Source organism: Oryzias latipes, chromosome 20 (genome assembly GCF_053564925.1).
Source record: "Oryzias latipes strain Hd-rR chromosome 20, Olatipes_Hd-rR_3.1".
NCBI lineage: Eukaryota > Metazoa > Chordata > Actinopteri > Beloniformes > Adrianichthyidae > Oryzias > Oryzias latipes.
In genome coordinates this window covers 15,064,623-15,136,711 of record NC_136256.1, presented here as the reverse complement: position 1 = coordinate 15,136,711, position 72,089 = coordinate 15,064,623, and the positions used below count along the sequence as shown (strand labels likewise).

At 40.5% G+C, this 72,089-nt stretch overlaps 1 protein-coding gene across 1 annotated transcript; it reads left to right on the top strand.

Annotated features, from left to right (window-relative positions):
* Nucleotides 1-19,107: 19,107 nt before the first annotated feature.
* olfm3a (olfactomedin 3a) lies at nt 19,108-54,553 on the top strand. Its single transcript, XM_004080929.5, has 6 exons — nt 19,108-19,458; nt 46,266-46,409; nt 49,200-49,355; nt 50,509-50,728; nt 52,491-52,597; nt 52,786-54,553. The coding sequence occupies exons 1-6, from the start codon at nt 19,390-19,392 to the stop codon at nt 53,461-53,463; spliced, it is 1,374 nt and encodes a 457-aa protein (XP_004080977.1). The 5' UTR covers nt 19,108-19,389; the 3' UTR covers nt 53,464-54,553.
* Nucleotides 54,554-72,089: the final 17,536 nt, after the last annotated feature.

The window sequence follows — 72,089 nt, the reverse complement described above, 5'->3', positions numbered from 1 at the left end:
CTCCCTGCAGCAGGTGAAGATGTATTGGGTTAAAGGTGCAGAATTAATAATAAAAAAAAGCATTCTCACAGCTCTACCTCCTCCATCCAGGTGTGAATAGGTATGGTGTAGCATATAGAGGATTGTGTCCTCCACCCCTACTCTTTCCCTGCATTGGAACTGCAGTGAATCTTGGACATGCTGCCCCGTGGCTTCAGCTTCAGCAGCACTAACCTCTTTTTTAAAAGGTTTTCATCACATGTGAGGTCAGTGCTACAGGCCGATAGTCTTTGGGGAGAGAAACAATACATGAGGTCTTCCAGAGATGTAACATCTCCCAAGTCCAGGCTTGGGTTGAAACGATGCTGAAGAGGATATGCAAGCTCATTTGCACAAGCTTTCAACAGTCTGGGACACACTCGGTCTGGTGCTTTCCTGACATTCAATCTTCCTCACGTGATGCTCTGTGATGTGGTGGGAAGCACATTCTGGCAGGTAGAGGGCGGGGATCCCATGTAGAGGACATAGGAAGAGAGAGATCATGGCTGATGAGGGAGCAGCCTGAGCAGCTGGGTCCTCCTCAGGGGGAGCCATCATGAGGAATTTCTTTGATTTCTAGCTGGGAAATCAAAGAAATTCAAATCCAATTGATCAAAGAAACTAAAACTGCTACATAAAAAGAATACACACAAGATTTTCAAAAGATAAGATGCTCATACCAAGCACTTGTTCTCCACCAACAGCAAACACTAAGTGTCAGGAACTTTGAACTGATTTCAAACTAAATATCTGTAGCGGATATTTGGTAGAGGTAAACCTCTGAGCAAGGTGCATCATTCTGGGCCTTTCTTATTTTTTTCCACTATAGATAACAAAAAATAAATGAATACAGATCTTATCTGCTGGGAGTTTCTCACAGAAAAAGGGATTTTGTCTGAAGATGCATTTGATCGTGTTGTTTGAAACTCTAATAATGCCAGAACAAATCGTGCAAACGAACAGCACGTCAAGCTTTTTTTTTGGATTCAAATGCTTAGAAAAAGTGTCAAATTTCAGTCAGAAATTATAGTTTGCATTTATTTGGCGCCGTTTTTTTGTTTCTTTGAAATAATATTTTCCAGATGTAATAAAAACAGAGACCCCCCCCATTAAAATCCAAATTCCACTGTAAAATTAGCTGCATGTCCTCAATGTTTATGTATCTTCTTCCTATTTTTATTTTCGAATGGTAAAATGTTTAATTCCTGGTTGACAGCTGCAATTTATGTGATTTTTCAAACTCTGCCCCATAAACACTAAAACTGAATCATCGAAGTGAATGTTTTGTTCCTTCCTCACTTCTATCTCTTAACCAACAAACTGCATTTGATGTTGCTGAGCAACTAATGCCGTAAAAGAGTGAGGGAGCAAATGGAAGAAGAATAACATGGGAAATGGAAGACTATGGAAGGACAGCGCAGTGAGCTTTTTTCAGATGAAAGAGGGGAACAGAGAAGAATAGAAGAACTAGAGGAAAAACAGGAAAACCTCATAAATGCCTTATAGCCTAGTCTACATAAAACATAAAATGGAAAAAAAAGTGAGTGTATGTGTGCATATCTATGTCTAGGTGTGTGTATATATGTATATGTGTGTGTGTGTTTGTATAGCATGGCTATATGTGGTTAGCACGTATGAACCTAATCCTAACCCTTCTTCCCGGCCCCCTGTGCCAATAGTGAAGCACTGGCCGTAAGGATTTAAAAAACCCATAAGCAACATGCACTTAATAATAATCATAACCGTAATAAAAGCCAGTTTAGAAGATCATCTTGCTCTATGTCGTAGCTTTGTTAACAATGGAACTCCAATTTCTTTTTCTACGGTCGCACCTTAATTTATCCAGACTAATCACTATCTTATACGTCATCGGACCAATGTACAGCCAATCAAATAATGTTATGTCGTCATTAGTAGCCGCCTCTGCCCATCGCAAGGCCCATCCTCTGCCTGGAGATACAAATCTCCGGGGAGACACAGTTCTTGGTAGGACCATTGGTAGGTCTTCTTGATATCAGCCACTTCAGTTATGGTCCGGTGGTACATCCCATGCAGGGGGTTTGTCCTCCCATGAGGATCTGTCCTCCAGCACTGTATCCTCTGCTCTCCATGGTCTGAGACATTCACTGAGCACACTGTCAGTTGGGGCTTTGAGCTTGATGTACTTATGCATCTTGGACGTTTCATCCTGGATAGTGCCTTCTACACTCACTAGTCCTCTGCCTCCTTCCTTGTGGCTAGCATACAGTCTCAGGGTGCTGGATTTGGGGTGGAACCCTCCATGTATGGTGAGGAGCTTGCGTGTCTTAACATCCGTGTTCTGCATCCCTTCTTTTGCCCATCTTATTTTTCCTACAGGGTATCTGATAACCGGCAGTGCGTAGCTTTTCAGGACTTGCCTTACTCGTTGGAGGTATTTAGCTGTTGCAGCTTTCCTTATTGCCTGCTCCAGGTTGCCATTTGCCTGCGGAATTCCAAGGTACTTGTAACTGTCCTCAATGTCTGCTATTGTTCCTTCTGGGAGTGAGCCCCCTCCTGTGTGGACTACCTTGCCTCTCCAGATCCAGACTGATAGGATGGTAATGGCGAACCAACCAAACATTGTAGTGGTGGATAAAGAACAGAGGAAAGCCGTTGTGGTGGATGTGCCAAGCGATGGAAACATTGCTTATATATATATACACCAGTGACGTGCGGTGAGGTTAATGGCTGGTGAGGCACTGACGTCATCAGTCAGATTTACAAACATATGAACCATGAATATAAATAACTGAGTAACTTATTCACCATTTGATTGACAACAGTTAACGTTTTGTTTAAAATATAATTTCAACATGTTTTTTTTTTCATATACAAACTGCAGCATAGAAAAAAGCACAAACGTTATTATCGTCTTACCTTTAGTTGTAAATAAAGTCCATACGCCGCTCCTTCTGAAGAAAATGACTTGCCGCTTGCTATCACTTCTTCTAGTATTTTTAGCGTCATAATCTCAGGGCTCACCGGCGCCCCCTAACACGAGGCACGAGAACTGCAACATGAGGCACGAGAATGTCTGGCCTCACCCAGCGGCTTTTTCGCCGTCGTTTAGCGCTCAGCACAAGAAACACGTCCCTCACATACAGTTATTTATAAAAACAAGCACTGTGCATCATATACATCTGCTAAATTATTTAAACTCAGCTCATATAGTACAAGTGATTGAACCGACATACAGAGAGACAGCAGTACCGTCTGACTGCATAGGTATTGCGCAATCCAAGGTGAGGCTCAGCGGGCTGATGCCTCATCGCAGGTCACTTAGTATCTGAACGGCAAATGCGGAAATTCAGCGATTTTGAAAAGAAAAAACACCCAAAAATGGTACATTTAAATGGAAAATGACCGCAAAGCACAACTTACTGATTAAATATAATAATTGAATTTATTTTTTCTCTTTTCTTCCCATAATGACAGGTGAGGCTGTGCCTCACCTGCCTCTCCTGACTGCACGTCACTGATATACACACATACACATTAGATATTCCTCTAGCTTATAAATGCGCAGACAGTATGCATATGTGATGTTTTGTTCTCCAGAAAGCTCCCTTGATGACTTTAGCGCAAACCTCAATCTTCACCTCCTCAAAGTCTGAGAGGCCCTCTGGGTGTTTTTCTGGTTAGTCTCATTTACTCCTCTGGTTAAGCACATATGTGTTTTTAATATTGTTTCCTTTCACAAACCTAAAGCACAGATAAGACATCACCATTTTTTTTGGACTATTAAGAGTTCAATAATGTATTTTGGGCTGATGTAATCAAACAAAATTGTTACTTGTTGCATGCCATTTATTATCATATTTGCACCTTTTTTTTAATTCATAAATGTGTGTGTGTGCTTGTGTGTGTTTGCCAAAGTGCATTATTATACCATATTTTCTGCCCTATAATCAGGCCGTCCTGTTTATAAAAATCCAGACATTTCTTTTCTTTTATTTAAAAAAAATGGTTTGCGTAATGAGTAAACTTGGAAAACCCAGAAAACCCAGTCAAAGACAAAACACAAATGTTTGTGTCTGCATTTGGATCTTCACCCATATAGGGGCTTCACTTTTTCCAGTTGTCATTTTAAATGAAACTTTCCTGAATGCATTTGCATCTGAAGAACCTGTTTTTTCTTTAGCTTTCAGTAGAAGAGTGTTGATCTGCCTGTGGGCATTTTTCATTATTTTTTAAACAGGTTGTAGAAATCCCATTATTGCTCGGATTTAAAATACAACATCTGCAGGTTTTTGAACCCACACACACCAAAACACAGGAACAAACTGAATATGTTGTACAAAGTTTAAATAACAGGGCAAAATGAATGACAAATATTAGTTTAATTGAGAAACAGTTTTGCAAAAACTAGACCAGGGTTCACCAACCTTTTTGAGACCGAGGGCTATTTCATGGGCACCAAGTGGTATGAAGGGCGCCACTAAAAACCTCCTAGCCCCCCCCCCCAAAAAAAAAAAAAAAAAAAAAAAACAACACAATTTGAGGACTTCCTTTTGTGTGCCCTATTTTTTTTGCTCATTTTACACACAAAAACATGCATGAATTTTCTAGACTCGTATTACAGGGGGGGGTCAAACTCAGTTGCAGAGGGAGCCTAAATTCAAAACAGACTTTAGGTTGCAGCCGAACAAGATAAATATTTATTGAACACACTAAAGCTAAACTTTTAAACCTTTAAAACTTAAAATTAATTTTAACTTTTTAAACATAAATGTAAATAAAAACAGACAGGAATATTAATCCTCACATTAATGGATTACTCAACCACCTCAATCTATTCTCAAAATCTTTACATTACATGAATCATAAGAATGTCCAGAAATTGTGTAATTTATTTGATCTATTTAAACTTTTGTAATAGACCCTTACTTTTATTGATTATTTTTTAAGTTATATTTGTTTACATATTTGGGTTTACTTTGTCTACCTTTATCTCAGAATTGATATTGTTGTCATTGACAGACATGCCGTGGTTGTTTGTTGAATATTTGCTTCAATAAAAAAAAAAAAAAAAAATTGGGTGCATTCCCTGCGGGCGCCACAAGGGGTGCTCGCGGGCGCACTGGCGCCCGCGGGCACAGGGTTGGTGACCCCTGAACTAGACTAAAGAACTTGTAGCACCCTCGAGGAATTAGCATGAGCACGAGGTGTTTAAAACAGGGTTTATTGGTTTTCACAACCCGTGAGAACTGGCAGCAAAATAAAAACACAAATATGCATCAAAAATAATTCTACAGCTTACAAAATATGAATCTTAAATTATACAAATAAAAGCACACAAACCTCGTGGGCTGACATCCACGAGGGGCTAATTGCTCATTTGGCATCAGCTTTCCTTTAACTTTCTAAATAAACACAATAAACGAATTATTCCATTGACAATTCTGTTATACATTGATGTGATTTCTACCGATCTTACCGGAGATCTTCACGTGGCTGTAGCAATGCGCTGATAGCTGTGTAGTTAAATGAGTCCGTGTGGAACTTTAATTGAACTTTGTTCCACATGCTCTCACCACTAGATGGCGCAAATTAAAATATAATCTAGAACAACAGAATAAACACATAAATGTTTGGGACTGTTACAGAACTAATGAAACGCTTTTTTGCTGTGGGAAAAATTCCCAGAGAAAATCTGCTCTTTCATAGAGCCAGTTAAGACTAAAACTGAATTTATTGCAACTGCAGCACTAACTATCAAATTCAAAACTATCAAATTTAGTTTTCTTTAACATATTTTAAGCAGCCTCACTAAGGCCTTGGTCAGAGGCATCAATAAAGGTGGTTGACTCGTATGGGTGCTGTGGTTTTTTTGGGCTTTTCAAAGTCCGTGGAGGGTCGTAGACGGTATCCGCTGCATCTCAATTGGAACGCAGGTGTGTCTTGCAGTTTTTCTTGAGACTCATAAGGCCAACTCAAGGGACGTCATGAAAATGGAATGTAACATTATCATGGGTGTGTTAAATGTATTGTGAAATATTTGTAAGGAGGAAGTTACACACAGTTCGGTTGTACTGTGTCCTTATCCACACTCAGTAACCCTTGTGCTATCCTAGGCACTTTAACGTTGGGAGTTGGGTCATCTAGACCCACTAGACAGTGCGCTGAAGCTTTTTTCTTCAATGATTTGTGATCTTCACTGGTGTCCATGGATTATATGAAATCTTTCCACCTTTATCCACCTTTGTCATGGTAAGAATAACACGTCAATGTAAGGGTGGGGTCATCTAAGATAGCACAAGGGGTAAGGTGTGTTCGGGCTTCTTATTGAACGCACACAAATGCTGCACGCACAAACACACAAGCTAAGCTCTGGTTATTCATGTTCCTAATTTCTAACAGTCAAGCTGCACGCGAGTATCCCGTACTTATCACGTGAACAGCACCAATGGGCTCCTTTGTTGACAAAATGACAAATTAGTCTCAACTACTTCCTCCTTATGACACAGTGTGGTTTTTTTCTGTTCTGTTTCCTGACTGCCTCTGTGTTTTGCAGGTCAGCTGTCGCTCCTCCTGGATGGCCCCTCCCTTTCCTGTCTGGTCTTCTCTGTGGAGGAGTGCACAGCTGCCTGCACTTTGCAATCTTGCTTATTTAAGTTGATGTTACTCAGTCCTCAGTGTTGGTGCGTTTCTGTTAAGTCAGTGGTTTTCCTACTCAGCCGACACTGAGGTCTGTTTTGTCCTTTGGCCTTTTGTCTTATCTTAGTTGATCCCTTTTTTGCCTTTTGGAGTTTTCCCTCTCTTGAGGAGTTTTTTTGATCCCACCTTGTGGCGCTTTCTGTTGGAATTAAATCGCTCCTAAGTGCATTCCTGAGTCTCAGCCTGATTCCTCTCTGCACTTGGGTTTCCGTCCCCCAGCCGTGACACCTTACGTCCTCTTACGTGTTAAATGTTCAACACAACCCCTTCGCCCACAGCATTAAATGCAGACCACCTGTCACGTTCACATTCACCCATTTATCGCTCACAAACAGCCCACATTAAGTATGATGATTAGATCTTTTTGTTTTGAACACAGGCTTGGTCTGTGACTGTGGTCATTATAATGAAAGGAATAAATATAAGCGCACATCTGTAATTTGACTTGGCAACACTGACTTGTAGACGAATCTGAGAGCAGCCGTGGTCCTAGGGTAGAGTGGTCGACCTCTCAATGGTGGATCGCAGGTTCAATTCCCGCCCTGCCCGCCCTTGTGTCAAAACGTCCTGGGGCAAGACACAGAACCTCACGTGGCTCCTGATGGTTACAGGTTGACGCCAGTGTTGGTGTGTGTGAATGGACTGTAGCTGTAAAGCACTTTGGGCTTTAAAGCAAGGTAGCAAAGCGCTATAGAAGTTTACATTGTTTAACATTGAATAAAAAAAAAACATATTTAAAGCAACCAGCACTACGGATAGAAATTTGATTTAAATCTGTTGATCTGTTAAAAATGTTTTAACCCTTGTGCTATCCTAGGCACTTTAACATTGGGAGTTGGGTCATCTAGACCCACTAGACAGTGCCCTGAACCTTTTTTCTTCAATTATTTGTGAACCTCACTGGTGTCCATGGATTACATGAAATCTTTCCACCTTTATCCACCTTTGTCATGGTAAGGAGAACACGTCAATGTAAGGGTGGGGTCATCTAAGATAGCACAAGGGTTAAATGTATTTTTTAAGTGTTTCCTACATTTTTATTGTTGCATTAAGATAATGAGACAGCATTAGGACAAATTCCCATCCTGGATTTTGTGATATTTAAATCATTGTTATAGTTGTAAAAAGGAAAAGTGAAAGGAACAAAAACACAGAGGGATTTACTTGCATTTAGTAACGCCGTTGAGTTTTGTCACATGGTTCAAAAGAACATTGGGACTCACAACCACACAGAAAGTTATAGTCTTCGTTTTTTACAATAGATTTTTTTAGTAGTGGAAGCATTTTGTAATAAAAGGGAGAATTTAATTTATTTTTAAGCCAAATGTTACTTTTAAAATTTTGCAGAACTTTAGAGTTTCTCTAAAAACAAATTATTTTCTGTCTTTTCTGTTCGAAAGCTTTCTATTTGTGAAGAACTACAGGAAAATCTCAGTTATTTATTGTTGGTACATGTTACAAGAATTAATCAGACCAGAATATGTTTTTACAATGCAGTTATTTGACCTTTACCAACAAGTTAGCATTGTCTCATTTGGTGAGGTCAGAAGACCAAGTGTGTATGTACACTGGACAGGAAGGTAATACGTGAACATACCCAGCATTTACTACTGAAAGTACCATGTAATAGAGTGGAAATAGGGCTGACTTTCTTTTACAGTCCAGTTTCAGTGTACTTAAGGGGTAGTTTCTGTGGTAAATTCATGGTAAATACTATGAAACATGCGAGTGCAGACTTAAAGGTCAAGGTACTTTATTTGTACTTACCTTGTTCTTACATGTGGTAAGTACCATAAAATACACCTTTGCACAACATGTAAATACCCAGTAAGAATATTATAAATACTTAGTATGTACCACATAGGTATGAACCAAATAGTACCATATAAATACACAGTAAGTACCATGTAAGTACAGAGTAGACACAAAAAGTACCATGTAAGTACCCAGTAAAGTCCCATAAAAAGTACCATGTAAACACACTGTAAGTACCCAGTAAATTCCATAAAATGTACCATTAAGTACCCTGAAAGTACCCAAAACAAAACATAAAAACTGGATTAAAAAAGGTAACGATTTCTTTGACAGTGCAGTAAGTACCATGTAAATACCACCTAAGTACACTGTAAGTACTGTACTGTAAAAGAAAGCGTTATCTAGAAAGTTAGTTTGACAGGTTTAGTCCGCAAAAGTTTGGGCAAACTTTAAGAAAAGATTGGTTTAGATTGTTCAAGTTCTTTTTTTCTTGGAAGTCGGTCTGTCAGAGTTAGATGATACACAAGCTTAGAAACTCCAAGTAAAGGCAGCAATAAGAGGCCAGCAGGGTGGATTTCTAGGTGAGAGGAAGACTTTTTTGAGTGTCGGGAGGAAGCACAGATGTCAAATTAATGAAAACCACACAGACGTGTGCGTTTAAGTCCTGCTGCAAGAAAGAAAATAGTAAAGGTACGTTCACACGCCCTCAGAAATGCGTGTTTAAGCAGCCACTTCCAATGAAAAGTCTATGTAAATGGGGGTAAATACGCACTTCAGGCTTCCGTGTTCAAAACTCTCCTGTTCACATGTACCAGTTTCTACAACCGCTTTCGGTCACTATGTACGTTAAAAACACAATTTTCATTGGAGTGGGTCTTTAAGCGAGACAAAAGAGAGTTTTATGCCGAATACCCTTCCTGACACGACGTATGTATTTTATCTGGGCTGGGGACTGGCACAGGAAGTCCCCGACCCCTTAGCAAGCCTTTGTGGGTAGGTACGGACTGATGGGTGGAGGTAGGCAGTAGCGTCAAGTGTCTTGCCCAAGGACCCACACTGGATTTAGCTCATTGCATCCCCTGGGAGACAAACCCTGGTTTCCCATGCGCTAGTCCTACCCGCAGCTGGACCCGGGTCGCAGAAATGAAAATCTTGCATAAAAAGAGACTGACATTTTGACAGAACGCCGTGTACTTCTCACAAATCACCTAAACCAGAATTGATACATATATAAAGACTACAAGGCTTTTTTTGTTGTAAACAACCGTCAGCAGCATTTTCTTTGCATTGATTTCTACAGACAGCATCAGACGTGACAAACAGCAGATCTGGAACTACCAAACACAATCTTCAGACGGAACATAAAAATGAAACCCAGCAGTAGCAGGTCTGTCTGATTTTAATTACTCTGACTTAACCATCTAAACTAGCTCTATAAAATGTGCCCCATTGAGACTCTATTAAAGCAGCATGAATAGACGCAGCATGGCTTTCCTCTTGTTATCTACTTATAGAAAGAATCTAATTCCTTTAATTGTATCGCCCACAGTCCAGAGGTCACAATGGTTTAACTGCCATGCAAATATGGCTGGATCGTGTTTACTGCTTCACAGCTACCTCTCCCTGAAAGACAGAAATAGGAATAGATGTCACTATAAGGGACGTTTAAAGGGATGTGCTGAAAACACAGCTATACTCCCTGTCGATTCGCACTGTGACAGGAAATTTCTGTCTGCTGTAGATGAACTGTGTCACAGTCTGAGTGAAATAGGGCAACCAAACAGGTGCACAGAGCTAACAGGATAAACTGCGCGAAAAAGAAACCAAAATAAAAAAATCTCAAACAAAACGACAGGAATGACAATTCAATGAAAGACCTAACTTGATCTGAACCATACAGTGCAATTCTAACAATTATGCAAATAATATTCCTCTATGAATTTTCTAAATACTCAATGCAACATCAGTCTCTACAACCATTAAAGTATATATCAAGTAATATTGAACAAACTTCTAAAGATAACTATATATTTTTTTCAAAAATAAAACCTTTACAATGCACTGTTCCACAATAATACTCACAACAGAGTCCCGCAATATTTGACAGATTCTGAAGAACTGTAAATGGTCATTTGTTAAATTGACTGCTTTGAGATTATATTTACTGAAATCAAAAGCTATCTCACTCAAAAACATATTAACAGGTCAAATTACATTTGACATAAGACCCATAATTTTATGCAACTTCACAATTCTTTGATCCATTGAACTTGTTTTTTTTGGGGAGTGTCTGCTTGAATTTGCAGGATGTCAGAATAGCTTAGAGCTGCTGTTTAGATGTGATTATCCTCCCACCCTCATAGATATTTTGCTTGAGGATGCTCCAAAGGGTTCTCAATAGGGTTGATGGAGGATGGGGGCCACACTATCTTCAGGGAGCCTAAAGGGGCCGACCAGCTTTCTTTCCATGATTCCGGCCCAGATCATGACTCTGCCACCTCCTTGTTGACATCGCAGCCTTGTTGGGACAAGGTGGCAATCCACCAACCACCCACTACTTCATCCATCTGGATCATCCAGGGTTGCATGGCACAATAGACACATTTTAATGGTGGACAATATATGCATGTACGCCTCTGCCCTGTGATGTTTGTTTGTCCTTGTTTTATTTTTTTCTCTTTTGAATAACTGTTCAGTTAAATTGTTTTTGACCAATATTTCAATTCACATCATACTTTTTTAAGTTACCACCATCTTTCTTTCAGTCTTCTGCATTTGCCCCCCCAAAAAACCACACCATGAAAAATAACCTGAGTAGGACATTAAAGGATGGAAAGTGCTAATGTTGCCCTGTAAAAGTATAAAATCATTTAGCTAAAGTGTAAAAAAAAGTGCTTTCCTGCGCGTTAAAACTGCAGCTTGTCTTCCTTGAACCATTCTTTTCTCATTAAAGTGACACCAGATGGTTTATAGTTGCTCATTCCGGGGCTTTTATCGCAAATGTTGCTTACTGAGCTGCTGGTGATGTTCATTCGTATCCAGCAGGAACCAAAATGCAGAGAGAATAACTGATGTTTTCCTAAAGGAAATGTCTGCAAATTGACCTGCAGTTTCCCCACCTGTCAAATGTGCCCTCAGGCAAGACACTGATCTAAGTAACCCTCAAAATGTTGCTATATTAGAGTCAGTATTGCTGTGTACTGGAATGTATAAAGTTAGTTGTGATCAAGAGAAAACTTTGTGTCATTTAGATGCTTTATGTATGAAATAGGATGTCAAAAAAGGTAAAGTTTAATAGTTATGTTCAGAGTCTGATTAAACTGAGGGATGATGACAGTGTGTGTGTGTTTTCCAGCACGTACAATGGCGATAATGTAAAAGAGAAGGCAGAAAAACCCACTCTGATGAAAATTGTGTTTTTTAACATGTTTTTGACATTTTTCTGATAATGGAGGACATACTGTATTATCACTTTTCCATTTGGGTCGATTTCATTCACACACGTCTTGCAGCGAACTTTCATTCGTCGCCTTCCAGGGCTAACCTCCACCTCTCTAGCTTCTCCTCCACCTGTTCCCTACTCATGCTACAAATCACAATATCGTCTGCAAACGTCATAGTCATTGTGATTCCTGTCTTACCTCATTCATCAGCCTGTCCATCACCATTGCAAACAGGAAGTGGCTCAGAGCTGATCCCTGATCTTATCCCAACTCCTCTGTCGCCCCTGCAGCACACTTCACCACTGTCTTACAGCCCTAATCCATGTCCTGCACTGCGTTAACATACTACTGTCGCTCTAGACCTCCTTATACAAAACCACCGTTCCTCTCTTTGTCTTTGCTTTTTCTTTAAAAAATACATAAATGTATCTGCAGTTTTGTTCGAAAACATTTTTATCAATTTATTTAGACCCGTTGTGTGTTTGAGCAGTGAAAGGCAGTTGGTTCAGTTTATATTTCCAAAGCTTTTTACACCAGGTAGCAGTGGACACAGTTTATTTTTTTCACAGACAAAAAATGTTTGAACTAATTGGGGTTTTTGGCACATCATAGGGGTAAAAAGCTCAGTATATGTCTGGCTGTGTGTCCAGCAAATATGGTAATGCACAATTTTTCATAATGTTTTGAATTATTATTAGACAAAAAAATAAGCATTTTAAATGGTAATGTTTAAAAAATGCCATAAAAACCTAGAGCAAAATAGTAGTTTATCTGCAATACAGTATGTTATTTTCATTACGCTGAACTGAAAAGGTTTCTTGGTGGTGTAGCAGTTGCACAGGAAGGTCTTAACTCAAATCCCAACTGTGTCCTTTCTGTGTGGAGTTTGCATGTTCTCCTCGTGAATGTGTGGGTTTTCTCCAGCTTCCTCCTACAGTCCTAAAAACATGCATCACAGGTTAACTGATGATTCTAAATTGTCCCCTTGGTGTGAATATGACCCTATGTCCGAATTCAGACACAGCCTGACTGTACCCTCCATTGCCCAACAGTAGCAGGGATAGGCTCCAGCAGCCTGGTGACACCATAAGGGATCCTACATGTTTGAAACTAGGATGGATGGGGTAGTTCCACCTAAAACTTCTAAAGAAATCATGACCCAAATATATATGTGACTTTTCTGAGCTAAGCAAAAGTGAACACAGGTGGAAAGATATAGTATATAATATGATTAGGATTAGATTGCCTTGAAACAGCAGGACATGGTCTCTTAATCAAAAACGGAATTCCTCTGACACCAAGACACACAGATAACATGGTACACTAAAGCCAGAGGAATCATTGGGAAAAGAAAATCCTCAGAACAATAAAGTTTTATTTCCAGTCAACGAAAGAAAGTCAAACAGAAGAACTTTGACAAAATGAGCCAAAGAGTTAGCCAGACAAAAACACTGGCACTTGAAAAATTTCAAAACTTTAGCTGCATATGAGAACTGGACTGAGAGCTCTTGTCTCGATTCAAGTAGGAAGTACCCACCAAAATCTGACAGCTATTTCTCAGTCATTAACTATGTAGCCACATCTCCAGGTCCCCAGACTGGATAAAATACAGGATCAAGTCAGGAAGGGCAACTGGCGTACAAAAAAAAAACTCGGCCAAACCACCTGTGATGTGGCGACCCCTGACGGGATATGCCGAAAGGTCAACAACACTCTAAAATTAGGATTATCAAGAACATGTTTATCAAACATCTGAAACATTTATTTGATGGATTTCCTATTTTCTATTAAGGAATGTCCTATGGTCAGATGAAACCAAAATAGAACTTTTTGGTTAAAAACTATACTCGTGGTTATTCGAGGAGAAAGAATGCTGAGTTGCTTCAAAAGAACACCATACCATAATCTAAAGCACGGAGGAGGAAACATCATGATTTGGGGCTGTTTTTCAGCATAGGGACCTGAAAGACTGACCCGCGTTAAGGAAAGAATGAATGGGGCTATGTGTCATCAGGTTTTCACTCAAAACTCAAGACCTATCCACGTTTCATCTTGAATGCCTTTGCTGATGATATGTGTCTGGGTCTTTCAGCGTGACAACGATCCCAAACACTCTGCCCGGGTAATGAAGGAGTGTTTTCTAAGAAGCATTTCAAAGTCCTCGAGTTGCCTAGCCAGTCTCCAGATCTCAACCCCATAGAAAATCTTTGGAGGGAGTTGAAAGTCTGTGTTAAGCGACAGCCCCAAAACATCACTGCTCTAGAGGAGATCTGCATGGAGGAATGGGCCAAAATACCAGTAACAGTTTGTGAAAACCTTGTGAAGACTTACAGAAAACGTTTGACTTCTGTCATTGCCAACAAAGGGTATATGACAAAGTTCTGAGTTAAACTTTTGTTATTGATCAAATATTTATTTTCCACCATTATTTACAAATAAATGCTTTGAAAATAAGACAAAGGGATTTTCTTTCTCATTCTGTCTCTCATGGTTGAGGTATACGTTTGATGAAAATTACAGGCCTTTAAGTGGGAGAACTTGCACAGTTGGTGGCTGACCAAATACTTTCTTGCCCCACTGGATGTCTTAAAATACCCAGACAATGTAAAAGAGTGAACGATCATCAATACAGTCCATCTATTGAGCTCTTTTGTTATAGACTGTTCTGAGAGACATCTAGCTTGTCGTGCTGAAATAAAAATGATCCCCATGCCAAACACTTTATGGTATTATAAATAGCTTTTAGCATTTGCCTTTAAATCAATGCTCCCTTCATCCACATTCAAGTCAGCCGTACTGTAGGCACTGATGCATTCCAATAACATCGCAAACACAGATGGAGCCTCTTTAGCTGAAAACAGCTCTGTTTTTAAAAAAAAACTAGACATTTTAGTGGATATTTTTTTCTTAAAAGCAACTGGAAAAGTGGACACATCTGACCATAGAAGACAATTTTCCTGCTGTTGTGTTCAACAACGAAAAAGCAAATAATCATCAGACAAAAAAAGTTGAAAACAATCAAAGCAGCAGTAAGTCAGGTGGCCATAACTCCTGCCGAAGAGTCTACTGATGATGTGCTGCTGCTTTTCAGATGGTGCATCGTCACAGTGGTCTGCACTAGCATCTCATTTCTCTGCTGCTGTTCCACTGATGAATAGTTTCATATGTAACTCAGGCATGAGATATTCATGAAAGTGTATAAACGTAACCACAGAGCTGTGGCGAAACCAGCTGTCCAACCTTGTAAATAAAAGCCCCTCAGCTCCAGCTCTGGATGAGAGTCATAAAAAAGCAGACTCCCTCAGCTGCTTTTATTGTTGCCAGGCCTTTTTTTCTTTCTCACTCAAATCGGCTTCGCTTCCTCAAGATCCCTCCCATTAGTTAACTGCGGGAAAGTTGGAGGAAAAACAAAAACAGTCTTTGGAAAGTGAAAGCTGGCTCCAGGAGAATACATCTTTTTAGCCCTTTGCTACATGATACAAACTCTACTTCAATCCAGAAGCACAATGCATCATGGATAGTTTTGTTCAAATGTAGAAAAGTTTCAGTATCACAAAAAATACAGAAAATCTTACATTTTCAGTTCCGTAAAACTCAAATTTTCACCTTTTGATTTTGTATTAAAGGCATATTACAGACCCATTCTGATGAATAATTGTGTTTTGGGTGTTTTTAACATGTTCTTGTGGCATCTTTCTCATGATGGAGAATATATATAAAGAACATTATCCTCAAAATAGCTTTTCTCATTATTTTGTTATTCAGTTGTGAATCAGGGGCAGACAAAAAAAGGCTGTTGTGGTACAGCTGGATAGCTCCACCATTGCTCGCCATTTTTGTTTCACCGCTGATGTTAGTTTGGGGCTATGAGGGGGGCTGTAAGCCATCGGCAGAACAAATAAACAATGGGATGACGGGAAGTGGGGCGTGGTTGCTCTGTCTCAGTCCTGCCCACAACTCAGAAGTAAATTAGCAGGAATGTGTATTTCGGGAGTCAGAATAAGTATTGTCATTCAGCAGTATTGGATATCAGTCAGCTCTTTCTAAAGATGGATGTTCAGATAGAAAATAAAAGTGAATGTTGATTAAAAAAATGCTACAAAAAGGTTCACAAAAACATGCTGCATTTTTTTGTCCTGCAAACTAATGTTCAACTTCTACACTCAGTTGTGTCTTTTTCAACTCTGTTTTCTTTTTTAAAGTGACCCTAAAGACCCACTTTGATCCATTGTAAAAGTGTTTCCAGTTGTCTTTAACCCTTGTGCTATCTTTGATGACCCCACCCTTACATTGACGTGTTCTCCCTACCATGACAAAGGTGGAAATATTTCATGTAATCCATGGACACCAGTGAGGTTCACAAATCACTGAAGGAAAAAGTTCAGCGCACTGTCTAGTGGGTCTAGATGACCCAACTCCCAATGTTAAGGTGCCTAGGATAGCACAAGGAATAAAGAAACTGTGTCCTAAAAAACGGTATAATCATAATTAAGAGTTGCAGTATTTCATTAGCCCTTTAGCTATCCTATGGGGTCCAGATGACCCTGTTAAAGTGCCTAGGATAGCACAAGGGTTAGAAATTCACCATTGGTTTGTGGGTGGGATCATTGGTGAGAGCTCTCTGTTTACACTCCTTCCTGCTGGCTTACAGCCCCTCACAACCTCAACCTAACATTGCTGGTGCTACGAAAATGATGAGCAATGTTGGAGCTATCCAGCCGTGCAGTTTTGAGTCAGAAAGCAGCTCAGACGAGGAAAACAAAGATGTTTGTGGATCTATTTGTCTATAAGTGGATGCATCAGAATGGAGCGCAGCAGGGAGTTTATGGTCATCAGAAAAATGCCCAAAACACAATTTTCTATAAAGTGGGTCTTTAAAAATACAAAAATACAATGACAAAAATATTCATATTTAACCATTGTTAGATGTAATCATGCTTGGGTTGGGATTCTTCTACTTCTGCTTTTTGGAAGGAAATAGATGGGATGGAAAAAAAAAATCATATTTCACAATTTCTAAATGCATTTTAGAAATGTGACCCATTGTTCCTCTAGGGTTAAATCAATCTTTGGGCCTTTTTTACAAAGCAGTACCAGAGGGTTTATTTTACTCATATTAGGTGACAGGTTTGATGATTGTACCTCCCTAAACCTGGACACATAATAAGCAGATGTGACATGTTTTGTTTTTTTTGTAGAACTTGAGGGAACTGAACATTTTTGGTAACTAATGCATCACTTATCATCATTAATGAGGCATCAATTGTATGGATACAATGGCTTAGCTGATTAAAAATCTGTTTTATTTAACTCATATACATTTTCTATACTATCTGTTCTCTATTTTTTAAAATATATGTATAATAAATGATAAAGTGAAAGAATTTTCAGACAATATTTCGATAAAAAATAGTTTTTAAACCCATTGAAGTGATGTGTTTCTGCTCTGTTACCTCTTCTAAGAGGATTGATTGTATTTTTATTACCAACCTTCCTGCATGTTCTGAAAGAAGTAGTTTTAACCAAATGCCCTCCATGTCTTCAACAGATGTGTGTTGCTGGGAGTCTTGATCTGCACTGGCTTTGAGCAAATCTTCATCACAATCTTGCAGATTGGAAATCGTTCGCACAGATCTACCACAGAGGCGCCCGGTTCCGTCTCTTAGAAACAAAACCTTTCTTTCATGTATTTGTTTTTTAATAGAATTCGTTCAATCACAAACATGATAAATTTAGTTATGGAGGACCGATCACCTCTTCAATAGCATTACTCTCTGTAATTACCACACCAGTGAATAAAACACATGGCATTGATGAGGACAGGGAAATCCAAAGATCTCAGGATAATGGATGAAAGCGAGTGACAGGAGCTGCACGCTGAAATCAACAGGACCAAAGCAAATCCCAAGGTTTTAATCACCTGTCATGATTGATCGACTGATGGACTGATTTCATTCAGTTTCTGACTCTTGTATCAGGCTGTCCAGTCAAATTACACACATTTTTGTAGGTCCTGATCAATATGCCAGAACAATGCAATCATTCTGTGGAAATGAAAGGATTCTTTCAGCAGATAAATGGGACACTTTGTCCAGAAAAGAGCCTCCAGCCTCTCATGCATGTTGCGCATTTTTGAGTTTTTTTTTTTTTTTTATCAAACAATAAATACTATTTGTGTCTTATTTTTGGAAACCACAAAAGCATTTCCTTTTTCTTTTTCATGCACTTTCAATTCAACATCACTTTCGTACAGAGTCCTGGTCATAAAATTAAAAAAAGACTAAAACAATTGTGCCCTCTAATTAATATTCGTGGCCAAAATGTGGCAGTGGGCTACAGTAAGAATTTGTGGTTTTTAGGCACAAATTAGAATTTGTGATCAAAAATCTATGCTTTGTGTGAACAAATTGGCATGTTGTGTGCACACATGAGTATTTTGCGTGCACAAATTGGTATTTTGTGGCAACAATTTAGCATTCTGTGCACACAAATTAGCATGTTGTGCTTGCAATTTGGTATTTTGTGCATGCAAATTAGTATTTTTTCCCACACAAATTGGCATGTTGTGGATGCAAATTAGTAGTTTTTTCACACAAATTACAATGTTTTGCATGCAAATAAGTATCTTGTAATACAAATGAGCATTTTGTACATGCAAATTAGTATTTTGTTTCACACATATTTGGCATGTTGTGCATGCAAATTAGGATTTTGTGCATGCAAATTAGCATTTTTTCCCACACAATTGGCATGTTGTGGATGCAAATTAATATGTTTTTTCACTCATATTAGCATGTTGTGTATCATGCACATTAGCATTTTGTGCACGCAAATTGTTATTTTTTGCATGCAGATTAGAACCACAAATTAGTTGAAGGAGTTGATAAAAAAATCTTTTAAACCTTAAAAATAAATAAATAAAAATAAGTTCAATCAATAGTAAGTATTTTGAACACAAATCGTTTAGCTTTGTAAGGGCACAAATGAGCACCAACAATTTTTAAACTATTCTAAATTCATTAATTTGTGGCCACAAAATACAATAATAATTTGTACAGCAAAATGCTAATTAGTGAACACAAACTGCTTATTTGTTATCAGTATGTATCACCACATTAAGAATTTCGGGGAATATTATTTTTCATTGTCATGCCCAGTGCTCCCTTTACCTCCTTGGTTTTCTAAACAAAAGAGCATCAGACTGGATGGAGATAACCACTGAATGATGTCACAGCCTTGGTTCCGCCTCCCCCTGCAGTCTCACTGAATTGAAAATATTTAAATATTTGTCCTCCCTTCATAACTTTTCTTTTTTTTTATCGCCCCCCTCCTTCCTCCGCACTGCCCTCACAGTCGGCGCGCCGTGGAGCGGTGATGCCGCCGTCAGAGCGCTCTCTCTGCGGATCCACGCGAGGAGGCGTCACGCCGTGAGAGCGGAACATCCAGCGAGCCACACGAAAACCGCACTTTGTGGAAGAAAAGTGAGCCCGCCAGCATGCGGGTCCCTTCCAGCCTGTTGTACCCGGTGCTGTCTCTCACCATCTTCGGATTATGTCCGTCCATGGTGAGTTTTTTTTTCCCACCTGTTTGTTTCCTGTGGGGTTTTGGAGAAAAGCGCAGGTGATGGAGAACGGCGGGTTTGTTGGGGATTATGGCAACTTTTATATGTGCTTAACTTAAAAGTCTAACAGGCATTTCAGTCATTCACATGTAAAGAAAAGGCTTTCAAATGACACTTTGATGATAAAGAATGTTTAATCTGCACAACAGCAGAGATGCGACGCTCCTTGGTAAAGATGGGGTGGAACCACCCCACATTTAAAACATGGTCTTTGCAGATGGTGTGCAGGTACTGCAGGTTTTTTTATATGACAAAAAAAACCCCACTAAAAAAGGACTCAAAGGTGTGTTTAGTTCTCTGTGCCATAGATTTTTTAACTCATTTTGAAGGCATGGATTTCCCCTGTGCCCGTCCCCAGCCCGGATAACATGCAGGGTTGTGTCAGGAAGGGCATACAAATGTCTGCCGAACCAACTGTGCGACCTGGTGAAAGCTGGTTCGCCGGGCGACCCCTCAAGGGAACGTGAACGACATCTGACATCCACTTGTGGACCGCCTAAAGTTCTTGTGCAGCCGTGGTATTTTTAGCAAAACTTTTAAAGCATTCCGGATTCATTTCCGTCTGGTTTTCATCCTTAACCTTGAGCTGCTCTGAGGGCAACAGCCTCACATGACAAACCCTCATCGCCTTTGACTGACAGAGAAATAAGGAGGCTGAGGGAGCTGCACTGTCTTCCTCATGCAGTTATGCTGGGGAGCTGTCCACTCTCTGGTGCTGAAACACTCATCGTCTAAGCAGCTCTGAGGAGCGTTGCTGCAGGATGCACACAATGAAGGGATGTAACGACTCCTTTTCACAACGACTGGATTCATATCATAATTTGTGTTTGACGATACGATTCATAGTCAATATTGGTTCATACTGAACGATCTGTTTCGCTGACCTAAAATCGATCTTGAGCCAAAAATTCAACCAGTGTGACTTAGAGATAAACATCTGGATACTGAACAGTGCAGGTAAAGTTTTTCAGATTCCTTGTATTTCTTGCCAGATAATCAAGTGTAAATTAAATTTGTGTAAAACAAGCAAGTAAATGAATTAAAGTCAAATCCATCAACATGTTAGATTCATAAAGTTCAGACTACTGTTGTTTTTCTACATTAAAATAATCCAAAGGGAACATTATGAGAACATTCTACCTCAGTGTATGGTCACGTGTCTTTGCTAAATTCACACATTGGACTGGAAATTATGGCTTGATCAACTTTTGTTGCCATCACATGCCTGTTGTTCACTGTGGTGGTCGTTTTTGCCTTTTGGTAAAATAAATCTACAAATCTCAAATCTAAATCCAAATGGTATTTTCCGATATTGAAATAATTAATTTCATTTATAAGCAATTTTCTAACAGTATGGGTCAATTTGATTAACGACCTGCTGCAGAAAGATTCATCTGGTTGGGTCGTAGGAATATAAATTGATTAATCTATTAAGTTAATTACTTTAAACCTAACTATGTTTTAGTACTTAAACTTTCATTTTTTTAAGGATTTATGTCCTTTTTCACATGCATGACTTGCATTTTATGCATCATATGCTATAATTTGGGAATATCTGTCTGTTTGTATTCAAAAATTAAAATAAATTCATGCATTTTTTTGCATTAGAGACAACAACATTCCTCTCCCAGGGACTAAATGTTAAATCAAAACATTAAAAACACAAACTTTGCGGTCAAAAAACACAAGCATGTCCGTCAAGGCCTGCATTCCGATTGTTTGATGGCGTTTGGTGTTTTGTTTTGTTTTTTTAATGATATGGAAACCCAGAAACCTTTCATGGTATTACTCTGAGCTGGAAATGATGAAGCTGTCACTCCGGGCTGTCAGACCTTGTTTGGGAGGCTTTGTTCAGGGTTGCAGTCATTAACCCCCCCTGACATTTAAATTTATGTGATTCTGCCGGCCCCTGCAAAGCGCCCGCAATCCACCCACAGGTCCAGTGTGGCAACTTCAAGATAACCTTTTAAAACCCAGATCCTGGATGAAGTAGTCAAAGCCGAGGCTAATAGCATGGATTTTTTCCTTTGCCATGCTGAGACATGATGTAGTTTGGCAGCTATTACCTCTGCGGTGTACATAACCGATCCCCAAAGAGCCTTTGTGAGAAAGTGAAATATTTACATTGTGCGGTTTTCCCTTATGGTCTGTTCCAGCCGGGTAATTACACACCGGCTGCCAGAGGCGCCGTGTTACTCTGATCATGATTAAAATTATGACTGGAATTTGTGTTTTATTATTACACATAATATTCTGCACCTGGAATACATATTGATTGAAGTAAAAGAACAATCTTAATAGACTTGGGGAGCCTGGCGTCAGACTGGAGGAACGACTGCCTGTTTAAGATTCAGCAGCCTTTTCCTTAGCAGTCACACACACACAAAGAAATGGCAGCAATTTGTGCAAGAAAAAGCCTTTTTTAAGATTGGTTTTATTTATGTGAACGTTGAACAGATATGTCTTTGTCAACACTCATCCCTTCGCCTTCACGCTCATTCCTCAGCAACGCTTAACCCCCAGAAAAGGAGTCAACGTTGACGGGAAGGCACGTGTTAAGCTACATTCACGCCACTCTCTGCAAAGCACGTATTAAGCCACCACCTCCAGTGAAAGGTCCATGTAAAGGCAGGTTTTGGATTTCAACGTTCATGAATCTCGCACTGACATGCTACACAAGTTTCTATGACCATTTTCGGGCTTTAAGTACAAAATGCGCGGCCATAGAGTGTGCATTGCCAGTTAAAACCAGGTTGAACCTTTACCAATGAACTTCCTGTGAAAAGTTCATCTAAATTCACTTTTTGGGCTCCTACGTTCAAAACTCTCACATTATTGCGTACCTACACAAGTTTTTATGACCATTTTTTGAGGTCTGAATACCAAACGCACAGCGTTTCAATGCATGTTGAAAGTTAACCAGGTTGAACTTTGACCAATCAGAGACTTGGATTTGGTGGTGACAGATGGATGGCGTCCCTTTTAATTCACAGAAATGGCCAACCGTAAAAAAATTAATCATGGAGGAGAAACTAATAACTGTGGTTTGTACCTGTCCGCTATTATATGATACCAAGTCTTTCATGTATGTACAAGATTTACACCACTTTGACATTTCGCACCAAGCCTCTTCCAACTGTAGTGGACATGCGCTAGTAAACAGTAGAATAAGAAAAAGATGGAGAAGCGTCTCCATGCTGGTCCCGTGTGAACGCCATGGGCTATACGTGTTTTCAAGACTGCACATATGACACATGTTAAAATGCCGGGAGTGTCCGTATCTCCAAAGGACATGAGATATAAAGTGACTAAAAGTCATTTGCTGCCTGTTATTTTGTTCCAAATGGTTTCCGTGCAGGTAGCAAACACTTGTCCTTCTCTTAAGAGAGCACAAGAGAGCAGAATTCCATTTTTATCCCTTTTTTTTAAAGCTTTTATGAAAGAAAGAAAAAAGGAGCGGACTGCATGCAAATCTTTAATTTGTCTTGGACCGTTTCTGACTTGCAAACATTTGTTTTTCTTCTGAAGTGGTTCCTTTCTCAGAGCTGGCAGGCATTGAGCTAGCAAAATTGCTTTTTACACAAAGCATTCGAAGAAAAAAATAAAAACAGCTGGAATACTTTTCTGCGGAGAACATGAATATGACTTTGCAGCTCCTTTTCCCTAGCCAACACTACCTACCTTTGCAAGGTCAACATTCAGCAGAACTTTGACCTTTCGAAGGATCACGATGAACAATTAACATAGGAAACTATGGCGTAAAATTCTCTAAAGCCCAACTTAACTCTGGTGTTGATTGTAGTATACAGACAAGGCAACAGTTTTTCCTCCTAAAAAGCCTTTTCTTCTTTTGAAGCCCACACAAGCCTATTGCAGACTGGTTTGTGGTTGTATGTGTTTTAGCTAACCATAGTAATTAAATGCTACTCCCATGTTTGCCCTTTGACCTGTAAAGGTGCCAAAGTCTTGCAGGGATTCTACTTATTGATGTATTTTTTGTGTAGTTTAGTGTGGTGTAGTGTAATGTTTTAAAACTTTCTTTAAAATTCTTCTAAATTACTAAACTGAAGCACTTGCTATGATGGACCACTATATCAAAAAATGACAAAAATGCAAATGTTTTTTTATCCCTGTGATGAAATCCTCCATAAAGGATTGCAATATCATCTTTTAATGAAATATAGATAATATCAGTTGTGATACGTTGGGTTATTTGGAACGGTTTTGCTCACAACAATGTTAAAGGTATTAAGTGTTTACAGAAAAAAAACTCTTTCAGCCACTTTCTCAAATGTAATCATCACACTTTTAACACAGTGCAATTGTATTATTAAATTATCAACACATTTTGCATATTTTCAGTACAGCAAGTAGTCATTTTGAAAATATGAATAATTATAGATGAGTTATTCTCACCATAACTTTTTTTTTAAATTAGCAAAACTTCAAAAATCGTTTTTAAGATTTCATGGAGGCAGACATTTTGAAATGACCAGGAAAAGTTATTCTACTGCCCCTAGTGGAATTATGATGAACTACAAGGCAGAAAAAATGAATCATGTAATATGTGTTTTTCAATGAAACCTTGTAACATGCTAATGAGATAAGGGTCTCACAATGGGAGCATATTTGTATGGAAAAAATATGGAAGCGGTATCCCTTTTTGTTATCCTATTACTCCACCCTTACATTGACGTGTTCTACCTAACATGACAAAGGTGGGTAAAGATGAAGAGGATTTCATGTAATCCATGGACACCAGTGAAGATCACAAATCATTAAAGAAATGAGGTTCAGAGCACTGTCTTGTGGGGTCTAGATGATATCCAGCCTGTTTTTTGTTCATTGCTTTTGCAGTTCTAAAAAAATGTGACCAAAAAACACACTCAAAAAATTAGCACGAAGAATATTTTTTAAAAATGAAAACGAAAAACACACAAAGACTTGGCATGAAAATCAAATACAAAACATTTAGCATGAATTTTTTTTTTTATTTTGCATGAAAAACACAAAATAACATAATCTTGAAAAACACACACAAAAAACTAATATGAAATATACAAAGACATTAGCATGAAAAACACACATGGAAAAATTACCACAAAAATATTTTAATAAAATTAGCACGAAAACACACAAAAAATTTGCACAAAAATATATTTAAAAAGTACTATGAAAAACACACAAAAAACTAAAACGAAAACTATACAAAAATTTTGCAAAAACAAACAAAAAAGAAAATTAGCAAAACACATTTTGTTTTCCTTAATTATTGAATACAATAAGATTCCAAAAGGGGATCCTCTAAGAGGTTTATTTATGAGAGATTGACATGAATCTCTTTGTTTACTAATACTTTTTGTAGTTAAATATCATTCAAATGAGTAAATTCCATGAATTTTGTGATACTTCAGAAAGCGTAGAGCTTCCGTGTAAAGTCTGTGCATTCTCTCTTGAGGATGCAGTTGCAGCAGCAGTGGGATGGAGCTCTGTGTAGGCACTTGCACTCTTTCTAAGCCACAGTGAGTAGGTGGCAGGCATCAAGTGTACCCAAACACTACGTCCATGTTTGATAAACCATGGACCGGCTTTACCAGCTTACACCGTGTTTGGCTTCAGTTGGAGAGATGTACATGCTTGATAAGACTTTGATCACAAATTAAAAGTAAAAAATTTAAAAATAAGCAATAAAGTATGATCAGGGCTAAAAAAAATGTTAGAAACGGGAAAAATGTTGGCATTAGTATGGTATTTTCTGTTTTTTGCAAAATATTTTCACCTTTATCTTTAAGAAGGGGTTAATCTAAGTGTTTGGTGGATATCAATGAAATTTGCTGAAGGCGGCATGAAAAAAAAAAGATACTTGTGTTAAGACGCACATATATGAACAGCAACGTATAAATTATTTTACTTAACTTGAGTTGTGTAATAAAACAGGGATCATCTTATATATGGTTTATTTTTTGGTTGTGTTTACTCATATCGAAGCAAATTTGCGAACAAGGTTATCAGTATTGCAAATATGCTAACATGGGTAACGATTCCAGCGTAGCACATAACAAACAAATTGTTTTTATTTTACTAACCACATATTTTTTGTAGAGACTAAATAAAAAAATAGGTGGTTAGGAAAAGAGCCAAACTGTCAGCAACTCTGCATCAAAAAGTAGACCTAAGTGTTCAGAAAAGTCAATACCTCGACCATTTTCATTTGAAAAACTTGCATAACACACTGATGGAAGTATGTCTACAGTGAATGTAAATAAAACTCTGCTTCCTTAGATTTAACAGCTTTGAAACAACTTTCCATCGTTTGAGTCCTATTGTTCTCCCCTGACGATAGTCTGCTTGTTAAATAATGTCTTAGCATAATTACGAGAAACCAGACATGATGTTGAAATTACCAGGGGCAAAGTTATGCCTCTCCTTCTCACTCTTCCCCATTATGATTACTGTAATTACAGCACAAGTGGTTTCAATATCGGACACACATCACCTGATGAGGTGAATAGGGCTGACTGGAGATGAGCATTTTCTTGCTTTCCATCATTTTACTGCATTAACAGAACTCCAAGTATTTCCATTTCTGGGTAATAATGAAATGTAATCAACTTGTCAAGGATCCTATTCTTTTCCAGTGAACACAAAAGAACTTTAACTGTGAATTTCTCAGGGTAGCAATTGTGAAATTTGACAACTTATGGCCTGTTTTTTTGTGTAGAAAGTTGTTCTTGTAAAGCGTACACAAACCCTGTACATTTTTAAACCCTAACTACTAATTTTTTAACCTAATCTTATAAAAAAGGTTCCAGTTCTTCATAATAATGGACAGACGGAATAACAGCAGATAGAAAGGGTTTGTTTGAATCTTGATGACTGTGTTTGCCGCAGGAAAGGCAGTTATATTGCTCCCAGCTCCCCGTTTTCTTAGTAAGGTTGTAAATCAGTAGATATCATGATCGCACAACTTGTGTTTGTGCAAACTTTTTTATGTTTTCAAGAAATGTTGTAGGTTCATTTAGTCTTAAACAAACCTTTATTGTAGTGCTGCAATAAATTTGCATGCTTTACTGCTTTTTTAATACTCCATTGGATGGAAGAGAAACTGCCCTTATGGGTGAGTAAGGGGGAAAAATGGCCAAATCTGTACAGAACATGTAGAAATAACAAGGTCTGAAAATGACCATGCACTTTTTTTTCTACAGGCATGCTGCAGGTGACAGGTCATAGTGAACACTTATATAACCCGTAAGGGTGAAGTAGGCGAGACACAGGCATGTCGTTTTGATTTTTATTGTCTTCAATGCTTTGACCCTTGCACAAGGGGCCCGCTAGGGCAGTTTCAAGTGATGTGTCCACTTCTTTTGGGTCTTTTGGATAGACAATCAAAGGGTAGTTTGTGTGAACAACCTTTGGGAACTTATAGTGAACGGTAAGGTAAGGAGCCTGTTTGTGCACCTTACCAATGACTAGTGTGTGGCGCAAGGGAATTGTATGACAGCATCACCGTCATAAGTGATAAATGCGTGCAACTTACATTATCCTTACGAATACTTCAAGAGGCACTTACCACAGGCTCAACAATCGCACATTCCATTTTCATGACCTCCTGTAACCCTTGTGCTATCCTAGGCACTTTACCATTGGGAGTTGGGTCATCTAGACCCACTAGACAGTGCACTGAACCTTTTTTCTTCATTTATTTGTGATCTTCACTGGTGTCCATGGATTACATGAAATCTTTCCCACCTTTATCCACCTTCGTCATGGTAGGGAGAACACGTCAATGTAAGGGTGGGGTCATCTAAGATAGAACAAGGGTTAAGGTGGCCGTACGAGCCTCAAGGGAATTGCAAGACACACCTGTGTTCCATTTAAGAGCAAGCCCATACTATCTATGACCCTCATTGGACGTGGACGACCCAAAAACCTGCAGCACTCGTACGGGTTCATGTGAATAAGGCAGTGGAAGTACCCACAGCTTGATCACCTACTGTAATCAAGGGTTTAACAGGCCTGTGGACTAGACAAGAACGGTTTTCCACAACAGGATCAGCTCATGCGATCAAGTAAAAGGTCAAGGAGTTACAGTACGTCACAGAGAGTCTGTTACTTAGGTGTCACCTGCGACATCTCTGTGGTTAACGGGTTAATAATGCAGTTAGAGGTGAACTCGGTGCAACAAGTCCCAAAGTGACTCTGTTTGCTGTTTATTGCAGATTAGTATTGGATGTGACTGCTCAAAACTACATTTGCCAGCAACCAAATTTGCAATAAACCAAACTGTTGTGATGAACTTTTGAAAACATGGCAAAAAAGGTTATGCTATATACAATGAAAGGAGAACTTAGACATTTTGAATAAACTCGGTTGTAATGTTTAGGAGAGCAAACTCATTTAAACCAATGAAACAAGATAAATGGAGAAGTTTTTAATTTTTAGTAGCTACAAGATGAAAACATCTGAAACAAAAGGAAATTAATTTGGTTAAAGTCTTTCAAGACCTTCATTAATAATCAGTAATTAAAAGTGAACAGGAAATAAGAGTTTGAAGTCCTACTCTGATCATCTTTTGATCTATTTTAAAAGCGTTCCCAGTGGCTTAATTCACTGATGTAGAGCTGGAGTGGACATGAACGTGACAACAATCTAACACAGGACTTGTGGTACCGTTTTAAAAAAAGGAGGCTGTTATAAGAAAATCAATTGTCTCCCTACTTCAGATGACCTTAATGAACACAATTCAAAGTGAACATTCTGAATGCTGAGATCCCCGCTGGAATCATTTTACTGGAGATTTTACACACCAAAAAGAATATGTTTTTCTACCAAGCATGCATTTCCTTTGCAACTTTAAAGATCAGTTTTTAGGAGTGATATTTTTTTCTTAACAGGAGCGTGGAATTGTAGATTTGACTTTGCTGCTGTCACATCTTACTGAATCCTACTGCAGAGCATAATTAGAAGCAGGCATTTCAAAGAACATGAAAGAGCATGAAGTACTCAGGTGAATGACCTTTTCTTCAACACGGTGTGAAGCGGGATCGGGGCTGCGTTTTTTGCAGATTCCGTACGGCAGACATGGCAGCCATGTTCTTCCTTTTGCAGCTTTAATGAGCATGCTCTGACTTTTCAAAATGTTGAAGCGGTTGCCTGAACATCTGCATGCAGATGAGACAGATTTGATGTGATCAAACTCCACAACCGCTCCCTAAACGAAGAATAAGTGTTACTCCCTGAATTCAAGATGAACATTTTATTGTTGAAGACTTTATATACAGAAAATATAAAAATTAAAATAATTTAAAGTTAAAAAAATACTTCAAGTCTAAAGATACAAATCTTACCTTACAAATGTGACTGTTTGTATGTCTAACACATTGTTTTTCAACCAGAGATGGTCAAGTGTGCCGTTGGAAATGAATTGCCCTCATTAACTCATTTGAGAACATTTTCCATCTCCAGGATATCAGCTCTTTGTTCATCCAAACAGGCCCTGATAAAACACTGAGAAATTAGGAATATGAAAGATCATAAAATACTTTTTTCTTTGTGTTCATTTGATTCTATTAAAGACATTTTGAACAGAATGAAGGTACCGCGATTTAGCGGCAACTAAAGCTGTTTTCTGAAAAGTCCCGCCCCTTTAACTGTCCCCGCCAATCATTCTTGAAGGCTTAATCACACGTCATCAGTCTGACCAATCAGAAGTGGTTAAAGTCTTCACTTCCTTGTCCTGATTTAGCTCAAAGTCGCTCAGTCCCAACAAAAATACGAGCTAAAGCTCGTCTTTATCCGTGTAGCTTTCCACAGAATCCGGTATCAGACCGTGGAAAAAGTGAACAAAACAATGAAGCTCAGAGACGCGAGTCTTTCTGCGTTTGGCGGCTGTTTGCACTACATCTCCTATGATGCATTGGGTTAAAGTGGCAGCGTCTCGGTGCACAATGGGTATCTCCTCTTAACGTCTTGAAACCACAACGAACACACATCAATCAGTTTTTAAATCTTCTAACTTAACTTTTATGACATCTTTTAGAAAAAACAGCTGCAGCTTCCAGCTTTTTCTGCCACAATTATCACAAAAATGCATGTGAGATTGTGGAGGGACTGTAGATCAATGTAGACTATGAGTTTGTCCTTTTTTTTTTTTTTGGATGCTGGTGTGCCGCTGGATTTTTGTCAAGGTTAAAGTGAGCCGTCACTCAAAAAAGTTTTTAAAAACACTGGTCTAACATTTAAGACAAACTCCGAAGAGAATGATGTATTCCGTATTTTTACCATGTTCTTGTGGCATTTTTCTCATGATTTATAGAAAATTGAGCTTAAAATTGCATTTCTGAGAATTTCTTTCCTCTGCTGCACTGGTATTGTTAGGTTGGGGTGGGATGAGCTGTAAGCTAGAAGGAGAGCGTGTAAACAGTTGGATGATGGGAAGTGGGGGAGACTTGCTCCGCTCTAATAGCCCTGCCCACAGCTCAGAGGTGAATACCCAATGAACTACTGCTGCTCTGCAGAAACTATGTCCTAGAAAATGACAGGATTTTATAATTTTTGGACAAAAACGGCAATTTCAAAGGGAACGCTGGGAAAATTTTTACAATAGATTTAAATGAGAGATGGAACTTTAACTTATAAAACACCAAATGTTGAAGAAGTTATTTCCAGATCAGTTTATATTTTGACAAACTAGAACATTTAATCTGTAAAAAGATATAGACAAAAGTTGAAAAGAGTATCTTATTTTGAAAAATTTACCACCCGTCTTCATCTTTAAGAATGGTTGCTTCCATCTTCCACTCTTTCGATTCTTTAAAACTCAACAGATTTTTTTGACAAGTCTTGAATCCCAATTTTACATATTTATGTAAAAAAATCTCCTTTTACTCATTAGAACCCAGACCAGTTTTTCATTGAAAAAATAAAATTCACAGAACATCCAACAAACCAAGTGGATCATAGAGCATATTTCTGATGTTTTTCTGTTAACCTGGTGTCACCATGGGTTCTTATGGGCTACATAATGGCTCTCCAGGGTTCCCTTGTTTATCACTAGGGTTACATACTAAAAGTAATCTGCAATAGGGGAAATCTGCGAGGTGGAAAAATAAACGTTTTATGGCTGTAAAACCCCTCATATACACTTCTTAGACTGACATGAACATTTTCACACTTTCATACTTGTTTACACTCTCAAAGTTCAAACCTTTGTAGAAAAATAAGTCCAGAGTTTTAGAATGAGAAAAAAGATCTGATCGTCACCAAAGACTTCTGTAGATTTAGTAAATTGAACGCAATTTAGACAGGAGACATGGCATGGAGGAGACAATCACAATGTACTGGATATTTTTAACTTACAGCAAGTGTTGTCTTAGGAACAAGTATCACTTGAAAACTTTGAAAATATATCCGAAAACAGTTACACCATTTACTGACTATTAAACATAAAAGCTTCATAATGCCAGGGATCTATTAGGAAAAATATGTATCCCTGTCACAACTAAATGTACCTAAAAATAATTAGAACAATTACTGCGTATGACTGTAAACAGAAGTAAACAATGCCTTTCTCCTCCTGTAACCAGCGGTGAAAGTAAGAAAAAAATCTCAGTGGCATATATTGCTGGATTTATTTGATCTTTTCAATACCGATAAACTAAAATTATGGAAATATCGGCCGATACTGATATTGGCGCCAAAATATCAACCATCCCAAGTAACAAGCCACCTAGTGTCCACTTGGTGAACTGATCTAAACTCAGTTTAGTTTTTAAAGCAGCTCCAATCCAGAAGTTAAATTGTTGTTTAAAACTAAGAAAATTGAATGTTTGAAGTCTGAGACATACCAATAGTGCTAGAGGGCCCAAAGATGCCCATCGCTGTTAAGTTGCAGCGTGCTGAAGCTGCTTCATATTCTGCATGTGTTTGCATGTGCCATTGGGTGAGTCCCGGAGCTAACGACTTCTTCACTTCATGGATAATGTTTAATGGCTGTTTCATTATCATCCCCCAGGGTGCTCATGACTGACATGACGTCCTGTTCAGGCCGAACGCTCATTGAAGCACACCCCAGAGAGGAGGCGGGAGGGTGTGAACGAGATAATGCGGCGGTGGCGGCTGCTCATTCAGAGCCTTTTCTGGGGCAGAATGTGCCGAGGTCCCGCAGAATTATCTATTCAATCTTCTCTCGCTGGGGTCAGAAAAGGCAAGAAGGTGGCACGCCTCTTGAAAATTAATCTCCCTGCATGCCCTTTTACTACAGTCACATCTGTCAAAGAGGATGACTTTCCTTTCAGCTGTGTCGTCTTTTACATTTCCGCCCTGTATGTCTTTGTTGGTGCGTCTCAGGAACTTTTCGGCACTGCTGGTGCATATCTCTCTATTAGCAAAACTGGTTCCAATCATCTCCCCTTCCTACCATTAGACCCAAAACTCCTTTGTGGAGGTTTAAACATCAGTTACAGTGTCGACAGGCACATTCTACTTCACTTGCCTCCAATTCTCTGGTGGCTTTTTATTTGGACAGCTTGATTGATGACAGAGAAAATAGCATCTGTTTAGGTCCCTGTCTTTTGGTGGGCAGGACAGCATCGTTATTGTGCTGTAAGATTTTGCTTTGCTGCCATCTCATACTTTACTATTTAGGAACTTCTTTTTAAAGCCTTACTTCAATAAAAATTGTATTTTTTGTGTTATTAACATGTTCTTGTTGCATTTTGTGATGATGGAGTACATATATAGAGAATTAGGCTTAAAATGATTGCATTTGTGAGTATTTGTTAAATTTAAATTGTTGTAAATCGAAAAAATGTGGCAGTTGTGATATCGCTAGTACAATAGGCAGACCACAAGGTTCCTCTTTCACTCCATTTTGATGCCTCCATTTGTAGACGACTTGTACGTCTTTGTTTTCCTGGTATCTGGCTCTCTAGTATTGTTCACCATTTTTGTTACACCGCTAATGTTAGGTTGGGGCTGTAACATAGCAGGAGAGCATGTAAACAGAAAGCTCTCAGCCACAGAGAGGGGAAGGGGGGGGGGGGGTATTTTTAATAAAAACCAACACGTTCTCACCCCAACACGTTATATATGGACACATAGGACCCCCCTCCGTATCACATATTGATGCTTTTGGGTGAGCCCAGCGCGTCGTTTTTTTGACCTGCTGAAAATAGGTGAGCCCTAAATGCTGATGATTGATTTACGTTTTCCACCATAAAAAATTTTTTACTTTAATTTCCGGTTTTTATATCATTACAAAAATTAGGCTAATTTAAGTGACAGCTGTTTCTTATAATAACATTATAATAATAATGATGATATATTAATGTTATCAAGGTGGACATCCACACTGCCACCAGTGTGTGAATGTGTGTGTGAATGTGTGTGTGACTGGGTGAATGGGTCTGTGACTGTAAAGCGCTTTGGGCCTTGTAGGTAGAAAAAGCGCTATATTAGTAAACACCATTTACCTAAGTCATTTAATCGAAGCAGGCAGCATGTCGGTTAAACAACAAGTTTGGCTCACCCTTATCATCAATAGTTGATATTTGTTTTTTTCTTACTAACAACTGGTTGCCCCTTTAGCGGTGGTTTCCCACTAACAACCGCTATAGGGCGCTGTAGATGTGTGTCTCACTATTTCCTACTGACAGCAATGCAGAAGAAGGAGCGCCATCTGAAACAAACATGGCTGAGAATTTGATTGATCATCAAACTGTGTTACGGAGACAAAGAAGTATCGCTGAAATCTGCGTCATTCAGACGCAGAATAGAGTGGAGACAGAAAGCTCGCAGCAACAGGGAGGGCAAAGGGGGTGGGGTTACTCCACACCAACCGTCCCGCCCACAACTCTGACACGAATGTCTAGTGAACTCCTGCTGCTCTGCATAAATTGTCCTTGAAAACGAAATAGGTTTTTGGCTAAAAACGGCATAATCAAATTTAAAAGACCACCGCTTTTAAAATAGATCCAAACAACAGATTGATAAAAACAACCAATTAAAGTCTAGCATAGTTAACATATCAGCTGTTTGCTGGATAAGACATGACAAAGAGTAAAGTAAAAGCACGAGATCGAGTGAGTTATTTCCAAGCTGTCACCATTCTTTTTTTTATGAGTCAGCACAGTGAGGGAGGAGGCCATCGATCCAGCCATAGCTCCATATTTTCCTCCAACAGAAATGATGACTTATCAAAATCCAACTATTTGGGGGCCTCTTTGATGCAGCTCAGGGAGCTGGGTCAGCTTTCTCTTTTTATCCAAGCCATATTATAACAGATTGATTTTTGCCACCGCCGTTGAAAGTCTTTTAATTTCTTTATCCCGAGCCTCTCACCTGTGGTGATTCTCAGACCGACTGACTGATATTGCTGCAGCGAGGCAAATCGAATGACCCATCACGAAAACCCCTGGGAAAAAAATGATATCAAGAGACCAAGGCTGCATGTGGAAGGTCGGCAATTCATTCAGCCGCAGACATCAGATATGCTGTATTGACTAGAAGAGGTTTTGCTTTTCAGAGGAAAACAGATCTATTAAGCTCTAAATCAGAAGAGTTTGTGTGTGTGTGTGTTTTTTTTGTGGTAATTTTAGATGCAATGGTGGATAATAAAAATACGGTCTAAATTTAACCGAGTTTAGTTGTGTGGCATGACGGAAAATGTCTGGTAACATCATTTTGGACTCAAGTGGTTAATTTCTCACTGTCGCAGTTAAGGACAAAAGATGGGATTTGAGACGGTCCCCGACATCATTTATTGCCTCCCACCCTCTTGCCCCTGTTCCTTCATCGCCTGAACCATTCACCTTCAGCCCCTCATCATCTCCAACCTTCACTCCTTCTGCCAAACAAAGAAATTTTGTAGGACAAACGTAACGGCGAGATCATGTATTTGAAGGAGAAATACCTGTTGATAGCTGAATTACAAACAACAAAATTTACTTAAGTGTGTAATTGGAGAGATATCTGTGTGCTGTGATTTGCCTCAATCATATTTTACACTGGGAGACATTCATTAGGATTATTGTTCATGCCTTGTAGGTGCGATGTTGATTTGCATTTATTTTTTATTGAGTTATCCGTGATTAGGAAAGTCAGGTCGTCATTTCCACAGCTTGGAGCACACAGGACTTGTGTCTGGAATAAGAACTGTGGTGGGAGCCGGTTGTTGTCACCAATGCAATAATTTGTTCAAGAATAATTACGGAAAGTAGTCAAAAGACGCCAAAGGGCATAATCATGCACACACAAGCTGGTACTAATGAAGAAATTTTGCATATTGTGCAACTACTTTTCAGTCAGTTGGTATTTTTACGAAATGTGAAAATGAACAAAAACTTGTTTTTTTTAATAATCTGATAAAATAATAATTTTATCAGAGTGGAGCAGATCCTTTGGTGGTAATAACTTCTTCCTTTATGACAGCATAGATTTTTTTCATTCACTGTCTGGTCCTAAAGACCCACTCTGATATAAATCGTGGTTTTGGTGATTCAAACATATTCTTGTGGATTGTTTTTGATGATACAAAAGTATCCTATGTTCCGCACCGTCAATGATTGATTGGTTGATTGATTGATTTCAAGCATTGTGGTCAAAACAATAGAGAATTAACACTGATTTAGTGCTAATTGTTGATTGATTATCTTCAGAAAACATTTATTCATGACTTCAGTAATCAGTAACGGTAACCAATATAATAGCATTATTATTAGAACACATTATCACATCAAACCAGGAAATATTGCTACACCTTGCAGATCAAGTAAATAAAATCAATAGCTTATTGATTAATATTAAAACATTTCAGAAATCATTATTGCACATTACACCATTCTTAACTCCTTTTATCTTCATATAGTGAACATAAGAGGAGTCAACTAAAATGCAAAAGTCAAACAGTCCAATAAGAATAAACATACCTACTGTTTGGTTCCATTGCGCAACACACTAACACACTGCACAAAGGCCAAATACACCCAACCAGACCCTGGTCCAGGACCAGGAACTACTCTTTGACCCATCTTTCGAGGTGGTCTTGGTTTGTTTCTAATCGGATTGAGCTCCGGTTCGCTCTGAGTTTCCTCAGTCTGAATAGGCTCTGTGCTTGGAGTGGAACAACTGGACCAAAACGGCTACTGTTCCCAGTTGTCACGTGATGTAAACAGAGTAGGAAAAGGCGCGGACAGACGTAGAGTAGCGATGTAACAGCAACTCATTAAAATGTGGTCTGATGAATGTAGACTCATTAAAACAACTAACGTTATTCACTTTGCTTTGCACACTGTTTTCCGGACAATCTATATGTCATTGATACTTATCAGCGTACCTTCATAGCCGCCATCTCATCAGTACCTGCCTTGCACCATGCCTCTGCTATACCAAAGTAGCAATAAAATGTGTTGTATGTGGTGCTGATACAGACATTCAAACTTTAAATTTTGCTGACCAACTTTGAATAAGTGAACTACATGTATCCTGACAAGGATTGTAAAGTGCAAGACTTTCATAATTTCTGCCTATAGTTGCTTTGGCCCACCCTCGTAATTCCTGGCCAATGACTGAAGAGATCTTTAGTCACATCCTTTTGCTTACAAGCGTTAGTTCGGATCAGTAATGTCCGGTAGACAGCAGTCTGAATACAGACCAAATGCAAGGTACAGGGTTTGATCCAGACCAAATAAAGCAGACTGGATCCGGAGTAATAAACTTTTCCAGTCTGAATACTTGCACTTATTATGTAAGGATGATGCTGTCGTAGTCCTTATGCAACGCTCTAGTCATTATTGAAGTGCACAAACTGACCCCTTTCTGACAGTGTGCAAATGCTGCATGCATGGGGTGTGGAGGTGAAGTTTCTGCAGGATGTCGGTAGGATGCTGACACAAACTACTCAGCTCATTGAAAAGTGCGCAGGATTTGGAGGGGGGTGGAAATACATACTCAACTATTTCACACTTACACAGTATGTGTTGGTCAACACTCTACAACCTGTCACCTGCAGCATGCCCGTTTTAAAAAAATAAGCATGAACATTATCACTCTACAGTCTTATCAAGTGCTCTACGACCTTGATATCTCGTGTGGGCCACCTAAATGCTCCATACAGGTCTGCACTTTTTTTACCCGCAGACCGCCGTATCCACCTGCAAGGGCAGTTGTGATTAAGGCTTTACTACTCTCTGAAAATGACCTTTTTACAAACCAATGGAATACATGACCACATGCTTTGTCCGTTATTTTCATCTTATTCATCCCAAACCATGAAGTTCTTTGTTTTGTTATACCTCTTAGTTTTATCACAGCAACTAAACAGAAATTAGGACTGAAAATATGCTTAAACTTTTGTAAATATGACTTAAGTAAAAATAACTTCTTCAGTGAATGCAGTGCAAAATTGGAAGATTAGGTTCAAGTCAATCTTTCAACTAGATGAACTTCTAGCTTTGCATCAAAACGCTTCTCCAATAATGAGAAAAGTTGAGACAGGCGGTGTTTGTTTTCTGTCAGAAAATAAAATATGAGGAATGCAGCATTTCAGGTGTCCAAAGGGAGCTCAGGCAATACGTAGACATTGACACCACATGCTCCATCTGTTCGTTTTCTTCCTGATTATTTGTTTCTTCTTTTTTTCAGATACAATTTTTTTTTCTTTGGTTCCACACAGGCATCAATCATCTCCTAAAGCATCTAAAAAGTTGTTTTTGCTGTTTTTCTTAATGTTAAAGTTGATTTTTATTAAACCTATTGACCTCACATAAGGTGTCATCGATGTCACGTTTTCTGATTTCACAGTGGAGCATCAGTTTGAAACCAATGCTCACACTAATATCTAATTAAAGGGAAACCTTTTAGAAAGCACTTAAAGTCAAACAATACTTCACACGAGGTGCTATGCTGGATATTAACGCACAAAATGTGCATTATTATCGCGGTCAAATGATCACAGCAGTGCTTCTTTTCCTGTCACTGTTCATTAGGCGTCCGTCTGATGAGCAGCACAAAGGATTGTAAATGTCACTCTTGACTGCAGCGCGGCAGAAGAGGGGGCTAATTTAGAGTTCAATTAGATTGGTGGGTAAAAGTGTTATATGAATAAGAAATGGGAATGAGACTGGTCATGTGTGTAACGACAAAAGTAATGAGGCGATGATCGTCTTATAATCAGTCATGTGAGGTAAGCTTGTCCAATCCCAGGCAGTTACGATAGAAGAAGAAGAAGAAGAAGAAACCCTTTCAGATGACACCTGTTTGATAGTGAGAATCTTTTCTCTTTTGAGCATCATCTTCAAACCTTTAGACACAAACAAAAGGATGATTAAAAAAACTAAAATAATTAGGCTGTTACTCAGGTCAAACTTTGACCAATCAGACACTCGCATTTCGAAGTGCTGGATGGCGTTCCCCTTTAATTCACATAAGTGCCAACAATTTAAATTGATCTTGGAGGAGAAATTAATAATCACGGTTTGTGTTCGGAGTAGAGGTGTGAAAGTGTGAAAGGAAAAACCTGAAGCAATATTTACAAGGTTTGCACCATGTCGCCATTTTGCACCAAGCCTCTTCCATCTGTAGGTGGCGGATGTGCGCTAGTAAAGAGTAAAAGAAGAAAAAGGAGAAGCCTCTCCCAGCTTTCCTAGTGTGAACACCATGAGCTATACGTTCAGGACTGCAATACGTCACATGGATGGTGTGAACTTAGCTTGACAGTTACATACAGTTCATCTTGTTTGTTGTTTCAAGATTGTAAGACTTGTGATTGTTAAACTAGCACAAACACGATCAAATCCTGTTTGAAACCTTCAAAATAAAGCACACTGTAAATAAACAAAGACAATGTGACCCACTTTTGATTTAAACATTTCTTAAAATCTTGTTGAAAATCAAAATGGTCCAGCTTCATTTTGATTTTCGAAGCCTGAAACATGCATATATGGGCAATTGACCATATATGCATTGACTTTTGATTAAAAGTGGTTGCTTGAGCGCGCATTTCTGTATCTGGTGTGAACGTAGCATCTGGTTATTGGCTTAGTCACAAACCATAAAGACATTTTCTGTTTGTAAAGAGACAAATATCCCCTTTGTCAAGTGTCATCTCTCTGTCTATTCCATGAGAGAACCACACTGAATCATTCACTTTGGTGAGCTTTCTCCCCTCTTGCCTTTTTATAACTTGGCAACCCCACTACCAAAATATTGATGATTGCCGTGTCGTCTTTTAAAGACCCACGAGTCAAACCTTGGCAAAGAAAAACCAAGAGATGAGGAATAACAACTAGAAGAGGAGGCGGGAATGCTTTGGCATGTGTGCAGTTCTGTGTGTGTGACCACTGTTGGGAATCTCTTTGCACATACTTCTGATGCTGTTGCAGAGGGCAGAACTCTGTTGGGTGACTGGGGAGGTCTTTGAGCTGCTGGATGTTGTTTTGTAAGGATGATTAATGATGGGATTTTGGCATGCAGCTCTGTGAAGCCATTGCAGCCTTGCTCCAGCGATACTCTTTAAAAAGCCAGAGTTAAAAATTAAACAAGGTGTTTTGGAAGATTTCCTGTTGGATAGACAAATGAAAAAAGAAACAACAAGGTGAACTTCTTTTGTTTATTTTTGTTTTGTTTATGCTTTGGTATTTTATGCTTTTATTAAAGTTGTATTCTTGTGGCATTTTTCTGATGACGGAGAGCGCATCATCAAAGAATGGTCTAAATTTAAACATATGTCATATTGTAAGGCGCTACTAGGCACATTAAGCGACACAAAAGAGGCAGAAATAAGTCTGTCTGTCAGTCAGACTTTATTAATGGCGTTCACAGTAAATCTAGAACTTGTTTGCAACACGCTACACGCAAGCCATGTTAGTGTATTCGCACTACCTGTAACTCCTGACCTTGCTTGAAACACATAAAAAAACTGATGATGCTTAAACAAACGTCACTGTAGCTACGTCAACTCCTGAACTTGTTAGCAACACAAAAGAAAGATGGCCAAATTTCTTCACTACTTATAGTGCACCATGTAGTGCGTTCGCCATTTTGTAGTTGTGTCTGAATCTACAAATCCAAAATCAACTGCCCTAGAGATGCATCAATGCTCACTAGATTGGGAAATATAGACCACAATGCATCGCATTTGAACAATTTTTGCAAAATTGTATTTGAAATGATTTTTTTAGTAAAGCATCAACGTTTTCATCTTCAGAACTCAGTGGATTATAGGTCGTTGCAAAACGCTCATTTCAGTTGGATTTCAACTTCGTGAAATCAGTGAAGTCATATTCGCCATTTACAAAAAAAATCCAGTGCACTAAATTGTCCTGCACTATATAGTTTTTTAGTAGTCAGGGGTTAGGGTGGGAATTTGGACATAGCCACAGTCTGACACCACTACATATTAGCCATGTTAGAAGCGTTAGCCATGTTAGCTTATTCACTATACCTGTAACTTCCAACCTTGTTTGCAACACATATAAAAACAGACTGATACCGCTAAAAAAAATGTTACTGTGACTACTGCACACAAATGTAATCCGCCTTGTCTTCATTCTTCTACTTTCCAGGGCTTACCTCCACCTCTCTAGCTTGTCCTCCATCTGTTCCCTGCTCTCACTACAAATGACTGTCTAACTACAAATGACTGTCTAACTACAAATGACTGTCTAACCTCATCTGTCAGTTTGTCCATCACCATTGCAAGAGGAGTTAATGAAGTTGATTTTTGTTTGTGTCAAATGATATCCAATATTCCAGGATATTATGTGGAGTAGGCCTGCACAATATACCGCAAATTTATCGTTATCGCGATATCAAGCGGTGCAATACCCATATCGCAAAAGACAGCGAAAATTGCAAGAAATGGCTACCTTAAATGTGCTAAAACAATCTTATGGCAACTTGAAGCATTTAACGAATCAAATAAATCCCTTTATGCATTTGACCATTCGGATGGACCCCTTCACGTTGTTGACCAATCAGATGTGTTTAAAAAGATGTTCGCCTCCTATGTCGACGAGGGTCATTTGGAATGTAATTTTTAAACTGTTGCAATGAAATGGGAATGATGTTTTTGGTTGTTTTGCTCTTTGTTTAAATACCGCAAAATATATTGTTATCGCAATATTAATCACTAATATCGCGGGTTTTCCTCATATCGTGCAGCCCTAATGTGGAGGCACACTGGCTTTGGTTAATAGAGACCGATTTGCTCATACAAGATTTTTGTGGTTGCCTGATGAACAGACCGAAGGTAAAAATACTTTTACAAACTAGCCTCAATGAGTGTTCAGGAGATGTGAATTATTTTATGCAAGGTTCAGAAAAAAAAATTAAATCAACTTTTATAGAAACTTGGAGCTCTCTGTACTTTTTTCTTCTCTTTTTTTCACTCAAACATCTGAAGTGGGCGGGTTCAACAAGTAAAGCAACCCATACGTTTGCAACCTGAGGCTCAGGAGCCACATATGGCTCTTTGGCAACTAATCTAACCAATCAAGAGTGAACCTGTAGGAAGTCTATACCCCAATAGAAATCTGTCAATCAAACGTTTTGAACTTTTGACATGGTACCATATCTGATTGGTCAGTTTATAACTTAAGTAAGTTCAAATCCACAGTTATTGGTATGAACCCACCTTTAATGGATTATCTATTCCACACAAAGCAAGTTTTTTTCACCTAATGTAAAAAACGTAGTTAAGGATTTATGACAGTCACACTCCTAGACACTGAAAAAAAAGGGATTGCTGCACCTGCACAAGTCTAAAAAATCACAGTATTTATTGCCAGTTTCAAAAAAAACTGTCACCAATCCTTTTCATTCTGATGTTGAACATAAGTAGACTCCTGCTGCTCCTATATGGTGTTAATGGCTACAGCTGTGATGACATTTCAGCTCAGCGACCTCCGCTAGGTCACCCAACTGCAAAACAAGCTGAGACCGTCACAGTGGGGCTCATCAGCATGACCGGCCCATTTGGCAAAGCCAGACAGGTTTCTTTTTAACACCCACAGAGAAGTGGACAGCTCAGGTTAAAATACATGCAACTTCCACACAAAAATACATAGATACATATGTACAAGTTTGACCTCCGATCTTGACTGCAGTGGCAAAGTCCGCTTGAAATAAAGCATAAGTTTAGAGAGAAAGTTCACCTCTCACCGCTTGTTATCGTCCAGATGATAAAGCAAAAGTTTGTTTTTGAAGAAGCCAGCGCAGGGATATAGAACATTTAATCAGTCATGTGACCGGAACTACTTTTTTAGGTGTGCGTTATCACTTTTAATGCACACACAACAGCCAAAAAGAATCGAGTACTTATCCGGATCACGGCATAAAAAATGATACCAAAATTTTGTTGACTTTGCAAAAGGGCTGCCTTTTTGTATTTTCCTTAAAAACAATCTCCTTCAGTCCATTTTTACAGATTTAAAATCCTCCTTGGGATTTCAACCAATCACCTCGTAACTCAGCGAGCATCATTGGGAAGCTACTTGAAAAAAATTTTTGCTTTAAACTTTGTAGATTTTGAACAGCGATAGTGTGGTAAACTTGCATGAGTGGCTATACCCTGTTCCTCACATATTTTTTTTTTTTTTTTTTTTTTTTTTAACTTGTCCTGTCCAACAGCTGGGCAGACAGATGAGAGCTGAGGGCCTCTTGTGTTGGACATATTTTACTTTAACAAGAGGGGTTATTAATCTTCAGACAAACCAAAGGTATGTCTGAATAAACCCCTTTTGTAATTGAGGCCAAACTTTATTAATTTCAATCATGTCTGAAAATCTTTGGTGTTGGACCGGACGGAAAAGGAAAGAGGGGAAGAAGAGAGAGGGACGTTAGAGAGAGGGGGGGTAGGGGCTGATAATAGGAGGGGAAGGGGGATAAGACCATGAAGCAGCATAAAGCAACAAGTTTACTGGTTGTTAATCATTATGGTAAGGTTCAAATGTAGAAAAAAAAAAGGAAAAAAAAAAAGGGGCGGAGCCTGTCCACAAACACACTCAAATGTTATAAACACACCTGCTAGCTGCAAAAATGTCCACCTGTCGACATGTACACAAAACAGATAGTGTTCACACGCATACTTATGCCTTAAAACCAACTAGTGTGAAATATTTCAGTCATTCAGTCATGCAAACTGTTAGTGCAAAGGTGAGCTAACACCGATGCTCAGGTGAGTGTTTATGTTCTTCTAAAATGGATGGTGGAACGTGAAAAGAAGGAGGGAGAGTGCCCAGCCATCCCCACCCCAAGACCCCAACCGCAGCAGCAGCGGCAGCCGGAATCCCCCCAACGCCACACGGGAACCGGCAGGGAACAACCGCCGCCCGGGCGACCAAGCCCGCCACCCAGGCCAGGGCCAGCAGGGCCGCCGCAAGGCCCCCAGAGCCAGAGGCCAGGGACGCACGGAGGGAAAGAGAGCGCCGCCCCAGCCCAACCAGGAGAGCAGCCCCCCCGCCGCGCCGGGAGAACCCAACGCAGGGCCCCTAGGGAGAAGGACGCCCACAGCCCCAAACGAGCACCCCACCACCACCTAGGAGTTCCGGGCATCCCCCCGCCCCAACCCCAGGTACGAGCCAGGACCCCCCAAGGGAGACCCGCTCCGCACTCCAGGCAGCCACCCGCCCGGCCCACGGTTGGTCCAGGGAGAAGCGAGGCAGGGGCCCGCCGCCCCCGCCCAAGAGGGGGGAACCCCGGGGAAAAAAGAGGGCCCACAAGGGGTGTTGTAAATATGGCCCGACCAGGCTCGGCCACAGTTGGAAATTTGGCGGGGCCCAGCACTCAGGAGCAAGGACCAGAACCCACCCCCCAGGGACCAGACACCCCCGGCTCAGATGTAATGTGAACCCCCCCACCGCGCGGAGAGAGCACCGCCGGGCCCAGGAAGCCGGCACCCCGGGGACACGGCCGCTGCTGCAAAGGGGCCCGTACCCCCCACCAGGGAAGAGGCAGGGGACAGACGGACCCAGGTCCCACCTTCCTTGCAAAATATGTGTGCGTGTATGTGTGTTTGAAAGGGTGTGTGTGTGCATGTGTGTGTGTTTATGTTGGGATGTATATATTGAGGGGGGAGGCGTGTGTGTACTAAGGGGGGTGCTGTTAAAATTGGCGGGTAGGGCACTAAAGGGACATCTCCTGATTACTCACAGTGACGTCCCCTCACCCTCCCCACCAAGGGGCCCTAAATGTCTAAGGTGCGGTTAAAATTGGCGGGTAGGGTGCTAGGAGGACATCCGCTGCTTGCTGGCAGTGATGTCCAAGCAACCCCCCTACCAAGGGCCCTACATGTCTAAGGTGCAAATAAAACCGAAAGAGGGGGGGCCCACTCCATACGGCAACCACAGGAGGGGGGCCACTGCCTAGTAAACCCCCCCCCCCCAAGGCTCATCGCAGGCTAAGCCCCCCACCCCCTCACCCTATTATGAGGTTATATGAGGAAGGGGGTAAGTTGGGGACAGATGATAGACTGTCCCCCGGTGGTCAAACAGCTTTTTCACCGTGCGGCTATTAGATTTTAATGCACACCCAGCAGCCAATCAGAATCGAGAATCCTCACATATTTTTTGCTAAGAAAAATAAATCAACATAAATCTGTGGCTCAAGATGAACAAAAGGATTTAACATACAATATGAATATTAGGAACGTGGACATAGTTGAAAAAGAAACATCTGTTGCTAGGGAAATCCAAAAATGTACTTTTGCCAAATCTTCAAAAATTTACATAAACCTCTCAGTAACCCCCAGGTGACCAAAAAATAAAATGGTTGCTATGGAGATAAAACCAACATGAATTGCACCATTTTGAAAAAAAGCTTTTTTTTTAATGAATTTGTCTAATGCAGCCTTGAGCTGGGTAGGGGGAGACTGAGGGGTGTGTAGCAGATGCTCAGCCAGTGAGGGCGGGGTGGGTAGCACTAGTGGGCCGTACACTGCCACTCGCAACTTTAATCATCCTATGTTCTTTCTCTGCCCACACATGCCAAAGTGTGAGAAATTTCCAAATTTGTTTTTCGATTTTAAAAAATTGACATCAAATAAATGACAAATCTGCATTTTAGCTTCAACACTGGTTCTGTGAAAGATTGCAGCAGATCAGTAACACTCAGGGCGGCTGAAGTCAAGAGCCAGAGATTAAACCATCATCCCACGTTGGACCTGATTTATTCAAGCCTAAAATGATAAATAAACTCCAGCTCTGCAGTTTTCGTAAGAGGAGACGTTATGACTGGAGCACTTGTAATTATGTACAACAAAAACACAAGGTGAGGGGACTGTTTTTTAATAAAATGCCAAAGTAGTGGCAGTTCTGAGTGCTGGATTTAAAAAAAAAACAGCTCTATTAGGTACTAAAAAAGCTCAGAATAGTCAGTCATCAGAACAGGCTGAAGGTTGCTTTTATGTAAACTTGTTATGCTCTGTGGTTGATTTGAGCAGACTCAATTTTTTTTCCTGCATTTTTAGTTCCATCAGTTTGCAGGTAATGAAGATGAGTAAAACTCTTGTTTAACGTGTGAAAATGATGTGTTTGTCTATGATTCCTGGCAAATAAATATTAAAGTAACTCTAAGTAAGTAAATCTTGAGAAGCTGTATTTTAAAAATGAATTTTAAAGCTAAAGTTTAGCCCAGAATATATTTAATTGATGCTCCCTTTCCTTTTTCTTTCACTTTTTGAAGACGTACCAGAACTATTTGTGCTACAATAACTATTCACCCAAAAGCATAGTTATTTTATTTTGGTAGAGTCGCTTTAATAATGACATTCATTTTTGTGCTTAAAACTTGACATTCTTTCTATTCTTTGGTTCAGTTGTGGGCCTCTTTTATAGGGAACTGTTTTTCCGAAATGCATTCAAATAAAATTAAAACACAAGTGATGATTTATTTTATTCAATATAATGATTTCATTTTACTTCATCTTATCCCTGTAAAGCCCACTACATCAAAGAACTTACAGAATATTTATGTTATTTATCTTTTTACTTAAGACGTTTTTACTCGCAACATTCTTAGTTTAAAATGCGAAAATATTGACATAAGCATTCTTGGAAAAAAGCGTCTTTTTTACTAACTTTCTCAAATTTAATTCACACATTTTTAACATAAAATTTTAATTATCAACACATTTTTTATCTTTTTCAATACAGCAAGTATTCATAGATGAGTTATTCTCACCATAATATCTTGAAAATTGGCAAAACTTTTTCCCGCCAAAAGTGTTTTTGAGATTTTATGGAGGTAGCCATTTTGAAATGTGCAGGAAAAGCTCTTTTATTTTTTCATTTTATTTTTTTCTACTTGCCTTGTCCAACAGCTTAGCAATTGGAGAAGAGCTGAAGGCCTCTTGTGTTGGACATATTTTATGTGTAGAATCATGAAGCAAGAAGTTGCTAGAAGTTTATGATCATTATATCAGGTGTAAATGTTTGTCTAAAAGGGGCGGGACCTGTCCACACACACTCAAATGTTACAAATATACCTGTTGGCTCCAAAAATCTTTACATACATACATACATGTCAACAGGTACACAGTACATCTACAGTTCACACACACATATGCATATAAACCAAAAGGAAAAACCCTTATACTGCCTCTAGTGGAATGATGAGGGTTAACCACCCAACAACATGTGTGAAACTAAAGTAACGTCTAAACTTGAGTCATGTTTCAAGTAACACTAGAACTTTGTTGAGTAAAGGTTTTAGTACATTATATGAATAAATCCTTGCTATTTTGCTTGTACCTGCAGACTATTGGCCCAAAGGAAGGCTGGCAGGTGTACAGCTCTGCCCAGGATGCAGATGGACGCTGCATCTGTACAGTGGTGGCTCCAGAACAGAACCTGTGCTCCAGAGACGCCAAAAGCAAGCAGCTTCGCCAACTTCTTGAAAAGGTGAGAATATTTGACAGTGAGTGGAGCCTTGAATTGCCGCATGACTTGTCATTTTCAACAAGCCCATTTTGCCAGGATATGACATCACAGATCCCTGGCACTTCCTGAAATTGGAAGTAGGCACATTGATTGTATATGAACACTGAATGGAGGGACCCCTACCCCCTCATGTTTCAAACAGGAAGTACCTGCTGGATTCAAGAAGCCAAAACCCATAGACATCTAGTAGGAAATAAACTGCTACATGTATTATTCAGTCATTTTATTTGTCAGAATAATCATTTTTGCTGTACTACTTTTTTTAACATGTTCTCAATAATGCTATTTTTTTCATATTTTTCTCTTTATAGCAAGTTATTAAAGTTATAAACTGACCAATCGGATCCCTCAATAAATATGTATATGGTCGCACGTCAAACATTCAAAACGTTTAATGACAGATTTCGTGTTGCCCGGTTTTAAGATGCAGAGATGTGGACTTCCAACAAGCTCTCTCCTGATTGGTGAGAGTGGTTACCATAGAAATGATAATTCAGACAGACTCAGACCAATCACTGCTTACTGATTAGGTCTGGAGACTGTGAAGAAGAATTTCAGGATTTATTGTCCAATGATCAAAAGCAACACTAACGTTTATGTTTTGTTTACTGCCGAAGTTAACCAGGAAGTTGACAGAAAACTTTGACTGTTGCATTGTTCAAAGTAACAAAAAACATTAATTTTCTGCTCTATAAACTATATGTTTTTATCCATTATGTTTTGTTGATTCTAATTTCCAGTCCTAAATAAATGTATAAATGATAGTGTAAATAATTAATATTTAAATTTTTCTGATGCTGTGGGTTCAGATTCTGCTATCTCATATTTTCATTATTTTGTTTTCAAATAATGTTCCTGCATGTTTCAAAAACTCATGCATTTGTGAGTTGTCTCTTGAGTATAAAATGTGCGAGACAAATCAAACTGCAGTTTGGACTGAAATTCAAGATGTTACTGGTGTAAATGTTGCTCAAAAATCAAAGTATTTTCTGTAAACTGTCAACACTGTCAGTACTATAAATTATGGAAAAGGTTCTGAAGGTTCTTATTCATCCAGCTAAAGTTATCAGAGGATTTCTGCTCATTGGAGCAAGCAAGACATTTTGCTGCTCATTCAAGTAGATCCTTGATGTAAATTTAGAAGAAGAAAAAAAGTTATGCAAGAAAAATGGCAGAGGGGGCATCGGTGTACTAGCCAGGACTCTCTCCTACTTTCTTTTTCTGCCGTTTTCTTTCTAGAGTACATGAAATTTGCAAAATGAGTCATTGTAACTAGGGATGGGCCAATATAACTTTTTCCGTCCAAAACCAGTATTTCCTGTACAACTTTGGTCGATATCTGATATTTGCCAATACCGATACTTAAGTGTCTACGGTAACACAAAATTCAGATTTCCTTTTTGTTTCTTCATTAAAAATGCACAACTTGTCCTTTACTGGCCAATCACATTGGACTTGACCTTTTTAACTTAAAGCAAGTGATCTCATAGTGACAAGTATCATTTTAACACTTTCATATAAATATATCTGTAAGCATACAGACCATTTATTGAATATTGGACATACGCTCCCAATTGCCTGAGATCTATTAGGAACAACATGACTCCCTATCAAAAATAGCATTTACCTGAAAACAGTCAATTACTGACTATGACTGTAAACATAAGCTTCCCACTCTCTTAGGAACAAAAGAAAATAAAGTGTTTCTGGAAACAGTCAGAAGAATATCAGTAGATTTTTTTATATTGGATCAATACCGATAAAGTTAAATTATGCCAATATTGCAAATACCAATACTGGCACCGAAATATCACCCATCCCTGGGTGTAACTGTGTGATGTTCAAGCATCCACTCTAAGGAATCCACCTGCAAAACAAATCAAACCTAAATACCTTCTTGGTAAGGGTGTAACCATTAAGCGACTTAATTGATGTTCATTCCCACAATTCAATCAGATCCATCTTTCTGAGACAAGTTTTTAATCAAATTGATCTATAACATCATAAAGTTGATTCGAAATAGAAAAAATCGGTTATATTAATATTAGAAAACACCATTTGGATTTGGACATGGTTGGTCGTTTTTTTTAACTATAACGTAAAAACAACCACCACAGCAAACAACACACATGTTATGCAACAAAAAATGATCAGTCCATCATTCCAGTCCGATGTATGGGAACACTTTGAATTTAGCAAAGACATGTGACCATACAGTGTGGTAGAATGTTCTAATTATTTTATCTTGCAATAGAAACAAGGAATCTGAAAAAACTTCATCTGCGCCATTCAGCACCCAGGTTTTTATCTCCGAGTCACACTGGTTGAATTTTTAGGTAAAGATCGATTTTAGGTCCGTGAATCGGATCGAAATGAACCAATATTGCCTATGAAACACATTGTCAACCAAAAATTACAATATTAATTGAATCGTTGTTAAAAGAAACACCGCTATGTCTTTGACATTCCCTACCAAATGAAACGCAGTCTAAACAAGTCTGAAGCAGAATGAACCATAAGAGGAAAACCTGAAGGGGCCACATCACTAATGCCAGATAAGCTTTCTAACACGAGAAAACAAGAGGTTTCTCCCAAAATCTATCGAACAAAGGTTTTGCAAAAAATGTGATCTAACAGAACATAATTATGTTTGGCTGGTAGCTTTTGTTGGTATGGGAGAGAGGACACCAACACATACAAGGTTCATGTACGTGCTTCAGATTAGAATTAACATTGGTCTGTTGGATCCAGGTGCAAAACATGTCTCAGTCCATCGAGGTGTTGAACCTGCGAACGCAAAGAGATTTTCAATATGTTATGAAGATGGAGAACCAAATGAAAGGCCTGAGGACAAAGTTCCGGCAGGTTGAAGACGAACGAAAATCCATAATCTCCAAGAACTATCAGGTACTTTGCCATGGCTAACTGATATCTGTGTGTTTGTAGAGACGCTGTACTACATGTAAGGGTTAATGGCCGACGAAGTGTGCGGTTATTACTTTTTAACGCACGCCGTGGAAGCCTGAACCATCCGACGCGAAGTGCGTTTAAAAGTAATAACCGCACACTTCGAAGGCCATTAACCCCCTTATACCACGGTCAGTTACAAAAGCAATACATATTAACCAGGTTTAAGTCCTTAATTCTTGTTCTTTTTTCGATTTGGATCGCTTTTCTCACAAAAAGCGGACTATATGTCACGTGTTGCGGCGCGATGTGCCGCATCACGTGACATATAGTTGCGCAGCACCACCGCTGCAGTCAAGATTCGGCGATATATATATGCTGATTGTCCTGATGGGTTGGATAAAGCATCAGTTCAGAGAGAAAGTTCATCTCTTACCGCTTGTTTTTGTCCAGATGATGAAGCAAAAGGTTGTTTTAAAGAAGCCAGCGCAGTGATACAAAACATTTAAGCTAGGTGACCGGAACATCTTTTTTCACCGTGCGGCTATTAGATTTTAATGCACACCCAGCAGCCAATCAGAATCGAGCATTCAACCAGACCATGGTATAAGTATGTGTAATAAATAATGTTTAAAGATGCTCTGAAACTACTGTCACAATGGTAACATATCAGTTATCTTTTCTGTCTGAATGCCAAAACGTGGAGGATATAAACTTCAGCCTAAGGTTTTGGCACAATATTGATCAGTATTGGACTCATTTTATACGGAGAAAAACTAATGAATTCTTAAACAATCTTTTTATTTTTGCAAAGAAAAAGTGCCCCAGCTCAAAAACAGTCTTTGCAGAGGCTAAAAGTATAAATAAAAATTGACTGCATTCACAAAAACATAGCATGTCCTTTTATTGCATTTATGTGCTTAAAACAGTCTAAAATAAGTTTAAACTTGCAAGCAGTATATTAAAAATTTATTCATAAATGTTATTGCAATTTACAGGAATAAATGTCTTTCTACAAGTTTTAACCAACTGCCTAATTTCTGCTTTACATAGACTTTTAGACCATTTAGACCTACAGTTGGGTCCTTTTCTTGCTGTAAATTCTGTCCAGATGCCTGCAGTACTCACCGTCTCTGTTATGTCACCCCTGCAGGAGCTGAAGGACAAGATGGACGAGCTGAAGCCTCTGATCCCTGTCCTGGAGCAGTACAAAATGGATGCTGCGCTCATCTCCCAGTTCAAGGAGGAGATCAAGAACCTGTCTGTGGTTCTGACAGGTATTCAAGAGGAACTGGGAGCCTATGACTACGATGAGCTCTACCAGCGTGTCCTGAGACTGGACACGAGGCTGCGCAGCTGCATGGGCAAACTCAGTAAGAAGTCTTTGTGTGTTTCTGTAGAAGTTGACAGTGCTTGAAGTAACTCATTAAAAAGTAATAGATTAGTGATAAATTAAAATATTACTGTAATGAAGTTTAAGGAATATTTTACCAATTACTGTATTTTTCCTTAGGCACCACTGTCACCTTCACCTTCCATGCTTTCTCCAGTTCTTCTCTGATACCCTGGTATTTCTCCAGTTTATCATGTTCCTTCTTCCTGATTTTCCCATCGCTTGGCACTGCCACATTCACCACAATGGCTTTCATATGTTCTTTATTCACCATTACAATGTCTGGTTGGTTCGCCATAACCATCCTATCAGTCTGGATCTGGAAGTCCCACAGGATCTTTGCCCTCTCATTCTCTACCACCTTCGGAGGGTTTTCCCATTTTGACCTTGGGGTTTCCAGTCCATATTCTGCACACATGTTTCTGTATATTATTCCAGCCACTTAATTGTGGTGCTCCGTGTATGCTTAACAGCAACGAAGACACGCGACTCAGTCTTAGGCCGCTTGTTCAAAACCGACACAGACGATGAAGAATTCAATTATAGAAAGTAATTTATAGACTTTCGTTGACTTATCAGCATGTTCTATGTGCTATAGTTATTGGAATAATTGTTCATATGTTGCGGTAATATTCTTTAAACGAGGAAGTTGCAGATGAGAGGGTTCGATAGACGTGGTGGTGATAGCAGCCAACAGGAAAATTAAAAGAGGTGCTCTAAAAACTCGTTAGAAATGTAAACGCAAATATTATCATATTTTTTTATTTAGAAGTCGCCCTGGTATAGAAGTTGCAGCAGCCAAAGATAATTTCCAAGTCATTTGGTAGAAATGTGTTTTACACCAGGGGTGGGAAAGTTGTGTGCGGGACTGTTGGTGTAGAGTAAGCCCGCTCTTATTTCCCATGGAATATCTTTTTACACTCTCCTGCTAATCTACAACCCCAACCATTTTTGTTAGCGGTGCAACAAAAATGGTGAGCAATGTTGAAGCTATCAAGCCGTAATTTGAGCAGGATGTCAAGGGAAACAAAGACGCACATGGATCTATTTGTCTATAAGTGGATTCAGAAAAATTGTATTTTTTCTATGACACAAATTTGATATTTTTCTAACAGCAGTTTTTTGTCTGGTCCTTATTCACAACGGAAAAAAACTTAGAAATGCCAATTTACGATTCATTTTAGTTATTTATGTCCTCCATCATAAGAAAAGCAAGAATATGTTAAAAACACCAAACACACAATTTTCATCAGAATGGGTTTTCAAAATATGGCACTTTTGCATTATTTCTGTCACCCCATAAATGTAATGCTTCAAAAGCTGTTTTATTTAACATGACCTTCAAATATGAAAGCTGATTGCTAAGACAAGACTAAATGTAAATGTAGAGAAATCAATATGATTGTAATCCTGTAGTTTCTTTGCATTCAATGATAATAGTTAAGTCTAGCCCTCCTTACAAAAAGAATGACGACACCTCTGCTCTAAGTGCTTCATGCCTTTTTGAGCTTCAGGCCTTTTGAAGAACACCACAGAGTGGGAATGCTGAATTACCTTTCGCTGTTTCATTGGGTCCCAGTTAAAAAAAAAAACAAGATAAAAAAAAAAGGTTTGCACCCAGTGCTCTCTTAGTATGCACAGAGGGCACACTCTCGGGTACAGGCATGAAATTGGCTTGGGAAATCTACTTAGAGACAGAATTCAGAACAGCACATCTTATCACTGTGTTTCTTTATTAACAGCGTGTGGCAAATTAATGAAAATCACTGGACCTGTTACAATAAAGACATCTGGAACCCGGTTTGGGGCATGGATGACTGACCCCCTTGCATCAACCAGAAACAACAGGGTGAGTTCTGCGAGTTGGGGGGGTCGCACAATATTTACTGTGTTGTCAAAAGGATAAATCAGGGAACATTCGTCGAAGTTCTTTAACTTGAGATTTCATGACATACCAATCTTAAGAGTTCTGATAGTCGTCAACTATCTTGGCGTGTATCATATGTCTGACTGTAACTTTGTTTCCGTCCGATCTAGGTTTGGTATATGGACAGCTACACCAACAGCAAGATTGTGCGCGAGTACAAGACGATGGAAGACTTTGTAGCCGGAGTGGTTTCTCGAACCTACAGCCTCCCGTACAAATGGGAAGGAACCAATCACATTGTCTACAATGGTTCGCTTTATTACAACAAGTACCAGAGCAACATAATTGTGAAATACAGCTTTGACTTGGGCACTGTTCTGGCACAGCGAGCTTTGGAATATGCCGGTTTCCACAATATGTACCCGTATACTTGGGGAGGTTATTCTGACATTGATGTCATGGCTGACGAAATGGGACTTTGGGTCGTGTACGCAACAAACCAAAATGCAGGAAATGTGGTCATCTCCCAGATAGACCCAGACACCCTCCAGGTCTTGAACACTTGGAACACAGAATACTCCAAAAGGAATGCTGGGGAATCCTTCATGATCTGTGGGACACTCTACATCACCAACTCTCACTTCTCAGGAGCAAAGGTTTACTACGCCTACTCCACGAAAACATCAACTTATGAATACATCGACATTCCTTTCCACAACCAGTACTTTCACATCTCTATGCTTGACTATAACGCCAGAGACAGAGCACTGTACGCCTGGAATAACGGACACCAGGTAATCTTCAATGTGACGCTTTTTCATGTCATAAAAACTGATGACGACTCCTAAAACAAAATGGAGACTTCTTAATCAACCATGAACACGGCGTCATTTGTGATCTGAGGGCCAACTAGTTACCTGCGCTTTCTCCAGTCCAATGTGGAGTTTGATATACCAATGCTACGTTCATACTGGTTCAGAAACGCGCATTCAAGCGACCACTTTCAATTAAAAGTCTATGTAAACGCATGTGTGTGTATCAGGCTTCAACAATAATTTATCTCGTGTTAACGCTACACAAGTTTCCAGGCTCCACGCACAAAACGTGCGCCCATTGAACGCGCATCAAAAGTCAAGCCAGTTAAACTTTGACCAATCAGTAACTTGGATTTGGTCGTGAAACATAAATAGTGTCTTTTTTAAAACATGGAAGTGACAACTATTTCAAAATTAATCATAGAAGAGAAATTATTGATTGCGGGTTTATGCCTGGCTGGAATTGTACGACACCAAGTCGTTTATATTTCGGAAAAGCTTGGAGCAGGATTCACAAGATTTGTACTGCTTCAACATTTCACACCAAGCCTCTTTCAACTGCAGATACGTTCACCAGTATCAGGTAGCGACAGTGCAGTGTGAACACGGTACGCTAAAGACACTTTCAAGAATGCGCAGTATGTACGTAGCGTTACATGCAGACCTTAAACTTTTTCAACCAGTGGTTCTGTATTTATGAATATCGCATGGACACAAAAATGCCTTTACCCCGAAAGTTATACCTTTTTAATACGCCACCATTGCTGCTGATTAAATAAGCATTTTTTTGCATTTTTTTGTGTTGGGTTTTGCCAGCCGCTTGTGCATGAATGTCCATATCTTGTCGATTTGCTATATTCTAGTTGTTTTGTTACAAATTTGCCAGAGGCTTAAAGTGTTTGTTTTTATGGTCTAATTATAGGTCTATCTAAACCTGGAGCGCAATCGGCAGAATGTTCACCACAGTGTATATAGTTGCCATTCTTTTTAATGGCTCTGTAATTTATTGCTGTTATAAAGTCTCTGTGAAAAGATCATATTTGTATTTTTATAAACAAGACCATAAAATAGTGTCTGTTCATTTTCATTACAATTAAACATTGTATATTTCCTTCAAATCGTACTGATTTGTACCTATATGTTGTCGTTTTTTTGTAGTAAAAAGGGAAAGTTTGCAAGGAAATTATTTATTGTTTTCAGGCAAAATAGTAAGAAATATTTCTTCTTTTTTTTAAGATTTATTTTTAAATGACCAAATATATAAACGCAACACTTTTGTCATTGCTCCCATTTTTTATGGTATGAACTCAAAGATGTGAAACATTTTCCATATACACAAAATAACCAGTTCTCTGAAATATTGCTCACAAATCTGTCTAAATCTGTGATAGTGAGCACTTCTCCTTTGCCAAGACAATCCATCCCACCTCACAGGTGTGCCATATCAAGATGCTGATTAGACAGCATGATTATTGCACAGGTGTGCCTTAGACTGGCCACAAGAAAAGACCACTCTGAAATCTTCAGTTTTGTTTTATTGAGGGGGTCAGGGGACTCAGACAACCAGTCAGTATCTGGTGTGACCACCATTTGCCTCATGAAGTGCGACACATCTCCTTCGCATAGAGTTGATCAGGTTGTCTATTGTGGCCTGTGGAATGTTGGTCCACTCTTCTTCAATGGCTGTGCGAAGTTGCTGGCGATTGGCAGGAACTGGAACACGCTGTCGTATATGCCGATCCAGAGCATCCCAAACATGCTTAATGGGAGACATGTCCGGTGAGTATGCTGGCCATGCAAGAACTGGGATGTTTTCAGCTTCCAATCTGTGTACAGATCCTTGCAGCATGGGGCCGTGCATTATCATGCTGCAACATGAGGTGATGTTGTTGGATGTACGGCACAACAATGGGCCCCAGGATCTCGTCACGGTATCTCTGTGCATTCAAAATGCCATCAATGAAATGCACCTGTGCACCCCATACCATAGCCCCACCACCACCATGGGCTACTCGATCCACAACATTGATATCAGAAAACCGCTCACCCACACAACGCCACACACGCTGTCTGCCATCTGCCCTGAACAGTGTAAACCGGGATTCATCCGTCAAGAAAACACCTCTCCAACGTGCCAGACGCCATCGCATGTGATCATTTGCCCACTCAAGTCAGTTACAACGACGAACTGGAGTGAGGTCGAGACCTCAATGAGGACGACGAGCATGCAGATGAGCTTCCCTGAGACGGTTTCTGACAGTTTGGGCAGAAATTCTGTGGTTATGCAAACCGATTGTTTCAGCAGCTGTCCGAGTGGCTGGTCTCAGACGATCTTGGAGGTGGACATGCTGGATGTGGAGGTCTTGGGCTGGTGTGGTTACACGTGGTCTGAGGTTGTGAGGCCAGATGGATGTGCTGCCAAATTCTCGGAAATGCCTTTGGAGACGGCTTATGGTGAAGAAATGGACATTCAATGCCCTAGCAACAGCTCTGGTGGACATTCCTGCTATCAGCATGCCAATTGCACGCTCCCTCAAAACTTGCGACATCTGTGGCATTGTGCTGTGTGATACAACTGAATCACACTCCCTGCCCTCCCCCCTCCCTGCCCTCCCCCCTCTGGCCCCTCCACTCCGTCCTACAAGCCCACACTGAAAACTTTCACAACAGTTCAGATCACCACTTTCACCAAAGACTGCCATCACTAACTCATCCACTTACTGTTCTCAGCACTGTTGTCACTTTAAACTGCCACTTTAACCATCTCATTGCTCTCTGCACTGTTTAGACTACTGTTATTCTTCTTATTATTGCTGTCTTTTTATCTATTTTTTAAGTCGTTTATTTATTTATTTTTTATATGCTGCTTGCACTGTGGGGTGAGAGGAAAGCAATTTCATCTGTGCTGTATGTCTTTATGGATGCAGTACATTTGACAATAAAGCCGACTTTGACTTTGACTTCAGAGTGGCCTTTTCTTGTGGCCAGTCTAAGGCACACCTGTGCAATAATCATGCTGTCTAATCAGCATCTTGATAAGGCACACCTGCGAGGTGGGATGGATTGTCTTGGCAGAGGAGAAGTGCTCACTATCACAGATTTAGACAGATTTGTGAACAATATTTCAGAGAACTGGTTATTTTGTGTATGTGGAAAATGTTTTACATCTTTGAGATCATACCATAAAAAATGGGAGCAATAACAAAAGTGTTGCGTTTATATTTTTGGTCAGTGTATATATATATATATATATATATATATATATATATATATATATATATATATATATATATATATATATATATATATATATATATATATATATATATATATATATATATATATATATATATATATATGTTGAAACTACATTGTTTTTACAAAGCTTTACATTTATTTAGGTCACGATTGTGTCATGTTTAAAAAATGGTTCAGCTTAGTGAGATTTTCGAGTTAACACAAGTACTTCAATAAAATGTAATATGTTGTTTGTAAGTAAAAATGCCCACATTCTCTTGTAATTTGTAAAAAAAAAAAAAAGTTGTGTAGATGATTTCCTAATTTAATCTCTCACACTCAAAGTTGTCAAAAATAACTGTTTGCGCATGAATTCAGAAATACAACATAAACTCAATACTAAACGGTAAATATCTAGCAGGAAAGTGCAGATAAAAAAACTTTCTTTTAATTTTTTTCAACACTGAAGCTCTAACACTTCTGTCTTTGCATTCTTTCAACTACTGTAACTCTTCAACCGCTTACGCATTTAACATGTTTCCAGAGGACTGTGAAGTAGAATCCATTAGTCTTGCGCTAAAATGCAACAACCGTTTACATAATCAACATAAATCAGCTGATTCTCATGCAAGAAAAGTCTTTTTGGACAGCGATCACATATATGATTAAAGATTTACGGTACGCCATAGAACGTGTTATTTAGTCGTCGCTGGCGGCGGCTAAGATGTTAAAGGGTTACAATAACAGAAAGTATCATTACATTTGCTTAATTCAGAATTATGATGTCAATAAGAAAAGGTCAGATAACAACAATGAAAAACAAGTTGGCTCCTATCTAGCTTGGGTTGGTCACATTCATAACTTCTACAACACAAATATATTTTCAAAAACAAAGCTTTAAAAAATGTTAGTTAGTTTATTAAAATAATTGTGCATTTTATGGTACTAAATTTGGCATGGTGTACCTTAGCCACAAGAAAATCCAAGATTTCAAAATATATATAATATACCGTAATTTCCGGACTACAAGCCGCTACTTTTTTCCTGCGCTTCCAGCCCTGCGGCTTATTCAGTGACGCCTCTAATTTATGGATTTAATTAGCGTCCGCCATGTACGTACTTTCGAACTCAGTGAATAGTTTGAATTCTTTATCTAACACCAAGCACAAGGCATTTATATTCAACACACCTCTAAGCAGCCAAACAGCATGGACTTGACTTCAGGTCTTAGACACTTCAGTCATGGTTCAACAAAACGAAACACGCATGCCCGGCCGCATCCCAGAATCCTTTGGTGCCATTAGACCCAACGTGCACCAGATCGCCGTTACAATATGATGAAGCTTTCAAGTTAAAAGCAATCGTTAAAAGCAGTGTGAAAAAGTCCACCGTCACCAACGGGTTTGGAAAAGCCGGTCAGCTGCGTGACGGAGAGAACAGCGCATGGAGTGAATTTACACTCCATTTACGGTTTCTAAGGAAACCGTAAAAGCGGAATTTTGCTTTGAAAAGCTCACAGCCTCCGTGTGAGCTGGAGACATCTTCTCCTGCTGATTGATCTGCGGGGCTGATGGCAGTCTGAAGGCTCCCACACGTAACAACGCACCCGCCCCTCATACACAAAACGTACAGTATTAAGTCCGATTGCTTTGCACAGAAACGATTTGCTCCATCCACCGGCGCAACGGGGACGAAGTGCTCCTCCTTGAAGCCGCCCTGGCCAGAGCTGTCGGAGTAGATAGGAAGGGGAGACAAGGAGCGCGCGGGGCGGGAGCGGAGCGCAGAGGCGTCCGCGGAGTGCAGAGGCTTCTGAATTCTGACGCACGCGCCGTACTGAGGCGCGCGTATCACGCTGATGCGCGCGCTTTTCAGTCGCCACTGCTGTATCTTACCGGTGTGTTTTTTAACCAGCCCTGTTACTCCCATAACGCTGCCGCGACACAAGCGGAAGGAGAGCTGTACCCGTTCACCCCTCCATGCACTGCTGATATTTGCTCATTCTTAAACACGTACAACAGAATGGCGAGCCGGGCATTGGCCCCGCCTTTAGCCCCTAAGACTCATGGGAAATGTGGAATCGCGGATGTAAATTTCCTCATCATAACTGAGGGATGTAATGTTGATTATATGGTTACTGTTTGTAATTTTATGTATGATACCTAGATTGTCAATAAGTAAAAAAAAAATGAAATAAAAACACCATAACTGAGGAACTTGTGAACAGAATAAAGGTCCATGCTGTTTGACAGATGTCGATACACTCAAATACATGAGCCAGAGGCAAAGCTGGCACCACCCACAATGTGCTAATGAATTGCACACACTCTGGGATGCTGGCCGTGATCTGTCAGGATGACAATATCGCCTAACACATGTGCGGCTTATACTCTGACGCGGCTTGTGTATGTATAAAACTAATTAAACACGTGAAAATGGGTGGGTGCGGCTTGTGATCGGGTGCGCTTTGTAGTCCGGAATTTACGGTACATGTAATATTATTCTGTAAGTACCCCTCAAGTTTAAAGACTGCGTGAACTTCCCATATTATTGAGACTGGGGCAAATAGACATTTAATATTCTTTGTAATTCAATTCAATTCAATTTTATTTGTATAGCCCAAAATCACAACAACAGTCGTCTCGATGGTCTTCGAAGTAAAACATGAAATCAAAAGGATCACGAATACAAAGAGTTCAATAGAAAAATACTAAAATGAACTAACAAACTGACTAAGCTATACTGGCATCCCTGCCCTTAGACCCCCCTTCGCGGTAAGGAAAAACTCCCAAAAAAACCGGATTCCGGAAAAAACGAAGAAACCTCAGGGGTGCCCACATGAAGGAGGGATCCTCCCCCAGGACGGACAGGCGATTTACCAGAACTCTTAGAGAAGAATTAACTTATCTAAATCTACAACTACATATATAAAAGTCCAGCAGACGAGCTTCATCCAGCCGTGGTTGTGGGGACAGTCAAAGGCGCGAGTCGAGCCGGAGACAGGAACCACAGCCAGGTGTAGGAGCAGGAGCAGAGACGAGGTACTCGGTCAGGTACAGAGCAGAGACGAGCCAGAGATGAGCCAGAGGCAGGATCCACAGCCAGGTGTAGGAGCAGGAGCAAAGGCGAGGTAAACGGTCAGGAACTGGAGCACGGATGAGCCAACTGGAGTCTGGAAGCACTCCCACTCCCCAGGAGGGGAGAGGAAAAGAGGGACAATACATGAATCGCACTGCACCAAACAGAGGCATGGAGAACTAAATGATAAATTATGATCAAGAATAGAGGAGAGGAAGGGTAGAAGTAAAAAAGGAAAGAGGACAGAACCCCAGTGCACCATAGTTACCCCAGCTTCAACTTCTAGCAGCCTTTTAAAAGAAATAGTTATTATTAAGTTTAATTTAAACAAACTAACATTAAGTTAAATAATCTCTGAATACTAGCTAGTCTGACAATAAGCCTGTCCAAAGAGGAATGTTTTCAGTCTAGCTTTGAATGTAGAAACTGAGTCGGCCTCTCTTACATGAGCTGGGAGTTTATTCCATAAGACAGGGGCTTGGTGGCTAAACGCTCTACCTCCAACCGTACTTTTACTAATTCTAGGAACCACAAGCAGTCCTGCATTTTGCGAACGAAGTGTTCTGATTGGTTGGTAAGGGACTATGAGGTCCTTAATATAGGACGGGGCCATTCCATGTAAGGCCTTATAGGTTAACAGGAGGATCTTGAACTTAATTCTAGAATCAACTGGGAGCCAATGGAGCGAAACTAACACAGGAGTGATGTGATCTCTTCTGCTAGTTCCAGCTAACAATCTAGCTGCTGCGTTCTGAACAAGCTGGAGACTTCTTAAGGAACTCTTAGGACACGCTGCTAACAAGGAGTTACAGTAATCCAGCCTCGACGTAACAAATGCATGGATGAGTTTTTCAGCATCACTCTTAGAAAGTATATTTCTGATCTTAGCAATATTCCGCAGGTGAAAAAAGGCAGTTCTACATGCCTGAGATATGTGAGCCTTAAATGATAAATCCTGGTCAAGTAAAACCCCAAGGTTTCTAACTGTGGAATTGGGGGCTATACTTATGCCATCCAGGGAGACTATCTGAGCAGACAGAGTATCTCTGAGGTTTTTAGGACCAAGTATAATGACCTCAGTTTTTTCTGGGTTCAAGAGGAGGTAATTAATTGTCATCCAGGTCTTGATGTCACTGATGCAGGCGTTCAGTTTCTCTATCTGGTCATTCTGGTCAGGCTTCATGGATAAATACAACTGCGTATCGTCGGCATAACAATGAAAATTAATGCTGTGTTTCCTGATTATGTTTCCTAGGGGTAACATATAAAGCGTAAACAGGATCGGTCCCAAGACTGAGCCCTGTGGGACTCCATAGTTGACTCGAGTGCACTGAGAGGAATGGCCATTTACATTAACGAACTGATACCTATCAGACAGATAGGATTTAAACCACTGGAGAGCAGATCCTCTGATCCCTATGTCCTGCTCTAATCTATGGAGTAAAATACCGTGGTCGATAGTGTCAAAGGCAGCACTGAGGTCCAACAGGACCAGAATAGAAAGTAGTCCCTTTTCTGAGGCCAAAGTACGAATTGAATGTATGGCTACCACCTTAAAAAATCAAAGTCAAAGTAAACTTTATTGTCAATCTCTATAATGTTTTCACGTACATAGAAATTGAAATTCTGTTTCTCTTCAAATGGCCACCATTTTGGATTTTCCCTGTGGCTAATGTACTTTTCTAAAACGAGATTGTAAGGTACATCCATGCCAAATGTGATGCTTCTAATACAAAACAATTTTGTCTGAAATTATCAACCTTAACGGCTCGCTTTCTGTCCAAATAGATGTCTGACATTTTCCCACAAAGCGAACTCTCAGGCCTTAGTCACAAGTTAAGGGTGGATGCAGGCAAAAAAATTGTCTCGTAGGTGACCTGCAGGAGCGATCAAGGTCGTAGACCACTTGGTGAGCTTTAGGGTGCACAATTTTTTCTTCAAACATGCTGCGGTTGTAAGGAACACTTAACACAACATAAGGGTAAATAATGGAGAAGTAGATTAAAAGGGATTTTTCATTTTGTCAAACCTACGCCGTCAAACCCATACATCATCATAAGTGTGTGTAACATTATTCCTACAAATACTTCACGGTACACTTACCACAAGCATGACAATGGTACGCTACATTTTCATGATGTCCCTTAAGGTGGCCTCAAAAGCCCGTAGGGAACTAAATGGAAGACACACCTGTGCTCCCCTTAAGATCCAACAGCTTCTGTCTACAACCCATAAACCTGCGGCACCCATACAGGTCAACCTCTTGTACGATCATTTGATCCTATGATCAATGCTTCAGCAGTCTACAGTGCTAAAGCCCGTTTTTTCCTGGAAAGAAAGTTACTTGAGCCTTTTACGGAAAACTTGCACACAGCACATGCCTTGTCCCTGCTTAAGTTGTTAGACTGAAATCATGCCATGCATGCAGAGGCACCCCACAGTGTGAGACATCCAGCATTTATGACAGTTCAAACATCCCTGCAAGGGTGATGAGTGCAACATCTTTCACTGACTTGTCAAGCCCTGTGGCACCGCCGGCTTCCCTTTCTGGAAAAATGACACGAGGACACAATCTGTCATGCATTAAATAGAGGAATGCCGTTGAATGGATGCTCTCTTTGTGTGGAAGTTGATGGATACCTGAAAAGACAGGTTGCTATGACAAAGGAATGGATGGGGTTTTCCTGTTTTCCAGACTTCTTAAAGAGGAAACAGCAACAGGTGTTGCCCTACGATTCTCTTTTTTCAGAAAATATAAAAAAGATTTAAAAAAAAACGTATTGCTTTGATCTCGATATAGTTTCAGCAACAAGATCTATACAGGTACATCTAGAGAAACCATCGGTCACTTCAAAAAGTGAAACTTGTATTTTATTTGGAATCATTACAGATTGAAATATTTCAAGCTTTTATTTTTTGTAATTGTAGTGATTTAGACTCTGAACGTGAGAAAATCACATCAGACCAATCATAAAGGTTATTTTTTAGAGCAAATGTCTGATTCTGAAAATTTCTACAAACTCATTACTTGGTGAGGCTTCCTTTTGCATGAAATTCTGCTGTATTTGGGTTGTGGCATGAAAGCGATCAATATATGGCACACATTGACTGTATATGAGAACTAGACTGAGTGACACCTTCCCCTTTGTATTCCTAAAAGGAAGTAGCCGCTGGGTTGAGTAGCCAAAATCCCATAGACTTCTATTTTTTCATATATATTTTCCTCTTTCAAGTGGTGGGGGTGTGGCCTTAAAAAACTCTCTCCTGATTGGCGAGGCGGGTTGACAAAGAAATAATGAATCAGAACAATTCGTATCAATCACTGCAGTCTAACACGGCACAACTGTATTGCACATAAATGCCGATAGAATTTACTTAATTTAATTGGAAATAAGCTGTTGGAGCCTTAAGTAAAGCATTTTCTAAGGATTATGTCAAACCCTCATAGTCCAGTTCTCATATCCGAAACAACTTTGCTCTGCAAAAGTGTCTTTTTTTTACTCCAAAATCACAACTAATGAAACCAAAAGCTAATTTAAGAATATATTTTGGAGAATTTTTTCTCTATATCAGATTTCTGTTATAATTACTGTCATGTTTTCATACCAGTATTTTGTGTGTGTAGGGTCATCATAGGGTGTATGTGTCAATGGAGGAAAGGGGACAGGAACAAAGGGGAGGGTTGGTATTAACCCTTAACCTACCCCATGAAGACAAAAACAATAAAAACAAAGTTTTTTTTCTGCTGCTCATTCACTTGGAGGAGTAATGCACACAATTAATGTTTTCAGTAAAATGGTTTCTTCATGTGCTAGGTTGATTTAGCAGGCAGTTAAAGGGGTCATTTTAGGACTAAATTATGTTTGTTTGTCACTTTGTCTTTAAGTGTAAATCATTGGACAGTACAGCATGACAAGGGCTTTTTTTTTAAAAGAATGTGTTTTTGATTAGATTAGATTAGATTAGATTAGATTTTTGGTTTGGTTTGATTTGATTTGATTCTGTTAGATTTTTTATTTGATTTGATTTTTTTGTTTGGTTTGGTTTGATTTGATTTTTTTTATTTTTGTTATTGTTTAAAGGGACAGTCCAATTTCTTATAACATATAAAACATTGGTTAAAAATAATCTAGAACTAGCCAGAAGGTTATCATTCATCTATAGTCCCCAAGCCTTCTTGTTGATAAAGAAGCAATATACATACAGATTAAGTAGAGACATAAGTGTCACGATGCAGGGTGGCTCGAGAGCCGGTAGGAGCCAAATGCAGAGGCGTAGGCACAAGGTTCAAGGGCAAGGGGGTTTAATGCAAAACAAAAGCGCTGCAGAGCAGGATGACAAAAACAAAACAAAAACTCACTGTGGCGTGGCAAGGGACATGAAACGAGGATGCTATGACATGAAAACATGAACACCATGACAAAAGCTAATGGACCAGCACAGGAGGAAGGCAGAGACAAGACTTAAATACAGACAGGGCAGACAAGACACAGGTGAACATGATCAGGGCAGATGGGGACCAAAGGAAGTAAAACTCAAGAAACAAGACAAGACAGAAAACCTTTCAAAATAAAACAGGAAACAGAACCAAACAAGACAGAACAAACTCAAACGAAAAACAAGACATAACAAACTAAAACCATGACAGTACCCCCCCCCCTCAAGGAACCGCTCTGAGGTTCCAAAAGTCAACTAAGGGGGGGGGGGCCCGGAGGACAAACCTCGACGGGCATAATTGTCCAAAGAGTCCGGAGGACGGCCGGGGGGCCGAGCGGTCCGGCGAGGCAGGTCCGGAGGACGGCCGGGGTTCCGTGCCGTCCGGCGAGGCAGGTCCGGAGGACGGCCGGGGGGCCGAGCAGTCTGGCGAGGCAGGTCCGGAGGACGGCCGGGGGGCCAAGCGGTCCGGCGAGGCAGATCAGGCGTGGAGGCATCAGGCTTGGGGTCGTCAGGCTTGGGGTCGTCAGGCTTGGGGTCGTCAGGCTTGGGGTCGTCGGGCATGGAGTCAGGCTTGGGGTCATCGGGCATGGAGTCAGGCTTGGAGGAGTCGGGCATGGAGTCAGGCTTGGAGGAGTCGGGCATGGAGTCAGGCTTGGAGGAGTCGGGCCAGCAGTCGGCCGGCGGGTCGGGCCAGCAGTCGGCCGGCGGGTCGGGCCAGCAGTCGGCCGGCGGGTCAGGCGTGGAGCCGAGCTCTGGCGTGGACTTGGTAGCGGGGACCGGTCGGGGTTCAGGCGGCACCCCCTTGGGAGCCGGAACGGGTCGGGGCGCAGGCAGCACCCCCCTGGGAGCCGGAACAGGTCGGGGCGCAGGTGGCACCCCCCTGGGAGCCGGGACGGGTCGGGGTTCGTCCGGGACCACCACTGGACGTGGCTGTGATGCGTCCGGGATCACCACTGGACGTGGCTGTGATGCGTCCGGGACCACCACTGGGCGTGGCTGTGATGCGTCCGGGACCACCACTGGGCGTGACTGTGGTGCGTCCGTGACCATCACTGGGCGTGGCTGTAGGGGACGGCGGGGACGACGACCCCCCCTCATGGCGAGACGGCTCCCAGTAAAGTCCAGGGGGCTCCCACTCCAGGCATACGAGGAGAACTGGGCCTGGTCGAAGACCCAATAAGACCTCGTACGCTCGGCTTCCTGGCAGTAGGCCTCTAGCAGCCACATGTCCTGCTCTGCTGGGTCCAGAAAATAAGGCTGGTCCATTCTCGCTGGGTCCAGGAAAAATGGCTGGTTCATTCTGTCACGATGTGGGGGTGGCTCGAGAGCCGGTAGGACCCAGAAGCAGAAGCGGAGGCACGAGAATCAGGGATTAGTGGGTTTAATACAAGAAAACAAACAAAAAGCGCTGCAGAGCTGGTTCATTACCTCTGTTATGGTGTTCATGTCCTGTCTAGTCCATGGTCCTGTCTCTTGCCTCGTCCACGTTTCATGCCTCGCCAAGTAAGTTTTTGTTTTTGTTCTGTGAACCTGCTCTGCAGCGGTTTTTGTTTGTTTTCTTGTATTAAACCCACTAGTTCCTGATCCTCGTGCCTCCGCCTCTGCTTCTGGGTCCTACCGGCTCTCGAGCCACCCCCACATCGTGACAATAAGGCCTAAAAAAAAGTTCTACACAGTACAACACAACAGACATTCACATAAAAACAATAGATGCATCAGAAAAATATGTCAAAATAGTTCGTACAGAAGTTCAAACAACGCAACGAGCTATAAAAATGGAAATCACAAAAGCTTCATATAACCAGAAACCCAGTTTTTACATGTCAAAATTGCAATAAATTTTACCACTGAAGGGGGATATTAGCTTGTAATTAAAGCTTCACATGTGTGTGCCACTTAAGCACAAGAATTCTCACGTATCCCAAACTCTTTTACTCTAAATATAAAAAACTCTCCCATCAGCAGGTCCTAACGGTATAAAAAATGATCTAACCGGAGAACCAAGTTAGTATTGATCTTCTCACTCTTCTTCAGCCGTTTGGCTGGCTGGCTGGCTGCTTATTTGTCGAGATAGACACAGTAGATCAAACCCTCTGCTTGACAACATACATCTTTATCAGCGCTCAGCAGACAGCACAAGATACACAGCAGAAGCCCGGCTCAGTCTAGTGGGCTACACACCATATCAGGACAGATCTGCAGTGGTTTAGAAATGTTGGATTGAGTTGGACTTCTTCTTCTGGGATTTATTCTGCAGGAAAATAAAACCATCAGAGCAAAGCATGCTGGGAGGAGCTACTGTAGGGATCATTTGTGAGCTTTTCTTTGTTATAAAAAGTTTACTATAAAAAATTCCTTGAAAAGTCAGTGATGATGTGACTATCAGCAAATCAGCAAACAAATTTTTAATAATAATAATAATTATAATAATAATAAATTTTATTTAGAATGCGCTTTACATTTTAGATAAAATCTCAAAGCGCTACAATGGAGGCAGAAATAAAAATGGTTTACAATAAGAACAAAGTAAGACAAAAATAAAACAACAATGAAAGTACTAAAAAGCATTATTAAAAAGGAAACTTTTTAAACCTTTTTTAAATTTGCCAAGGCTTTGTGGGGCTCTGAGGGTTAACATTGCCAAATTTACCATGCGACTTGTTCGCTGTGGCGACCCCTGATGGGAGAAGCCGAAAGAGGAAGAATATTCGCTTTTATTAGCACGACCAACCGTGGGCCGGGCGGGTGGCTGCCTGGAGTGCGGAGTGGGTCTCCCTTGGGGGGTCCTGGCCCGTACCTGGGGTTGGGGCGGGGGGATGCCCGGAACTCCTGGGTGGTGGTGGGGTGCTCGTCTGGGGCTGTGGGCGTCCTTCTCCGGTGGGGCCCTGCGTTGGGTTCTCCCGGCGCGGCGGGGGGGCTGCTCTCCTGGTTGGGCTGGGGCGGCGCCCTCTTTCCCTCCGTGCCTCCCTGCTCTCTGGCTCTGGGGGCCTTGCGGCGGCCCTGCTGGCCCTGGCCTGGGTGGCGGGCTTGGTCGCCCGGGCGGCGGTTGTTCCCTGCCGGTTCCCGTGTGGCGTTGGGGGGAATCCGGCTGCCGCTGCTGGTGCGGTGGGGGTCTTGGGGTGGGGATGGCTGGGCACTCTCCCTCCTTCTTTTCACGTTCCACCATCCATTTTAGAAGAACATAAACACTCACCTGAGCACAGGTGTTAGCTCAACAGACTGAATGACTGAAATATTTCACACTAGTTGGTTTTAAGGCATAAGTATGCGTGTGAACACTATCTGTTTTGTGTACATGTCGACAGGTGGACATTTTGCAACTGTGTTTATAACATTTGAGTGTGTGTGTGGACAGGCTCCGCCCTTTTTTTTTGTTTTTTTTTACATTTGAACCTTACCATAATGATTAACAACCAGTAAACTTGTTGCTTTATGCTGCTTCATGGTCTTATCCCCCTTCCCCTCCTATTATCACCCCCTACCCCCCCTCTCTCTAACGTCCCTCTCTCTTCTTCCCCTCTTTCCTTTTCCGTCCGGTCCAACACCAAAGATTTTCAGACATGTTTGAAATTAATAAAGTTTGGCCTCAATTACAAAAGGGGTTTATTCAGACATACCTTTGGTTTGTCTGAAGATTAATAACCCCTCTTGTTAAAGTAAAATATGTCCAACCCAAGAGGCCCTCAGCTCTCATCTGTCTGCCTAGCTGTTGGACAGGACAAGTTAAAAAAAAAAAAAAAAAAAAAAAAAGAAGCGCGGCTTCGCACAGTGGAAGCTAAGCCGGCTAGCCAGGTCGTTACTCGTAGCGCGGGCCACGCTACCAGGGCTAACTTAGCTAGCACCCCAGCGCCCTCCCAACAGCCGGGAAACAGTCAGGGGTTTGTACCGGTTGGGAGGAAACATAGTGCTAAACGCAAAAACTTAGAGCACCCGAGACTCCACGTTAGTAATAGGTTCTCCCCCCTCGGCGACACACCCGCTGAACACTCAACGCTGGTTATAGGCTCTTCTGAAGTTAGAAACGTGGAGCTCCCAGCGGCTACAGTCAGGTGTTATCCGGGGGCCAGAGTTGGTGACATCGAGGGGAACATTAGGATGTTAGCTCAGAATAAGTCCAGGTTCCGTCGAGTCGTGATTCACGCAGGCGGTAATGATGCCCGACGGAGACAGTCAGAGGTGGTTAAGTTAAACGTAACTTCGGTGTGTAAACTGTAAAAATTTTCTCTGGTCCCCTGCCGAACTTAGTCAGTGATGAAATGTACAGCCGCTTTTCATCATTTAACCGCTGGCTTTCTAGATGGTGCCCAGAAAACGGCGTTGGTTTTGTGGATAACTGGAGCGCGTTTTGGGGGAAGCCCGGTCTCATGCGGAGAGACGGCGTCCATCCCACCCGGGACAGTGCCGCTCTTCTTTCTAGAAACATTTCTGCTAGCCTTAGTCTGTTAACCTGACAATCCAGAGACGAGACCCGGGCGCAGAGCAGCAGTGTAAAACGCTCCTCTGAGCCTCCCTTAGGGTTAGTGCCGGTGCAAAACCCATGCAGGGAAAGTCAAGCAGGTCCTAGCTTTAGCTTATGTGCTGAAAGACAAATGAAAGGAGCGCGTCATAGAAACCTTAAAGTGACAGACAGCAGTACTCACAAGCAGAATTATGATGTAATTCTTTCTCTTTCGGCTTTTCCCATCAGGGGTCGCCACAGCGAATCATCCTTTTCCACCTCACTCTATCATGGACATCTTCTACCCTAACATTAGCCAACTTCATGTCCTCTGTTAAGACATCCATGTATCTCCTCTTTGGCCGTCCTCTTGCCCTCCTGCCAGGCAGCTCCATCTCCAACATCCTTCTACCAATATATCCACTATCCCTCCTCTGAACATGTCCAAACCATCTCAGTCTGGCTTCTCTGACTTTGTCGCTAACACAGGCAACATGAGCCGTCCCTCTGATGTACTCGTTCCTTATCCTGTCTAACCTGGTCACTCCTAAGGAGAACCTCAACATTTTCATCTCCGCTACCTCCAAATCATCTTCTTGTCTCTGTCTCACTGCTACCGTCTCTAACCCATAGAGCAGAGCTGGTCTCACCACTGTCTTGTACACCTTTCCTTTGAGTCTTGCTGACACTCTTCTGTCACACAACACTCCTGACACTTTCCTCCACCCGCTCCAACCTGCCTGCACTCGCCTCTTCACCTCTTTTCCACACTCCCCATCACACTGAACTGTTGACCCCAAGTACTTAAACTCCTGCACCTTCTTCACCTCAGCCCCCTGTAACCTAACGCTTCTACCTTGATCCCTCTCGTTCAGACACATGTATTCTGTCTTACTACGACTGACCTTCATGCCTCTTCTTTCCAGAGCAAACCTCCACCTCTCTAGCTGTTCCTCCACCTGCTCTCTACTCTCACTGCAAATTACAATGTCATCCGCAAACATCATTGTCCAGGGAGATTCCTGTCTTACCTCGTCTGTCAGCCTGTCCATCAGCATAGCAAACAAAAAAGGACTCAAAGCTGATCCTTGGTGTAGTCCCACCTCCACCTTGAACTCCTCTGTCTGACCTACAGCACATCTCACCACCGTCATACTTCTCTCATACATGTCCTGAACTACTCTGACATACTTCTCTGCCACTCCAGACGACCTCATACAGTACCACAGCTCCTCCCTCGGCACCCTGTCATACGCCTTCTCTAAATCTACGAACACACAGAATTATGATGTAATTGAATGCGGTTTATTAAACATTAAATCCATTTCCTCCAAGTCCCTCTTAGTCAACGAGTTAATTACTGATAAAAACCTTAGTCTTTTAGCCTTAACAGAAACTTGGCTCCATCAGGATGACTATGTTAGATTGAATGAAGCGACCCCCCCCACTTATGCTAACTATCAGAAATCCAGGATTTCAGGTAAAGGAGGTGGTTTGGCAGTAATATCACAGTCTAGCTTACTTCTCAGCCCTAAAGTTAAAAATGCTTATAATTCATTTGAAAACATCATATTGTCTTTAAGTCACCCAAACAGGAAAACTCCAAAACCTGTTTTACTCATAATTATTTATCGCCCCCCCGTCCCATATTCAGAATTTTTAACTGAGTTTTCCGACTTCCTATCGACTATTGTCTTAGATTCTGATCAAACTATAATATTAGGGGATTTTAATATTCATGTTGATGACCCCAGTGACTGCCTAGGAAAGGCTTTTGCAGCTTTATTAGATGATGTTGGTTTCACCCAAAGTGTGAATGAACCCACTCACTGTCATAAGCACACCCTGGACCTTGTTCTAACCCATGGTATAGAGATCAGCCAGCTGAGTGTCCTTCCTCTTAACCCCATCATTTCTGATCACTTTCTGATTACCTTCCAGTTTACACTGGAACATCCTTCTGTCCCAGTGAATAAGAAACAGCTTAGAAGAACCTTAACTGACCGTTCTGTGTCTGAGTTTAAACACACAGTTCAGCCAGTACTTAGTGATATTCTGAGAAAATACTCTGAGACCAGCTCCCATAGCATCAGTCCTAGTATAAATGACCACTTTGTTAATGATGCCTTACAAGCCCTCAGGAGTACACTCGATGTTGTTGCCCCCTTGAAACCTAAGTTCGTCAGACAAAACCGAGTAGCACCGTGGTTTAACGCTGAAACTCGTTCTCTTAAACAAGAAACCCGTAAGTTGGAAAGGGAATGGCGCCGCTCCGGTTCAGAGCAGTCTCTGAATACCTGGAAACATAGCCTTTTAAATTATAAAAAAGCCCTGCGTAGAGCTAGAAGCCAGTACTATTCAACCTTAATATCAGAGAATGGAAATAATCCAAGATTTCTTTTTAGCACTATTGCTAAATTAACTCGCAGTCAGAGCTCAGTAGAATCACATGTTCCTGTTTCTCTCAGCTCTGATGATTTTCTTACATTTTTCGACAGTAAAATCTCAAATATTAGACATAAGTTAAATCAAGTTATTCCTACTATCAGCCCAGTGCAGGCTGAAGCGGTAGAAGTGGAGGCATCCATAGAAACCTCTGTAACATTGGACTGCTTCACTGCTGTGGATCAAGCGGAAATAACATCAATTATTACGTCCTCCAAATCCTCAACGTGTCTGTTAGACACAATTCCCACTAGACTTTTTAAAGAAACTTTTCCCCTAATTAATGATCCCATATTAACAATGATAAATGCCTCTCTGGAAACGGGTTACGTGCCACAGTCTTTTAAATATGCAGTTGTTAAACCTCTTCTGAAAAAGCCCAGTTTGGATCTTAGCATCTTGGCCAACTATAGACCGATATCAAACCTGCCCTTTATTTCTAAAATCCTAGAAAGAGTTGTAGTTAAGCAGCTTTACTGCCACCTACAGGACAACAGCCACTTTGAAGACTTTCAGTCGGGGTTTAGACCTCACCACAGTACGGAAACTGCACTAGTTACAGTCTCTAATGACTTGTTATTGGCCTCAGAAAAGGGACTACTTTCTATTCTGGTCCTGTTGGACCTCAGTGCAGCCTTTGACACTATCGACCACGGTATTTTACTCCATAGATTAGAGCCGGACATAGGGATCAGAGGATCTGCTCTCCAGTGGTTTAAATCCTATCTGTCCGATAGGTATCAGTTCGTTAATGTAAATGGCCATTCCTCTCAGTGCACTCGAGTCAACTATGGAGTCCCACAGGGCTCAGTCTTGGGACCAATCCTGTTTACGCTTTATATGCTACCCCTAGGAAACATAATCAGGAAACACAGCATTAATTTTCATTGTTATGCCGACGATACGCAGTTGTATTTAACCATGAAGCCTGACCAGAATGACCAGATAGAGAAACTGAACGCCTGCATCAGTGACATCAAGACCTGGATGACAATTAATTACCTCCTCTTGAACCCAGAAAAAACTG

What these genes read in the sequence shown, in the direction of transcription:
- olfm3a (XM_004080929.5), top strand. Translation starts at nt 19,390, where the DNA reads ATGCGGGTCCCTTCCAGCCTGTTGTACCCGGTGCTGTCTCTCACCATC. An exon ending in TTCGCCAACTTCTTGAAAAG is followed by an intron (nt 46,410 to 49,199) that starts GTGAGAATATTT and finishes TGTTGGATCCAG; the next exon opens with GTGCAAAACATGTCTCAGTC. An exon ending in CAGCTGCATGGGCAAACTCA is followed by an intron (nt 50,729 to 52,490) that starts GTAAGAAGTCTT and finishes CTTTATTAACAG; the next exon opens with CGTGTGGCAAATTAATGAAA.